This window comes from Equus quagga, chromosome 22 (genome assembly GCF_021613505.1).
Source record: "Equus quagga isolate Etosha38 chromosome 22, UCLA_HA_Equagga_1.0, whole genome shotgun sequence".
NCBI lineage: Eukaryota > Metazoa > Chordata > Mammalia > Perissodactyla > Equidae > Equus > Equus quagga.
Window position 1 is genome coordinate 26,775,327 of NC_060288.1, and position 72,089 is coordinate 26,847,415.

A 72,089-nucleotide genomic window follows, 5' to 3' on the forward strand; every position below is an offset into this window, starting at 1 on the left:
TTGCTCCTCCTATGGTATCACGAAGAGCCAGAATCAATAAATCTGTTTCAAATGCAAATAATTGGTTATAGCCCAGGCAAAATATGCAGAGCCAAAATGAAATGCAATCGCAAGCTCTGGAAAGTTTCCTTGACTGAAATAGCCATTCCTTTTTTCAGAAATTCAATGAGGAAAAGTGTAAAACATGCCAGTGCTCTAAATCAAGAAACAACAAGTCAGAACACATGGAAATTCTGCTTGTCCTCCATGTTACCTGTAGCAGAATGATTCTATCATGCTACTGACTTGTTGAGAATCTGCTGGATTCCATGTGAGGAAGATAGAACCTGGAGTGTTGACAGACTCTCATTTCTCACCTTTGGCTATGATTGGTGTTTCCTCAAGTACTTCATATATTGATCTTTGGAGACAGGGTCATGGGACTAAATCATGATGGATTTAGAAACATGAGAACCACACTAGTCTACTAGTTCACTAAACCAACCCTGTTCACAAGTCTCAGAGACACTACTTGGGCATTGGAAAGATTAAAGAGCATTTAGATCTACTTAAAATTCCCATAGCAAGTTTTTAAGGCAGTCATCCACTTGTCTATCCATTTATGCGTATATGGGCATCTCAGAAGGAGTATACAATAGAATAACCCAGGTAACAGGTAATAGACTTCAAAGTGACTGTATAAGTGAGGGGAGACCAGCCAAACCTGTGCCATAGGGTTTTGAATAGGGACTCTTTACTGTCTGATAAGAAATGGTTAGAATCAGTGTTCTAAAGAATGGGAAATAGGAGCGTCATAATAGGCAGCTTCTCCACTTTCTGCTCCCTAAACATTTTATTAAAGAGTAAATGTAAATATATGGGCCAGAGTCCTAGGCCTCCTCTCCCATTCTGCAATTACTCTCTTGGGTAGTGATCCCACAAGACTAGAGATGCCGTTTAGGATGGTTGACGGTCCTGCACTCAGAGGCCAATTTCCTGATTGCAGGATTGTAGGGTCAGTCTGTTCTCTCCCCCAGCTAAATGTCCTGGGTATGAAGGTCCCGATATGAATCTATTGACTAGTTCATCTGAATAAGTTCCTTGAACTTTAAAGACATATGTCTCTCCCATTCAGTGTGTCACAGCAGTTACACAGTATTTAGCCGGGGACAGTAATACTAGTCATATATAACTGCCCAGTACTGCTTCCTAAATACTGCAAACCTAGTACCCTAGGTAAATAACTTAGATTTCAGTGTCTACTTTTGCCCTAATATTTCATTTTTTGTCCTATTTCTTCTAGCTGAAAGACCCCTTAATTCACATTTCTAAATGCCCTTCTGAGATTGGCACAGTCATAAATTTAGAGGAAGGATTTCTTGGTGATCTTTGACATCTTGAGAACCTACCAGTAGGCCAATCCAATCCTAGACCAGAGAAAACAATTTGGACTCTTGAGACTAGTACAAATGGGTTTTTATTCCATACCACATCCTAAGAAAGGAAGGAGAACATGAAGTTGCCTTGGGTAATTGCCTTCTTATTATATAGTGTAGTGCTCTGGGAATGTAGCTGTGAGGTTGCCTTCTATCTTTTTGTTTGCTCTGAAAGTTGATTGGTTAGCCATATGCCCAAGAAACATCTTTGTGATTTTGAGATCCCACAGCCTTCACGTAGTTGTGAGCACCATTAGGACTCTGAGAATTTCTCATATCTGATTTCCAAATTCATGGGGAAAAAAGAAAAGGAAAAGAACAACCACTACCTTCTAAGGGAGCTTATGTGGACAAGGTTTGTGTTACAAGGTAGTGGACTCATTGGCTAGGAGCCACCTGTACCACCAGGCCAGGTTATTGAACAGAAGTGTTGTCTTTTTGAATCTACATTGTGAAAAGATACTGTTAGTACATCTGCTGTGCTCTCGGAAGGCAGGCATGATCTGCTAGAATACTGTCAGACCCACAGTATCTGTTTCATATGGTTAATGTGAGGACTAAATGAGTTAACGTAAGTAATGAACTTAGAGAATGTATACCCTGCAATCAGCACTCAGTAAGGATCATCGTTTATCTTGATAGAGTTTTTGCCAAATTAGTGCCAGACATACTCAAGTCTATCCCAGGGAAGCAAAAGGATGCCAGTGGTTCTGAGCCAAGAGATTAGATTATTGAGGGAGGCAAAGATAAGCTCAGAGAAAATGCACTTAGGGTCAGTAACCCAGGAAAGCAGACAAGGGAAGGAGGACGGGAAGATGGAAAGCAGACCCTGAGGGTTTCTCCGCCCTCCATGTGGCTGAAGGGGAGGAGGGAGTAAGTTAGAAGTCAATTGTCTTGGAGCTAGGGTAATTCACAGAAAACACGCTTCCTGAAGACACATGCAGGTCAAATCAAATTCACAAGGTAAGGGAAAACTACAGGCATTTCAGGGCAATAGTGGTTCATACAGTCAAGTGATTCTGAATTGTAGGGAAAAGTCATGGAGTTTGAATCAAGAGACTGGCCAGTGGCTGTGATGAGGAAAATGGTCCAGGCTTCTAGGGAGTGAGGTCCAGCAAGGACTTGCAGTTCGTCAGATCAAGCAGGTGGCATGCAGGGCAGGATTTTCTTATGGAGCTGACCCAAATGTCTTCTAATTGACTGCGTGTGTACGTACATATGCATATGAGCATGGGCATGATATCATGTTTTGATTTTAATTTCAAAATTCTGGTGATTCTAGAACATAGGGCAGGAAAATTTATAGAACTGCATGTATTATAAGACATACTGTAGCAATAATCTATACGGAATCAGATAAAATTAGGTTATACGGAATCAGATAAAATTAGGTTAGAATCTTATTTACTCCCTGAATGAATTTACATAACTTCTATAGAGTCTCTTCATCTGTGATCCAGAGGTAATAATATCTACTTCATGGCTTGTTGAAAAGATTAATTAAAATAAGGTATTTTGATTAATTACTTATCACAGCGAGGTAGTATAGTGACTTTTCTTCTTAATCTTGGTTTTATGATAATGTTCACAACCAATGAATTTATCCCCAAATTAAGGAATGTTCACTACAGAATCTTATTAGTCTTTTTATTTTTGAGGAAGATTAGCTCTGAGCTAACATCTGCTGCCCATCCTCCTCTTTTTGCTGAGAAAGACTGGCCCTGAGCGAACATCCATGCCCATCTTCCTCCATTTTATATGTGGGATGCCTGCCACAGCATGGCTTGACAGGCAGTGCATAGGTCCACACCCAGGATCTGAACTGGTGAACCCCAGGCTACTGAAGCGGATCGTGCGAACTTAACTGCTGCCTCACTGGGCTGGCCCTCTTGTTAGCCTTTTTATAGTACATATGGATTCATCAGATATGATAGAAATCATAAGGGCTGCTATTAGAGTATTTCTGCTAGACCAGGGTCAACAAACTATGGTTCATGGGCCAAATTTAGCCTGCCACCTGCTTTATAAATAAAGTTTTATTGGAACACCATTACACCCATTTGTTAACATGTTGTCTAGGCTGCATTTGCACTACAACAGCAGAGCTGAGTGGTTTTGAAGAAGATAATACGGTTAGCAAAGCTAAAAATATTTTACAATCTGGCTCTCTACAGAAAAGTTTTCTGACCCCTCTTTTAGACCATTTATCTTAGATTTGGATGAAAATCCACTGGTTGATAAAAATAATTTTAAAATTTTAATATACATATTTGGTACAAATCCATAAATGCTATTTAAATAACATTAGATGCATTATATGAAAATATATAATGCCATTCAAATCTCAGGCTCAACATAACCACAATATTTAGAGGTATGCTATTTAATTTGATTTTCCAACTCTTTATGATAATTCAATAATTTGCTAGAAAATGATATTGTTGGAAAACTATAATTCAGAGGCAAAGGAATGTGTGACATTACAAGGATATGTTCTACATTCATTATTTATTTTTAAAGCTTCTATAGAAGTCGTTGATGCAGCAGCATCAATATCAGCTTCAGCAACACACACAGGAAGTGCAGGCTCCATCTGCCTGATTAGTCACAATTCCAACAGTAGCAATGGTGGCAGCAATGGTCCCACTAGCTGTGTCAGTGCAGAGTGTGGGCTATGGGCTCTAAACAATGCCACTTTCTTGTTTTCTCTTTTCCAGCCTGGAGAATGGCGATAGCTGGTTCTTGCAATTTTTTATCTCCAGTTAATACTAACATTTTCTTCCAACACTTTTGCAACAAATCCCTGCATTAAGTTCCTCTCTGTATGAAAGACATGGAGTATATTCTGTTTTCCTGATTGAATCTCAACTGCCACAGTATTTCCTATCAGAAGTGAGGTACACTTACTTCAATGATGTGGAAGATACAATGATGTTAATTACAGCATTCCTATGTCCTCATATGGTGGTGCTGGTAGAGACACTGTGGTCAAGAAAGGCAAATCCATAGACAAAAATCAAAAAGATGAGGTCCAACATAAACAACCTGTCACCACATGACTGGCTGGGCTCTGAAGACGATCCCCCACATTGGTGCTCATGATTGACTTCCACTGTTGGCAGCTTGAGTACTAATCAGTAGTGGCTGCTGGATTAGCCGTAGTGTTGGGAAGTTATCCTCTAACATTTGCTTAACAAATTCTCTCTATTAAATCTCCATCTGTACTGGATTGGATAATGTCGCCCCCAAATTCATGTCCACTTGGAATTTATGAATGTTACTTCATTTGGAAATAAAGTCTTTGCAGGTGTAATCACTTTAAGATGAGGTCATACCAGCTTAGTGTAGGTCCTAAACACAGTGACTGGTGTCATTTTAAGACGACAGAAGTTTGAACACAGAGACAGACAAATAAGGAGAATCTTACGTGAAGGTGGAGAAAGAGATCAGAGTGATGCACCTACATACTGAGGATTTCTGAGGATGGCCAGTGACCACTAGAAACTAGGAAGAGGCAAGGAAGGATTCTCTCAAGTCTTAAGAAGGAGCATGGCCTTGCAAACAGCTTGATTTCAGTTTTATGAGGGAACCAATGTATGTCGTTTCAAGCCAATCAACGAGTTTGTGGTAATTTGTTAAGCAGCCACAGGAAATTAATACATTCTCTTTGTTCGAAATTTCTGGAGAATTTTTTGTCTTTTCAAATTAGATACTATCTCAGTTCTTTCAGGCTACTATAACAGAATACCACAGACTGAGTGGCTTAAACAACCAACATTTATTTCTTACAGTTCTGGAGGTTGAGAAGTCCAAGATCAAGGTGCCGGAAGATTGGGGTATGGTGAGCACGTTTCCTGGTTCATAGACAGCTGTCTTCTGGCTGTGTCCTCACATGGTAGAAGGGATGAGGGAGCTCTCTGGGGTGTCTATTATAAGGACACTAATCCCATTCACGAGGGCTCCACCCCACAACCTCATCACCTCCCAAAGGGCCCACCTCCATATAGTATCACACTGGGAGATAGGTTACAACGTAATAATTTGGGGGGAGCAAATCCTAAGGAATACAGGTTTATTTTTCAAATAGTTTATAACTATGATAAACAATTTACAATAGGATCAAAGTAAAACTATATTCCCACCAGGCTAACATATCCTAAATCTTCTGTGTACCATTCCATCGTTTTCTATGGAAGTGGCAAAGGTCATGGCCTCTTCAGCCAAGCTGCCTTGGCTTAAACCTGGTCCTCAGCTTGCTATTTGGGCCACCTCTTTGTGCTTCTCTTTTCCTACCTAATGAGGAAAATCACAGTGTCTACCTCACAGAATCATGTGAAGATTAATTGGGTTAATAAGTGTAAAGTGTTTAGTTAACACAGCTTGTTGTCATTAACTTACTGTTTTTGTATAATTGTAATCCATAGTATTGAATTTTATATCTGCTTTGTTTTCAAATTGACATATATACATAATATAAATATTGATTTAATATAATTAGCAATATATTAGGCATCTTCACATATTTCTGCAACATGCTTACCAAAGGCAGGTCTGCAACCTGATTAGGATTCAGGATTACCATCCTGAAATGACAAACTCTGAATGAGATTATTTTTAAAACAACAAAAATCAAAGCCAGTATTAAAACTCAATGAAACATAGTTCGGTATTATGCTTTCAGTTTTTTTCTATCAGGAATTCCGTCAAAGTTATTATTTTTTAACATGGCACAAGGACTTTATCAACATCTGCATTTTATCAATTCTGTTCACATTTGAACCATTTTGAAGTGAGAAAAAAACATTTCTGCTCCATTAGTATAAATGCTAAAATGTGCTGTCATTCAAATTGCAATTATCTGCCAAAAATAATTTGTTACAAAAATCAAGTCTAAGTATTATTTGGCAAAACAACAACTATATAAACCATGTCTCTGGGTTAGATAATTAGTAACAACTCCTTGTCCCTTTATTCACGTTAGGCTTTTGAAGTATTAAGCTAAAAAAAAAAAGAAAACCCCAAACAGATGAGCTCCACTTTCCAAAGGCACAGATGAGAGGATGTGAGTGAATGGATGACCGAAACCTCAGGTCTCCATGAAGGCTTGAGCAAGCTAGTAGTTCAGTGATCATTTTGACAGAACTGAATACACTGCCTGGAATCCTTTGTCATCCATGACTGAGAAAGCCAAGTCTTCTCTCCATTCTTTTTTCTGACTGCATTCAGACTATAGTTTCTAAGGTTAGAGTTCAACATAACCGGCCAGAAGGTGAATGCCTATGTTTTCACAAAGATCAGAAATTTGTTCTACATGAACTTTTCTCTGTTTTGATGAGTTGATCAAGAGCATCTATAAAAACAGAAATGACTTCCTTGCTGAGTCCAATGTTGCATCCCCCTCCAGCCTTTAGAAAACATCCCCAGTGTTCACCTGCCATTAGCATTGCAACTGGACCGCTGTAGATGTAAGTGGCCACCAAGGAGAATCTTGCTTAGAACAGCTGAAACCAGCTCTCTGTGGCAATCAATGTTATTAAAGCACTGTGAGGAAAAATACTTCCAGCCCTGACCTGGGGCTTTGCGTGGTAAACTAGTCAAAGTTGTTAAAGCCACTCGAATCCCAACATTCAAAATTAGGGATAGAGAATTACCACACTTTGATTTCAACAAAGAGACATAATTCAGTTATCCATATGCTTGCTTTTTTATGAGCAAATACTTTCTATTTACTATAAGCCCAAAGGAATCGATGATACCCATCTACAGATAGTCATTACTTTAGTGAATAATACCCTTAGAATGCCTGGAGTGCTGGAAATAGTATCAAAGTCGGAGTCACGATATCTGAATGCTTAGTGCTAGTACTGTCATGCGTAGCTTTGAATAAATCATTTAGGTTCTCTGGGTCCTGGTTTATCTAAACATAAGTCTAGACGGCCTGCCGTGAACTGTTTCCACCATGTGCAATGTTTTATGAATCTGTGATTCTATTTTGTACAGAGCATCTCTAACCATTTCAGCATGTTCAGCAATTTATCACCATTTTTTTAATTCATTTTCACACATAAGCTTGCCCTAAGGGTTAAAGATATTACTGAACAAAGAATTAATAGAATAGAGAGAACAGAGAACAGCTGAAGATTGTATTTAAATAAAGTTGTAGCCCACTTAAAACAAGCTAAACTTAAAAGACCAGTCAAGAAGATCATGACTGAGTCTGCAAAATGAGAGCTAGGATAGACTCCCAAAGCAAAAGTGAGGGGCTGGCATCACAACTGAGTGGTTAGGTTTGCACGCTCTGCTTTGGCAGCTTGAAGATTGCCGGTTCGGATCCTGGGCACGGATCTACACACCACTCATGAAGCAATGCTGTGGCGGCATCCCACATAGAACTAGAACAACTTGCAACTAGAATATACAACTGTGCACACGGGCTTTGGGGAGGGGGAAAAAAAAAGAGGAAGATTGGCAATAGATGTTAGCTCAGGGCCAAACTTTCTCATCAAAAAGAAAAAAAAAGAAAAAGTGAAAAGGAGTAAGAAAATCGCACTTCATGAAATAGAGAAGAGGACGATTATTGACTGGAGAGATAAAAGAATGAGAGGAAGACAATTTAAAGGCAGGTGGTAAAATTGAAAAAAAAAACTCAATGAGTAACAAAAATTATACTTCCAAATACTACTTTTTTCAATTAGTCATGCATCGTGTAAAGATGGGGTATGTTCTGAGAAATGCATCGTTAGGAGATTTTGTCACTGTGCAAACATCATGGAGCGTTCTTACACAAACCTAGATGGTGTAGCCTACTACACACCCAGGCTACATGGTACTCATCTTATGAGACCACTGTGGTATATGTAGTCCATTGTTGACTGAAATGTTGTTATGTGGCGTATGACTGTATATATAAGGAGACTCACATTTGGAAAAGTCAAATGCAATATGGTCAGGGTAACGGAGGGTTGTTCAACTTTGATTTGCTCCTGAAAATAAGCCAAAGATAAAAGGGAGATAAAGAGATGAGAATATTATTTAGTGCTTCTATTCCTTACACATCCTTGAGAAGGTTTTTATTATTTTTATCCTAAGTAAAATTAAAGCTTACATATTACTTTCTGTTCTCCAGCATCTTCAGTGGAGAGTCCAGGCAACACCGAATACTGGTCTGTCACAGGACCGGTCTCAAGAGGGGGCTTACCCTACCTTGATAATTTTGTATTTCTGCTTCACCTTCCATGAAACCCAGTGTATCACAGAACTTGATGAACAATAGTCCAGCCACTAGAAACCGATTTGTAAATAATTTTGGAGAAGAGATAGGAAGATCTGAGTTCTGCTCTCAACTGTTATTTAGTAATTGTGCAGTCTTTGACAAATCACTGCGAATCTTATTTGCATTGTGCACAAAATCTGCATTGCTTAATTCGCAGTGTTGCTGTGACAGTGAAGTGAGATGTTTATGCACTAGTCTAGATTAGGAATTGGTTTTCAGAATGTTTTCAAGGCCAGTGGGAAGGAATCAAATTGCAAGGAGGGAGCAGTGTTAAAGACACAAAGGCAAGAGGACCTGGGAGCCAAACTCTGGTGCCTGAAAAGGCAAGAATAAATGACATTAAGAACACAGGATGGTACGACTCATTTTCTCTTGGATGAAAGGCCTGGGGGAAGGAGTCCAGAACAGGTTTAGGGAAGTTTGTGGATTTAGTGGCAGGTGTTTTGTTTCCATCACAAAATGGCTATAATTGTAGAATGGCAGGCTATTGGCTATCTGTGAGAGGTGCAGGGCTATGAAGATACTGAGGCAGACTTGAAAGGGAGGTCCAAATTCACATGGAATTCAAATTAACTCCACCAGGATGCTTATTAAAGAAAGAGAAAGGATAAGCCTGGCGTTGTGGTATATCCCTCGAGACAGCCCCGAATTCTTTCCTGGAATCTACCATTGCTTTGTCACCTAAAGCTGTAAAACTCTTTTAACACACACATATACACACACCTCTTCTTTTCAATCGTAAAATGAGAACAACGCTAATTGATTTCTACTTATTTCGTCATGTTACGATTGAAGAAAATAACTGAAAAGCTTTCTTGCAAGAAAAATAAGGACCTTCTGGAAATTTAAGCCTTTTAAGTTTATCTTCATAATCCTGTAAAACTAAGAGTATCATGTCAGGAGTTGCAGAAGAGATTCAAGAAGCCTGATCTGAGACCTGTGTTGTGTGCAAACCAGGCTTCTTGAGGCAGGATTTCCAGTAAGATGAGGCATGGTGAGGCAGGTGTATCAGAGAATGAGATTCTTCAGAGCGGAGAACATCGTGAAATCATTCAAATGGATAAAACACGTAAATGATAGAAAGTGATGCATTTAAAAACCATTAAGAGCAGTGCCCCGCATTGAGAATATAAGTAGATCTGTGCCTAACCAGTTGAGGTCTGTTTGGGTCTCTTTGGAAGTCTTCCTTTCTGAGAGGCAATAAATAGTCCTGAAAATAGATTTCTGAATATATTCCTTCTAAAGAACATTCACAATTGAGGGAAATTCTCCTTGGTTATATTTAAGTCTAACTCAGTTCTTTGAGAAAGTTGATAAACGGGTGCTCTCTGCTTATAATCTAGCCCCAACCACAATGACGGCATAATGTAAATTTGCCGCAACTAACCCCATCTCAATTTATAAATACAAGGAGCTGAGGCTGACAGACATCTAGCAAGGAGGCACAACGAGTTTGGGAGGAACAGTGTTTGCAGCTTCTCAGAGGCTGTTAGTACAATTTATTGTGAAATAATATTGCATAATTCATAATAAAAATCCCCCTGAATAGTGACAGTTTTAAAAAAGTAATAAACATGCCTACTGCTAAAAAAAAAAGTCTCTGAAGACAGAAATAAACCTTGTAATAACTTGGAAATGATTTTGAACCCCAAGGTAAAGATGATGCTTTTTCTGCTGTCATACAAATACTTCCTTACCATAGTAATATTCAAGTGGGGTCTACCTTTAAAATGTTTCCATTTTCAACATAACACATAAACTTCAAACTGTTCTCCTAATACTCAGGTTGGGTTGTATTAGCCTATTAAGGAGGGAATACACTAGTCAGTATGGGACCTAAGTTTTCTCGGGATATATTTATTCCTCCCAAATTCTGAAGATGTGAATATGGAATCTGATTAAAACTTTGACAACAATGCAAGTCAATTCCAATGGTCCAAGTGAGTGTGAATAATGGATCAAATCATCTTAGAAAATTGCTTTCTGCCTCAGTTAAGTAGTCTGGGCCAGATATCTTTAACAATACAGAGGCATCTTGAAAAATTTATTGTAATTCTTCATTGCTCTTCCTAAGCACAGATGGAAAACTTTTCTGAAAAGGCAATTTCTTATCTGAAATTGTGGGGTAAATGTGATGACAAAAGTCAGGCCTCCTTGCTCCTAGCTTTCCGGTTGCTGTGGTCTGCAGCGAATTTCTCTGGGAGGAACAAGACTCACTTTTCTCTTAGTCTCTTGCTGTAGAAACTGAGTATTTTGAGGGGCCAGTTAGTGAGCAAGCAGCTATCAACTTAGAAGAGGAGAATTAGTCGCTAATAAATTACCTCCTACTCTTTTAAGTTGATATAAATATCAAATGTTATTTAAGGACCAAACTGTTTACACAGTGAACAATGAACTTATCATTTTCTCCAAAGGCTGATAAAGATGTAAGTTAGGTTAAGAAAGGGGGACATACATTTATAGACAGATAAATAGTTACTGCTGACATCTTGACATTTTTATTTTTCATCCTTTTTTACTGAACATTCCTTGTAAACGTGTTTACCAAATATTTAAAATACGTGGCTCAATGGTTATAGTGTCTAAATCGTTATTTAAAACATAACCTATGCTATAACATAATTAGGAGTTAGCTATGTTGTGGATAGAAACAAGCTTAAAAATTAAACAAAATATGTTCAATATGCTATTTTTTAACAGTAATACATGTGCAATTAATTACGTAAGAAAATGTCATAAGGGGCTGGCCCTGTGGTGTAGTGGTTAAATTCAGCACACTCCACTTCAGCGGCCCAGGTTTGCAGGTTTGGATGCCTGGCGGGCACCTACACCACTCGTCAGCCATGTTGTGGCGGCAACCCACATACAAAATGGAGAAAGACTGGCACAGATGTTGGCTCAGGGCTAATCTTCCTCAAGCAAAAAAAGAGGAATATTGGCAACAGATCTTAGCTTACAGTGAATCTTTCTGACCAAAAAAAATTTAAAAAGTCATAAGATTTTTCAGGATCTCTCACCCAAAGCCCTAATTTATACAGATAAAGGTCTAAATATACAATAGCTAATTAACAACCTAGGTATTACTAATTTTTATTGAATAAATATCTTTAAAAAATAGTCACATCTTCAGCTAATGTTGACCACAAACTCATTATTGATTAACATGGGAAAAGATAAGAGAGTACGCTTTTAAGGAAAAACAAAAAAGAGAAAAAGGGTAATTCCTTTTTTCCTTTAAGTCCTTGGCTCTTTTCACAACATCCCAAATCATAATCAATTTTACTTCCTGTCTGCAGTGACTGGAAAATTTTGATGGTCACCTTGCATCAAGGAAGCTTGTAAAGAGCTTCATAAACATTTATGGAATTCCTAATATGTGCCAGTCTCATGCTAGGGACTTGGGTGCAGAAGGAAAAAGATGTGCTTCCTGCTGTTAGTGAGCTCCCAGGCTGGGGAGATGTGGTAACAAACAATCGAAATACATTGAGGTGAGAGCTATGAAAGAGGAAAGTGTAGAACTAAGTCCAAGGAGGAGGAACGCCTTCTGCTTGGAGAGGAAGGGAGAAGGAGTGGATAGTTGACAGTCACATTGACCTTGAAGGATGAACAGGGCTTTGCCTAGCAGATAGGGAATTTGGGGTGTTAAACAGGAAAGTAGGACCTAGATATATGGAATCTGCTAATCTACGTAAGATTGTTAGTAAGGTCCCTGGTCTATCAGAAAGGAAAAAACAGAAATCTCAAATGGGAGGACTCTCTAGCAATAAAGAGATGAAATAATGCACATCACATGTGTAACAAAGTAAGTATAGAAATTAAGAAGTCAAAGGAGGAAGACGGAAAATCAAAGAGAGTCTAGCAGACGACATTCCCATTCTTTGCGTTCAGTTTCCATCTTTAGAAATTTTTATGTTGTTACAAAATTCAAATCAATATTAGACCAAGAGGAACAGAAGTCTAAATAAAATAAAGAACTCTCTCAAAGCATGTCCATCACAACAAATACAATTGATCTCCCTTTTCCTGGAGTTTTCCAGTCCTTACTCGTATACACATGAGTTTTGGATAGTTACATAGAAATATAGAAACAACATCTTGCTTTTTCAGTTAACAATATAGTGATCATAAATTAGCCTTACATCTGCCATATAGTCCTGAAAATATTTTTCTAATCTATGGCTAGGCTATAAAAGGTTTAAATATTTTTAGAGGTTGCCTAATGTTTAAGAAGATTTGCCCAAATTCTATTAGAGTTTGCCTGTTTCAGTTAGGCAATATTTTGTTATCATAAACAACGTGGCAATAAACCTGTTATGCATTTTCCTTCTTAAATTAGTTCCTTATGACTCGTTCCTAGAAGAGAATTAAAGGTCAAAATATGTAAACATTTTAATTGCTATTGATAAACATGTTTGTCCTGTCTCTATGAACCATGTACATTTAAAAAACTGTCTCCCAACTAGTCTCCAATTATTTAAGGCTAGGGACCACACTTCTGAATTAATGGATTCCCAGACTGAGCACATTGTGTGGCAGCTAAGAGACGCTCAATAGTGTTAGTTAAACAATTGTGGCCGATTGATAGTTGCTACCAACTATCCATTCTCCCCCATTTTAAGGAACATAATTTGAACTTCAGCTGGCATACAACGTCTCTTAGCCTCCTATGCAAGCTGTGTGTAGCTAGTGCTAGATGTGAAGTTAAATCCTGACCAATGGGTATTATACAAGATTTCTAGGGAAGCTGCTTAAAGGATGATGACCTCACTGGCAGATTGTCCTTTTGTCCTTCTTAGAATCATCCTTCCAGATGCCTAGAATGCAGAGGTGATAGCAAGAGCTCCAGTAGCCATTTTAGACAATGAGTTAACTTTGAAGATAGAATCTAAGTACTAGGATAATGAAACAAAAAATAGAAGGAGACTAGATCCCTAATAACCATGGAGTTGCCACAGCTTCCTTTGACTGCTTGCTTTACGACGTCGAGAAGAAACATCTACCTTCCTTAAGCCCATTTTGCTTCTGGAATTAGTTTCTAAATAACTGAACTAAATAGCTAAGGATAAAATAATGTTGAATGAACAAAATAACAGACAAAAATAATAATGTCATTTCATGAAAATGAGTATATCACTTGACCTCAACCTTGAATATACATTGTTTTAATTTTGGAATATATTCACTTTATAAATTAGAAATGTCAACTCAGATTTTAAAATTTATGTTTATTTTATAATTAGGATTATTTCTTTTTCTAACTGCATTTAACATTTCCTGAATTAACTATCCATCTCTTGACAACATATTTATCTGAATCTTAGAACTTTGTCACCAGTTTTATGAACTCTTCAGATAGTATACAGAAAGCAGTATAAAGTAAACCATGACACCACGTCAAATTTTTTTATCTGCTTTTTATCTATATTTGAGCTATTTATTGTTTTATAACATTTTATGTTAGTACATAATGTATTTCTAATTTTTCTTTGTAATTCTTAAAAGAAGATAAATTCATCACCCCTACAGAGAATTGACAAATACTCACATTTATTTACACTGTTTCCCAAAGATTCATTTTGGAATCTAAATCCAACTGAAATTCCCTTTTGAGAATCAATTCTCTGAATTGAGTTTTTACATTTAATTCTCACGTGTCCTTGTATGTTAAATACATCAAATCACCAGAATTTGAATCCTGTGTCTAACTAACACATTTCCTAACTGCATTGTATTTCAATTTCCTCACTTGCAAAATTCAGAGAATTTTATGGATAAAGTGGGATTAAAAGTAAAAAGTGCTCGCGTAGTGCCTGGGCCATAGCCCTAGTCCTTTACAGCCCATTTCCTACAAACTATGCATTTTAATGCGTTCATAAAAACCAAGTTGAAAACAATTACATTAGCTCAACATTTAGCTATTTGTTAAACTAACTGTTTCCTAAATTTCAAATAAGGTGGTATTTCAAGACTTACGTCTTCAATTTGTACTTTTTTAGAAGTGCGTATGTCATCTACATTTTTTTTTCAAATCAAACGATATGTTCCTTGGGTTTACAGAGGCAAGTGGGTCTTCCTGTGGTCACAGCAGTACAAGAAAAGGTCAAAGAGCTGCATGCTTAGTACTTTCTTTATTATATAGTTTTTTTCACTGTTTTCTAAAATATGTGGAGGCGATTAAGGAAATTGGTAAAGTTTGCTGGACACTGGATTTAGTGGAAACATTTGACTGAAGAAAGCTTCTGAGAGGTAAAACATTCATTTTTCTTTGCATTTAGTTCCCAAATGGAGACAAATAGCTTAAAAGCAATATTAACCTCCATGTGCTTAGGCTATTTATCTTCATAAGAAACAGTCTGAAAACAAGAAAACAAAGCCCATATAAATGATTTTATTTAATCACGCAAGTGTATCTCACCAAAAATCTTTAGTTATTTCCTTAGGGCTTAATTCTAACCTCAGTAACTCATGCACAAATTCTATGGATGTCAATGGAAGCTATGCATGTGGAACGCTCAGCCAAATTTGGTTGTCATGGATGAATTAGCCAAAGAGGGCATTTAGATCAATTTTTTAAAACATAAAGTGCCCTCACTCTGCAATCCTTTTCCATCTTTCCAAATTTATTGACCTAATCCAGTAATAATTATTGAATCTCCATAATATACATCAAACCACACTTTCATGGATGCATCATAGAGTCAGTGGCCTTAAAACATTTACCTTTCCACATAAATGTTAACAATCTTGCCGTAATATTTCATCATAGCAAAAAGAGAGTATTGTGACATGCTTTGCGACAAGGTCAATTTCACTTAAGGAAAAATGCTAACATTTTAAAAGTCAGCCATTAAATGGGAGTTATCATTGCATTTTCCTTATCTTATTACAGGACAGTAATCTGATTTCACTACTGCCACAGTTATTTAGGCAAGCTTAAAAGTATTTATTCCAAGTCAGGATGTATAAGTGAAAAAATTTATATATCATTCTCTAAGTGTCAAAGAAATTGTGTTTAAGAAAATCTGCCTTCAGAAATGTTTGTCTAGATATTTTTAACATGTACCTTTTTCCTTGTAAGGTAAAACTGCTTCAAATTGAATGCAACTTGTTAGAATAATACAGCCTCCCTCGGGGCCTGACCCCAGCTCTCTCTTTAGTGAGTAAATTTAATTTTAAATTTCTTATGTACCTTGAGCTACACATTACTTTTGGTCTTCTAACATGTATCTGTAGATGCTGCCCCCTGAAGGGGGTTACGAGTGACTCATCCACTTTGCCTCAGGTCATTTACTGTCCCTTTTTCAAGTGTACTGCGAGAAGCAGCCATCGACATTTTGGTGAATTCAATTATACTCAATTCGTAGTCTGCCAGAAGGATCTTTCGCCGAGCTTTAAAAATGCAGATTCTTGCACTCTGCCTGACCACATTTTTGGTTATTTGGTCCGGCGTGAACTCTGTATTTTCAACAAACCCCCCAAGTCATTCTGATGCTATTCATCACAGTCCACACTTCGGATGAACACTGGGATCAAGAGAGTGGAGGCTGAGTTGGCCTTAGAGAGTGTGGTGCTAATTACAGGGTCAGGAAAGCCATGCGCACATCATCCTTTGCATCAATTTGACAAATGCAGAGAAAGCTTAGCATTAAGGGGGCGTAGGAACAACACCTGGCTTATGTACTGCACTCAATAATTGGGAGTTAAATCAAATGCTATTTTATTGACTCTGTGATATTGTACCAAGACTGCCGCTCTGATGGTATCTGTTATGATTCTCATAACAATGTTATTCATAATTGTTATGAGCTAAGTTGTGTAACCCCCAAATTCATGTGGAAGTCTTAACCCCCAGTACCTCAGAATATAACCATATTTGGAGATAGGGTCTTAAAAGAAGGTTTAATTAATAATTCCATGAGGATGACAGGCATGAATGGAGACTGTCCTGGCAAACTGGGACCTATGTTCACCTAACTATAAGGCACGTATTGTGGGATTGTAAAGACATACTCGGGTTTCACCTCATGGCATCTGGGCTCATGAAAGAAAGTCAACCTGCAGATAGGGTTAGAGGGCTTTTCATACCTCCTTATTTCCAAGCATAATGATTCATACCTATTATATATTTTGGAGGGATTGTACTTTTTATTAGTATAAAAATGCATTTGGGGAACTTCCAGTAAAGGCAGCAGAGTGAAGTAGTCAAACAAACCCTTTCACAGATAATGATGAAATTTGGATAAAATTTTATCTACTATTTAAAGTCTCTGCGAAGCATACAGAAACGGATGGATTCTTGAAAGGCTGCCGCTGGAGGAGGGAGTTTATAGCTTTTTTGCTCAAGCACACTTCCCAATTCCCAGGATTATGGGGTACAAAGTCACAAACAGCCTTAGTGCCTTGGCTTGGGGTGGCAGCGAGAGTGCAGAGCTGGAGGAACAGCTGAAAAGGATCTAAAACCAGACAGAAGTCACTGAAGAGCATCCTCTCGAAAAGCTGCTATGGAGACGGTGAGAATGTGAGTTTCTAGCTTTCTTGACCAAACTGCTCCCTAAAACCTATGGCTAGGGCAGTAGAAAAATGCAGCCTGACTGGCTGCAGAATGCAGTGTTGGAAGAGAAGCTCAAAATTTAAGGAGAAAATTCTAGAAGTGAGATGAAAAGAGAAATAACAGCCCCCCAATCTGAGTATTAACTCGACCCAAACCTTAGGCAGACTTCTAAGCTATATATGCACAGGGAAAACCTAGGGGGCTTGGGGCAGGGGTGGACGGGCAGACACCAGAGAGAAATTTACCCCTGAAAGACTTTGTTGCACTGGGAGAAATTGTGTGCGTTTGCTGCTTTTTGAATGGAAAGCGTTTCCCCATCCATGCACAGCTTCAGTGACAGAAAGCTGATGCCTTATTGGTTTGAAGTGTCACAAGATAGAGTCCAAAGTTGGCGGAATAGATGAAAATTTGAGGACTTCCCAGAGGCAAGGAATCTACAGAGAGTGTGAAATCTGAATGGAAACTTTGCCCAAATGCTTGAATGATCACCGAATTCTACAAGCACAGGGGACATGCAGAGGGGACCAGACTAAAAATAGGAGCACTGTTTGAAGTTTGAGTCCAGACAACTTACCTGCCTATTTAGGACTAAAAATGCAAGAAGAATCCCCTTTTGGTATGACAAATACACAGCCAAGGTCAAAATGAACACAAAGAAACTGCAGTGCAATGGTCAGCATGGGTCCAGAGGACAGCGGAGGACAAGCAACCCAGCCCTTCACCCGCCTCGGCTTCACTCAGTATGACAGAGAGATGAACAACACTGACTCCTAAGCGAAACCGCCGGGGTTTTTAGTCCCTGCTTCACAGGTTACTAGCCCTTTGAGCTTTAGAACCTGTTTAACTTCTCTGTGACTCTGTTTTCTCATCTCTAAAATGGCAATAATAATAGCACTTCCTGTTTCGGGCATTGGTGAGGATTAAATGAATCGATATATGCAAGGCACTTTAAAAAGGCAAGTGTCACGTTAGCTATTATGACGATGATAATATCAGCGAAGATGACGATGATACAATCCTCCTTCCAACATTTACATGCACTCCCAGGGTCAAAGGGGAGTAGCTGGGGGCAGGCTTGAATTTAGTAAAAGCACGCAGGATTGGCTTTGATTACGTGAAGTTGCGCAGTAACAGAATAGAAGCACGCAATATAGTTACATGGAAAAAAATTATACTTGTTTTCCTTGTACAACCGAATTTGTGCTTTTTAGATCTGTGCCTACTGTTTACACACACATACACACGTGTTACATACAAACTCACACATGCTATTGGCTCACATAGGGTATATTTGATTATATCTTGCTTTTTTGTTCTATTTTACAAATCGTAATTCTGACTTCCAATGTTTTTAGTCCAAAAATTCAGGAAGTTATTTTAAAATTCCTATCTTTTTAAAAATTTTGTTTGTTCCATTTCTGATATAACTGCATACTACTCAGGGAATGTTGTCTATAAAATACGTGAAAATAGTTTCAATTCCGTTTACTTTTTATAGGGTTAAAACTTTTTTACTTATTATAGGGTATAGAAAACTCAGTTTCTATCCTTAAAGGTCTCACAGGGCAATAGGGCTACAGACAAAGAACTTTCTGAATCAGAAGAAATCATAGCAGTATTAGATGTAAGCAGAAAGGTGTAGTAATAGCATTAAATAGAGGGTAATCATTCAAGAACTGGAAAGGTGGATCCATCAGGACTTCTCTTAGAGCATGGGAAGGCATTTTCTTAATAGAGGAGAAGGGAATTCTAGGAACAATGAAGATTATCTATCAGTCACAGTAGTATAAAACAAAGCAAGTTCAGGGATTTGTAAATAATTCCAAATTTTTAAGCGGAGTGGGAGGTAAGGAATATAACCATAAGATCTAATGGGGAGACAGGATTCAGATTGTATTTTGATTTCATTCATATGTAACAAGAGCCTGAAATCAGGCCCTAGAGCAAAAACTGAGAAAAGGGAATAGATTTGAGGCATACCTGCAACAGAACTTGGTAACTGGCTCGCTATGCCAGAGGAGAAAAGATGGTGTGGGTGTGGATTTGAGACTGTGGGAAAGGTCAGATGTTCAAAGGAACTGAAAGGTTACTCAAATTCCTGGCTTATGGTGCTAATAACTATTAATAGACATTAAGTTACTATGATAAAGGACGAGCTGAGGAGGGGAAAGATGAGTTTGCACCTGTACAGGTAGACTTGAAAATTCCTGTGGGACACCAACATGGTGCTGCCAGTCAGGAGGTTGGAAATTGGAATTTGAAATTTGGAATTCAAAATAGAGTTATGAGCTAGACAACTGTGTTTGGAAAAGACGGAATTCTGCCAATTCACTTATGAGATGAGATGAGCAGAAAGCTACAAACAGAGGCTTAGGAGGCCCCGGTATTTAAGAGATGGGCAAAGAAGGAGAGATTGACAGGTAAAACTGTATTGGATTCTCCAGAGAAACAGGACCAATAAGATGTATATGTATATACATCTATACACACACACACATACATATACACATGTGTATCCACGTCTATCTGTCTATATATCCCTATCTATGTATCTATCTAGGTTTATTTTAAAGAATTGGCTCATGCTATTATAGAGGCTGGCAAGTCCAAAAATCTGCAGGGTAGGCTGGCAGCCTGGAAACACAAGGAAGAGTTTCGGTTGGAGTCCAAAGGCAGCCCAGTGGCAGAATTCCATTCTTCTCGGGAGAGTCAATCTTTTTTCTTTAAGACCTTCAACCTATTGGATGAACCCACCCACACTAGGGAGGGTAATCTATTTTACTCAAAGTCTACTGATTTAAATGTTTTTGCCTTTGGTTTTGCTGAGGGAGATTCACCCTGAGCTAACATCCACTGCCAGTCTTCCTCTTTTTGTATGTGAACCGCCACCACAGCATGGCCACTGAGAGACGAGTGGTATAGCTCCGCACCCAGGAACCGAACCCGGGCTACCAAAGCAGAGTGCATCAAACTTAATCACTAGGTCACTGGGGCTGGCCTTGATTTAAATTTTAATCTCATCTAAAAATACCTTCACAGAAACATCTACAATAGTGTTTGACCAAATATCTGGGTAGTGTGGCCTAGCCAATTGACACACAAAATTAGCCGTCACAGAAACTGATGAGGATTCACTCATAAAGAAAAAGCAATTGAGAAAGAGAGGAAGAGAAAGAGAGAAAGATTGATTTTGTTAAGCTAAGAGAGGAAAGAATTTCCAGAAAAAACAAGTGCTCCAGAAGGTTTTAAGCAGGATGTGAACTAAAAAATAAGCTACTGAGTGAAACAATGGGAAGGAAGTCATTCTGATAGAATAAGTGTCTTTTGGCAGAAGCCAAAGAGCAAAGAGTTAACAGGTTAATAGAAGGTGAGAAATTGGAGACATCGTGTGGCTTGTGAATAGAAGCTATAAAGTAATGGCCAAAGGGAGAACAAGGGTAAAGAGGATCTGCTTTTTCTACAGGGCTTGGAAAGAAATAAGATAAACGTGCTATGATTAACACCTCGGCTGATGACAGTGAGAGTGACTATAGCTCAACACGTTAACACTCTAGGTGTAATTGCAATTTAACAGGGATTCATAGAAGCATAATACTCTCATCCTAAAGAATGATTCTCTAATAGCAAAATTTCAGTGAAATTGGGGAAGGAGAGAGTATTTTGAATGCCTTTTGATCACATGTCAATCAAAGCATCTGGTAGCTGCTTCTTCAGCAAGACAGATGGGGTGAAAGGTGGCGATAAGAAGGCATGGGACCATTTTTTCCCAAATTATTTTTCATTATTGGTTAATACTGTAATCTCTAACAAAGGGTATTTTAATATTCATAAGCAAATTCTTTTTCTATTAAAAATAATATTCTCATTTATTTCACATCTCCTCATAACTAACCTTTCTGGAAGGTCAAGACACAGTAGTGAGCAGAAAATAGCAATGAAATATTTTGGTGAGACTTGGCAAACGCATTGTCAGTAGTGAGATCTGGACTTAGCTTTCGACATCCAGGCCAGTAGTCTTTCTCTGGCAAAATCTACTTTAGTCTAAAAGTAAGAAAAAATATACACCATGGATACATGATACCTAGACAAGTCTATCTATTTCCTATTGTGGCCAGTTATTCTGATTTATGTCATAAAATAAGTCGTGTGACCTATGTATTGCTTTGTTTTCTTCAAAACCTTAACGCCATTAAAAAGAGAAGAGACTGTAGTTTTCATGCCACGAAAGGATGGAAAGTACGCAAAGGTCTTCCCTAGTAGGATCTCATACAGAATATAACACATTTTTGGTCATTGCCACAAAATAAACTTTGAATGGCTGGCAAAGCACATCTAATTTGAAGCAGAGAAGTAATCTCACTTGTTCCACTTGAGTTGGGCAAGCAGGTGCTTTGCTGTGTTTGAAGAATCTCCATTCAGTCTAATGGGTTGGGGTCACTTCATCTAATGGCGCTCATTATATTGAGGGAATATAATCATTTCAGTGGCTTGTTTTCAAATTCAAGAATGAGGAATTTCAATGTCCTAAGGAAACTAGTATCAATTTATTTTCAGTATCTGATAAAATTCTAGTTCATGAGCCTTCATTTTTTGAAATAGCTGGATTTGGAAGAGAGTTAAAAATAAAATCTAATACTGAAGAATTTATTCCCCAAATCTGTTCTTCACCAGATTAAGACATTTGGAGGGCAGGTGGGTTTTAGCATTCTGGATACCTTATATTCCCTCCCTTGTCCTGGAACAACTAGCAGCAGTTGATTTTGGGTGTGGCTTCCTGATATCAATGGCAAATGCCCAATGGAGCCTTTTCTAAGGATAGAATAGGGACAAGGTAGAGGGCATTAACGTTTGTACAAAAAGACTTTGCACGTGCGATTTCATGCCATCTTCACAAGCGTCTTATGAGTTAGGTACAACTAAGACCGAGCCGTATAAAATCATCGCTTTGTGGGTCAAAAGTTGTATAATATTGGCAGTTTCATGTAGATCAAACTAAAAGTATTCTTACCTCAACAATAAAGAAACTGAGGCTCACAGGTGTTCAATAATTGACTCAAGGTTAAACAGCTAATATGTTGCACGGTTATAAGTCAAACTCTGGTTTCTTTACTGTACCATTCACTTCTTTAATAAAATAAGAATCTAAAACTCAGATTTCCAGAAAATTTGAAGTTCCCAAAGTCTCAAAATCTACTGCTAGACTTTGTTTCTACTCTATGCTTAGAAATAGCCCGATCAGGTGTGTCAAGCTCCCAAAGCCTAAAGCTGGAGCAATTTGGGCAACACAATAAATAAAGGAACATTGGATTATAACTCACAGTGTAAAATACACACCCATTAGTCCATATTGATATAAATAAATGATCGAATAAATAATAGGTGGTGGAAAATAGACAAATCTCCTGTGCAAAATTCCAAATAATTTATACAGATACTCTGACCCCAAGGCAGTGGAGCATACCTCCACTCCTTAAGGAAGAACTGTGCAGAGTGATTTTCTTTCAAAAAGAACAGCGTGGAAAAGGAAAAATGGAGTAGCTTTGCATTTGAGAAGCCTGACAAACACTACCTCAAGCCAGATGATCAAGGTTAACATCAATGATGATAAGTCGTGGTGATAGTACATCCTCTTGATATGCCGTGATGAGAATGGTACTTTATCTCTGTGATCTTCCTCACAAAAACTTATAACCCCAGCCTAATCATGAGGAAAACATCAGACAAATCTCAACTGAAGGACATTCTACAAAATACCTGACTAGTATTCTTCGAAACTGTGAAGGTCATCAAAAACAAGGAAAGTCTGAGAAACTGTCAGAGAAACAGGAGCCTTAAAAGACATGACAACTAAATTTAATGTGTCCTGGATGGAATCTTGGGACAGAAATAGGGATGTTAGGTAAAAACTATGGAAATCTGAATGAGACACAGAGTAGAGTCAATAATGATGTATCAATATCAGACATTAATTGTGGCAAATGCACCATACTAATGAAAAGTGTTAATAACAGGGGAAACTGGGTGTGAGGTGTATGAGAATTACAGATTTTTAATAGGAATGGAAAACAGTTGTTTTAAGAAGTCAAGCAAAATGGGAAAAGGTCATTCTGAATGCAATATATTTTAAACATCTCACACATTATTATACATATACAATATACGTATGTATGTTTGTTATAAAACGGGTTTTATAACTCACAGTGATGTGAGTTTTGAAAAAACTCACTGGTGGGGCCGGTTCACAGTTCTGCTTCAGTGACTTGGGTTCACAGATTTGGATCCCAGGCATGGACCTACCCACCACTCATCAAGCCACGCTATGGTGGTGTCCCATATACAAAATAAAGGAAGATTGGCACAGATATTAGCTCAGTGACAATCTTCCTCAAGCAAAAAGAGGAAGATGGGCAACAGATGTTAGCCCAGGGCCAATCTTCCTCACACACACACACACAAAAATCACTGGTAAAAGCCACTGATACACCCAGGCATTTCAAAAGAACAGAAAGATTGACTTAACCATTAACAATGTATAAGTGCTTTGTTATATCATAAAATAAAGTGCTGAGAATAAATAAAAATATGTTCAGTTCACGAATTCCTCAGTGAGTTGTTCCTAGTTTTATGCTTGGTGTCCTGATTTATGCACAGGCTATTCAGAGGAACTCAATATACAACAATGGTAAAAAAAAGCGACACTCAAATGTTAACATAACATTCAACAGTGTTACCTTAGCGCAGTTAAAGTAATTAAAAGTATTAGTTATTATTTAAAGAATTGGATTATTTTCTAATTAAATTCAAATGAATCCTCTCAAATATTGAAATAATGTGCCAGTGTTCTGGTTACAAACATTTAGAAAGACCACCACTTCTTGATTTTTATGTAATGATATTCAAAGTTTATTTGCTTACTGTGACCAGTCCAACGTCCTCAGGGTCTAGCCCAGAAATCAAAAGTTCTCTATTTCCATGGTTATTATTTCAGAATTCCTGTTGCATACACTGTATTTGAAATATTTTTCAGGCTGGTTAATGAATTCAGATTTCGTAAAGAAATTGAATACTTTCAACAACTGTACAAAGCACTCTTGAGAACAAGAGATATCTTCAAAAAATTCCAAAATAATTAGAATGGCCCTTAAGACTTCCTGAAAACTCAGATGAAACTTGATTATATAGAAAACCCTTTAACATACAAATGCTTAAATTTTATCAAATGATGCTGCTGAAGTATGCCATGTATTACATTGCTAATGTTCCTTTGGTTTAAAAAAAAAACATCCAGGAAGAACTTATCTCAAATGCAACACATTCCCTTTTATATAAGATCTTTAGAATGTAGTCATTTCATATCATCTATCACCCCTGTCACAATTTTCTTAAGATTTCTAACCTCTCAAACTTACTTCTCTTATTACGGCCCACATGATTTATGAGTACTGATAGCTATAGAGACAGCTGTGAGATTAGCCTTGTAACCTATCACAGATCACCTCAGAAACAGTTTCTTCTGAAATGTACTGTCACAATGAGATGGAATTACAACACAATTTGGGGGCAATTCTGACATGGACCTTTAAACTTACTTGCTCCATTGTAAAGAAAAAAAACGTGCAGAAATGCGAAAAAAAATTAGGCTACATTTATTTGCTTTTACTTCACGTAAAAATAATACAGAGATCATTTATCAAAAGTTTACCATAATGAGACATGCAGGTCTTCCTCAGCTTACGATGGCGTTATGGCCCAATAAACCCATTGGAAGTTAAAAAGGTTGTGTTTCGAAAATGCATTTAAAACACCTAACCTACAGAACCTCATAGCTTAGCCTAGCCCACCTCAAACGTGCTCAAAACACTTCCATTAGCCCACAGTTGGGCAAAATCATCTAGCACAAAACCTATTTACAGTGAAGTGTTGACTATTTCATGTAATTTATTGTCTACTGTACTGAAAGTGGAAAACAGAATGGTTGGCTGGCTGTAGAATGGCTGTCAGTGTATTGGTTGTTCATCCTTGTGATCGTGGGACTGACTGACTGGGAGCTGGGGCTCACTGCCCAGCATCACAAGAGAGGACCACATGCATTTCACTAGCCCAGGAAGAGATCACAATTCAAAATTCAAAGTACGGTTTCTACTGCATGTGTATTGCTTTCGCACCATTGTAAAATCGAAAAATGGTAAGTCAAACCATCCCAAGTCGGGAACCATCTGTACTTTCATTTATTTAATATCTTGCATATTTTATATCTGTATATATATAAATAATTACAGGAGTCATTAAGAAATGAAACAAGATGACTGATTCTAACATTCCGTTGGAAATGCATTAGAATCCATCCTTTTGTCAATGATTCTGTGCCACAAGAATGTTTTCAACTTCAAGGAAAGGAAAATTTAAATTGTAATCGTGCATTTTGATTTGGCATTGTGTGAAGAAACTGAGGAGAGAAATGTGAGACTGTGTTGCTTTAAAAAATTTAAAGGCTGATATTTTTGGATGAGAAATGTAATAGGTTTATGGCACCTTCTTACAACATTTTTTTCTTTTACTTAAATGCTCACTACAACGGGCACCAGTTAAAGGTATACAAATTGCATATTGTTGCTGGGCCTTTCCAGTGGAAATTCAAAATAGAACAGCCAGCTCCATCAGGAATAACTCTAAAATTTCTAGAAAAGAAAGATGCTGTAGTCTAGATAGAAGTCCTTTACTGAAGACGAAGAGTAGCTTGACTCAATAGTTTTTCCGTGTAAGCGTTAGCTACCCTGGAAACTATCATCTGTATCCTTGCAACTCAAAGTGTGGTCCACAGACCAGCAGCATCACCTGGGAGTACGTTAAAAACAGAAAATCTCAAGCACCGTCACAGATAGATTCCCAAGTTCTTCACATTCACATCGAGGTCTGAGAAGGACTGACTTGTACCAATCCTGGTGACCATCCTTGCCTGCATATTAGAATTAACTGGAGACGTTTGGAAAGTATTATGGTCTAGGCCTCACCCTCACCTATTAAATCAGAATCTCTGGGTTTGCAGCCAGGCATCAGTGTTTCGAAAGGTGTAGCTATGAGTTCAAGTTCTCTGAGAATGGGGACCAGGTTGATTTAACCTATTTATTCCCATAAAGTCTGAAATACTCCATCCCTAAAGGAAGCGCTCAAAAATCATTTTAAAAAAAATGTACTCTATGCTCCAAATTTATTTTACTCAAATCAAACTCTAGAATTTACTCTCTCCTTTATTTTTCACCTAACTCCTCTATTTCCATCCCAAATTCCTTTTGGAATTTATATGCACACACACACATATATAGGAACATATATGTCCTTCCTGTCTTTGAAGTTTTAGATACAAGGATTTGAGGGAAAAGCCCTTAAATAGTCAGAGGATCCTTCACCTCTAGCCCCATTGATTTCATTTTTCCTCATGGCCAGTTCAGGACTTCCATGAACCCCCCCTTTTTTTCTTTTTGGTGTGGAAGATTGGCCCTGAGCTAAAGACTGTGCTAATCTTCCTCTATTTTGTATGTGGGATGCCACCACAACACGGCTTGATGAGCTGTATGTAGGTCCACGCCTGGGATCCAAACCTGTGAACCCTGAGCCACCAAAGCACAGTGCGCAAACTTAATCACTACCTCACTAGGCCGGCCCCCCCATGGAAACATTTTCATGAATAGATTATATGTGTGAAACTTACAAACAAACATTTATTTGCATTAGTCCCTTTCTCCATGTAGCATAAACTCTCTCCATATAACATGTCTACAGAGAAGAGCATTAACTAAAAAAGGCAAATACACATTGGGAGGGCGGTAACGAAATAGCGCTCAGGGAACAATTGTTCTGTAATAATGAGTAAAAGCATTTGTTAAGACAGGGGGCCAAGTTTACAGTGAAAATATTTTGAGAAATTCACAGGCAAGTAGGTGAATAGTACACCCAGCTGGTGTGACAATTCAAGACCTGGAGTGTCCAGTCTGGACTCCTGGACACTGGCCAGTGCATGACACCCTATGAGATGACACCCTATGAGAGAGTTCAGATTCTCTAGAACAATTGCTAGAGGTGGTACTCTCCACAATTCCAGTCAAGGACCAGAGAAAAAGGGTATTTTAACACCTCTCCTTCAATTTCCTGTTTTAGTTTTGTTTGTGCTCTTGTTGACTGTACTTGGCTAAATTGTGGGTGAGGAGAAGTAAGACCACTTTAAGGACGCTTCATTTCTGATTTTTGCTCTTTGTTCCTAAAAATCAAGTTTTAGGTCAGGAGAATTTTTAAGAGTCTGAAATAGGAATTTGGGGATTCTAAGTCTAAACAAAAAACATTGAAAGTCTTCTATTTAGGTGTCAGAATCATACCCAGCAAATCAGATAACGATATGCTAATTATATATAGCAATGTCCCCCACCCCACAAAAAAGGGTACCTTGAACTGTAATAAAGTTCAATCTGAGTAATAGCTGAGCAGAGTTCTACTCTCTACAAATTCATTTTATTAAAAAAAAAATGTAGTTTTAAAAATATGTAATAAACTCTTTAAGATAGTAAACTATTTCTTTTATTTTTTTAAAGATTGGCCCTGAGCTAACATCTGTTGCCAATCTTCTTTTTTATTTTTTTCTTCTTCTTCTCCCCAAAGCCCCCCAGTACATAGTTGTATATTTAGTTGTAGGGCCTTCTGCCTGTGCTATGTGGGATACCACCTCAGCATGGCCCGATGAGCAGTGCTAGGTCTGTGCCCAGGATCCAAACTAGCAAAATCCTGGGCCGTTGAAGTGGAGCATGTGAACTTAACCACTTGGCCATGGGGCCAGCCTTTCTTTTATTATTTTTAATTTTCCTAAAATAGGTAGCAGGACTGCCTTCTCTCTTAGAGGCTGACCTCATGCAAATTGTACCTTCTAGGCTCCCTCCTTACTTGCTTCTGGTTAATTTCAGCCAATGAGGAGCACTAGCCAATGGGAGCAAAGGAGAACCCCTCTTTGCCCTATTTCAGGTGTGCCTTAAGCAAGGATTCTATCACGTCCCTCTGGTGGTCCCAACTGCTGGGCTTAGGTGACACCCACATCCTCCTTTGCCCTGCCAGCCTCAGGTATGGTGGTAACTTTCTGCCATTCCTAATCTCTGGCTTGCCTCAGTGTCCTCTGTTTGGACTCTCAGTTCTTCTGACAGCTTTGTCTCTGCTCTCTACATGGAATCCCATGGCGTGGGCTGTGTTTTCCTGACTGTATGCTCTCTGACACAATGGTACAGCGGGAAGGAATGAGAACACCAGGTTTGACACCTGTCTTTGTTTTATATAGGCTTTTGATAGGTGGCTCATTACCTAATTTTTTCTGATAAGTGTCCTCAGAATGTTCTACTTATGATTGCTTTGTTTTCCCTCCTTTAACTCCTCACAGCATTTGTTATTGCTGACATTATAAGTTTGTGGTTCTAATTATCCTCAAATCTCATGGGAGACATTAGAGATCATCTGGTAGCAATAGCAACAAGAGCTAATTTTGAGTGCCTTATGTATACTAGGTCCTACACTAAATATATGTATTTAAACGTATTATCTTTTTACCCTCCACAAGAAAACATAAAGCTGATACTAAATTATTCTCATTTACCAGATGAAGATATGGAGGTTCAGATAGTTTGAGTCGGTCAACATCACGCAGCCAGCTCAGAATCTGCCCTAGACCCGAAGCTTTCTACCGTAAGTCTTGTCTATACTATGTCCCTCATTCAATCTTAGGAAGCTCAGATTTCTCTGAAGTGTTTACAGTTCTCGTCTTTGACTCTATTAATGTTTTGAGAGTTCAGTTGCTATTAACTGGTAATATCAATTTTGAATTATTTTCTAAGAGCCATATCATAGCTGTACTTGATGCAAACTGGATTGGCTTTATGTCATTTTCCAACTAGACTGAACTGTCAATTATGTGAGCAAATATCTACATCACGATATTCTGTGGTGTTATTTTTTTGCAGTAAAGATGTTAAAATTAGAATATATATTCTACAGAAAAAAATCCATGATGATTAAATATAATAAAGCAGTGAAATGGCAATGAAAGTGGTAACTGAGGAAAACAACCAAATTAACAAACACCAATTAACAGAATTCAAATCTAATAATTTATTACATGGCTAGCTATCCAGTATAAGCATCATGTAGTTTTAAGTTGGTTAATTTGAGTTGGTGATGGTGGTGAGGATGGTTGGGTTCCTATGCCCGGATGAAATGTCTGTGCGTCTATATCCAGAGCTGCAATAGTGCAAACTCGTAGGTCCCATCTATTGCCATTTGCTTTAAAGACACCCAGCTCAACCATATTGTTTAGTTTCCAGCTCTTCCGTTCCCAGCATAGTTTCACGTAAACTATAATGTATCACATCCTGAGTGACATAAGGAAGAATAAACTATGTTAGCTCAACAGCTATCGACTGTCTTGACCCAAAACATTCTCCACTGCTACCCACTCTCCTCAAGAGTGAATCTATTCAGTAAAACCAAAGCTTGAGGATTGAGGATTAGAAACTGCTCCCTCTTTCTTGTCATTCGGGTCTCAACCAGCTGGGTGTCCTTTTGATATCACTGTAATCCATCTTACTTAAGGTAGAGCATGTGATTTTTTCACCACCAGGCCTCCCTTCCACTTTCGGAAATAATCCTCTTTCAATCTCCTGCTCTTTCAAATAAAAATACCATCTCATATTAATAACATCTTTTCCAAGGAAGCTCAAATCATTTTTCAGATATTTCTCTAATCCTCACAGCATTCCTATGAGGTAGGTAATGTCCATACAACACCACTTCTCAACCAAGTCAGAATGATTATGCAAGGGTATTAGGTGCCCATAGGTATTATTGAACTGACTTTCATTTCCTCTAAAAATATATTTACTGGGGATTGAAGCAGAGCGTTTATTTGAAAAATATATATATGGGTTTAAGGATAAAAATTTGACTTGGAATAATGACTGCATTGTCCATAGTATTTTGACATTGATGCAGATACATTGCTTCTAGTAAGATGCAATATAACTCATTTGGATCCTGTGGGTATAAATTTCTAAGCTGGCAGGTATTTATCAGGTTGAAAATATTAAAGATGCAATTTACGGACTCCATAAAAGAATATTTTTGGTATCATCATTACATTTTTAAAAATTATCTTTTTTTAAACATGTGGTTACTATAAGGGAAAATAAGGTTAAAGAAGTTTAGATTATTTAATTTAGAGATAAGATTGCTATGTGGGAGCCTAATAATTTGATCTTTAAGTGTAATACATATAAATGCTAGGACTAAAGACAAATATGTGAATTAAAATGGCATTACAGAAGATTTCAATTGGCCAAAGAAAAATCATCTTTTAAGAAGAACATTGTGACCTCAGCAAGTGATATCGCTCTATTCTCCAAAGGAGGAGCGGAGCTTTGGATGGACGAATGGATAGGATTACAAACAACATGACTGACAAGCAAAGACCCCAACTATCTCCTGTGCCAGTTTACAAAATGAAAATTTTTAGGAGTAGCAATTTAGAATACAAAGTGTTAATACTCTAAATGTTCCTTTTAAAATCATACATCAGTTCAGTTAAGGTTTAGGAAGTACATAATTTACCAAATTTTAAATTTTAAAAAAAGAAATATGTTGACTCATTTATGATTAAAATATAATTTACTTCATTGAAGTTAAAATAATAGGAGCAGCTAACACCTATTGAGTGTTAACTATATGTCAGTTACTGTGTTAGGTCTTTACATGTATGATATGATTTAATTTTAAACATTCCTATAAAGTAGGCACAATTATTATGCCCATATTTCAGATAAAGTGATCAAGGCTGATATAAAGGAGGTAAATATATCAAGTACAGCAAATCAGTAAGAGACAGATCGAGGATACAAAATCAGTTCGCCTAATTCCTGACTTAAAACCACTATATTATTATATAAATGTTCATAAGTTACTGAAGTTAATGAATATTCAGTGTGAAGTCACTTAAAAATAGCACTTCAAAAAACAGGCACTTATTTTCCAATCATAGCTAATGTTTCCTTCATCCTGAAAAAAATTCCCCTCCCTAATACTCCTTCATATAAAAAGTCTTCAGAACTCAATTTAGGTATCACTCTTCGTTGAAAATTGTAACCCAATCTCAGTCATGAATATAAATGTAAACATTTTAAGCAAAATATTAATGAAACTATTAGAACAATTAAAAAATATATCATATTGAAGTTGGTTTTCTCTCAGAAGGACAGAAATATAGAAATATGTTAATTTATTGATATACAGGAAATATATTAGTTATATCCCATATAAACAGATTAAAGATGGGAATGTCAATAAATGAAGAAAGACATTCAATAAGATTCAATATCTATTCATGACTAAATGTGTTTTAAAATCACTATAATAGAATAGTAGCTACTTAACTTGATAAAGGATGTCTCCAAAAATGCTATAGAAACATTATATGTAATTACTATGTTTAAAAGCATTCTCACTAAAGTCAGAATTAAGAAAAAATCATTTGCACCAAATATCCTGCTCAAAGTAACAAGTAAAGTTAAAGAAATAAGTATAAGGACTAGAAAGAAAGAAATCTGTCAGTTTGTAGAGGAAATCACTGTAACTCCAAATTATCTAAAATAACTACTGGACAAAATATGAAAACTGCAAAAATAATAGGAGAAAATATACAATGTTCACTTTATAATTTGGAGTAGGGAAGGAATTCTTCAACACAAGACAAAATTCACAAATTATTAAAGGAAAGGATTGATCAATTGGATTACCTGAAAATTAACAATTCTCTTTACCAAAAGATAATGGAGATGAAGTGAAAAACCTACCCCTAGTTTGGGGGAAGATATTTTAACTTTAAAATACGTAACCATAAAACATGCGTATGGAATTTATAAGCAAAAATACAAACAACCCAAAAGGAAAATTAGGAATGAGACACAAAGAAGCACTTCTCTAAAGAGGAGATCTTAATGCCGTTAACTACTAGATGAACATTATTAGTAATCACGGTATATGTTTTTGAGTCACAATGGCATGCCATTTTGTATTCACTGCATCAGGAAAAATTTAAAAGTCTGCCATAACAGCTGCTGCTGAAGATGTGGCAGAGTGGAAACTGTCCAACTGCTTGTGGAAATGGTCATTTTCTGAAAGCAAATTTGGGAAATAATCTGATATTATCTTAGCAACTTTCTATGCTTATAACCTATATCTCAGCAATTCCATATTAGGAAGATATCTCTATTGCTGTGTTTCATATATATATTTCTCACAATCCACAATAAAAATGTACATTGCACATATAAAATACAACCAAAACTTTTAGAAAATAATACTCATGCTCACAATGTATTGTAAATTCTGATATTTTCTATTCTCTTCAAAGTCAGTTTTTGAAAATACTGATTTTAACTCAGTGAACTGATTTCACAAGCCACTACTGGGTTACAGCTCATGGTTTGAAAAATCCTGTTCCAGAGAAACTCTGGTGCATGTGCTCCAGGAGACATACATAAAAATGCTCACAGCTATATAGTTTTTGGTAACAAAAGGTAGAAATAACTCAAATGTCCATTAAAAGAGAACAAATAGGTGCATTGTGCTATATTCAGAAAGCTAACAACAGCTACACACATTAACATGGGTGTACCTTTAAGGTTATAAATATTGAGTGAAAATGCAAATTATGCTAGAATGCACATTATAATTCCACATATATAAAGTTGAAAAACTGTGATACTAAGAACATATTGTTACATACACATGTAGTGAAACTATAAGGAAATTCAGAAAAACAAGAATATTTTTTACCCACAGGATAGGGGTGAGATGTTTGTGATCAGACGAGGGCAAACTAAAGGCTTCAAAGTATTGGTAAGATTTTATCTCTCAGGTCAAGGGTGCCCTGGTATCCTTTTTCTCGTTTATAAATCCTCTCACGTATGTTATATGCACTCTGGTGTATGTGAAAACATTTCATAATTTTTGAAGTGTATGTGGGTGTGCATATGTGTGTGTACATATACTGGAAATTTGTTTAAAGAAAAATGTGGTATCAACTGAAATGAACACTAGGTACATACATTCTGGGGTTCTGATGACAATCACTGAAGTCACTCTGGGTTAAGTCATAGACACCTAAGAATAAAGCTGGCTTTGAAGTTTTTCCAATTTTTGGTCAGTGAATTGTCATTTAGCTCCAAGAGATTTGTTCAATGGCTTTAAAAAATATGTTAACAGTGTACTATTAAGAAATAGATGTTTATTTTTTTGTTGTTGAGTTGTACGAGTTCTTTATATATTTTGGAAATTAATCCCTTGTTGAATATGTGATTTGCAAATATTTTCTCCCAGCTGGTGGGTTGTCTTTTTGTTTTGTTGTTGGTTTCCTTTGTCTCACAGAAGTAGTCTGATGTAGTCCCATTTGTTTATTTTTGCTTTTGTTTTCCCTTGCATGAGTAGACATGGTATTTGAAAAGATATCGCTAAGACGAATGTCAAAGAGTGTAGTGCCTATATTTTCCTCTAAGAGTTGAGATATCACCTCACACCTGTCAGAATGGCTATAACTAACAGGACAAGAAACAATAAGTGCTGGAGAGGTTGAGAAAAGGGATCCCTCATACACTGCTCGTGGGAATGCGAACTCGTGCAGCCACTATGGAAATCAGTATGGAGATTTCTTAAAAAACTGAAAATAGAAATACCATATGACCCAACTACTCCTCTACTGACTATTTATCCAAAGGATATGAAATCAACAATTCAAAGAAATTTATGCACCCTTATGTTCATCACAGCATTATTCACAAAAGCCAAGACATGGAAGCAAGCCACATGCCCATCAACAGATGAATAGATAAGGAAAATTTGGTGTATATACAAAATAGAATACTATTCAGTAATACAAAAAGACAAAATCATGCCATTTATGACAACATGAATGGACCTTGAGGGTATTATGCTAAGCGAAATAAATCAGACAGGGAATAACCAATACCCAAACACTGTATGATTTCACTTATATGTGGAAGATAAACACACAGATAAGGAGAACAGATGAGTGATTATCAGAGGAAAAGGGGGTGAGGGGAGGGCAAAAGCAATAAAGGGGTACATGTGTATGGTGATGCACAAAAACTAGACTATTAGGGGTAAACACGATGCAGTCTCTGCAGAAACTGATACTTAATGATGCACACCTGAAATTTACACAATATTAAAAGCCAATATGAGCTCAATAAAACAAAACTTAAAAAAATAGATGTTAAAACATGTAGGACACTATTTTATGAGACTGATATTTAGTAATTGTAAATAAGTAGGAAAACTATTATATACTATTGATATTTTCTTCTTGCCAATCTGTGGTTACATTTTAAAACTCTTGCTGAATATTCATGGTATATATGGTATGGCCATGGTATGGGGCATATGATGCATTTTCATATTATAACTTTTAAAAATCTCATGAAATGTAATTAATAGAACATTTAATTTTCCCATCTGTGACGGTCTCCTCAAAGGCGATGCTTGTTGCTGGCTACACTGCACCAAGGGCAGCTCCTCACCACGGCCTTTTTACATAAGCCTCTTCTACCTCCTCATACTCTAGCAATGGCCTCTGCTCAGAATCAACTGCTCTGGGAGCATTGAAACAAGCCAAGTAGAATGAATAGTATTGCTTGCATGGCTGAAGGTATGTCAGTTTCCATCTAACTTCTAGAAAGGTCAGGGAAATTCCAAGTTCTCTTTGGAAGACCAAGTAATTTTTTATAGGCAGAGTAGATCTGGGCATTACCCGACTGAAAGCAGTAGTTCTGAACCTTCTGGATAGGCCAGGAGCTCCTAAGACTGCTCTGCTTCCCCTACTAACCTAGTTTCCTCTTCAGGGCAGTCTAGATCCTTCTAGGAGTGAGATCTGCCAAAGCAAGTAGATTCTAGCAAATGCTTGTTTGCTCTGGTATATTCCACTTTAAATGACTTACTGCTGGTTCTTCTAGTTTTCTGTAATACTAGACATTTTTAAAAAATCAATGGCTCACTGCTTTTGGACAGATTATAAGTACTACTTTAAAAATAACTGGAATAAGATATACTCTTCATACCCCGTAATTGTGTAATATGAGATTCATACGGGACAGAGTGGTGAGATTTTTCTTATTGGAAAAGGTTTCCTTGATGTTCTCAGCAAACCTAGTGGCCTTTCCTGTGGAAATAGGGGAGGTGAAAAGTCACCTTATCAATAGAGAGAAGCAGAAGGAATCCTAAGTACTTAGACTGCTGTTATCAGAAAAAAGGTAAGAGTTTTGGAATAGGATGTCAGAGAAGGAAAAGTATGGGGAATCGCTGGGTAGCTAACAACCACAACAACAGTAATAATGATAGTCACTAATTAGCCAAAACAAAAAATAACATGTCTAGTAAAATTTCAGCTTCCTATCTTTCTATGGGTGTACCTTGAGGACGAAAGATCGGGGCTGGCCGAAACCATCTGACGAAGAAAAGAGTTGAGTGTACCTGTGCGAGTAATCAGGAGGAAGGGGTCCACTGTGGCCTTGTGTGAGACTTCAGGGGTAAGGGACAATAAGACTAGAATTCACTCATTCAATACCCATTACTTGTGCCTGCCATGGGCAAGATACTGTGCCAGGCTTTGGGGACACAAGGACAAAGCCCTGTGCCCATAAGGAGTGTAGCAGTGGAAATACTCTCAAGGCATAATAACACAATGACTAACTGAGGAGATGTATACCGTTTATGATGGAGAGGATATTCAGACTGCAGAGAGGGGACCAGAGATAGTTATGAGAGGAATGATGGATGCCTAACCCGAGTGTCAAAGGAGAAATAGCACCACAAGATCTTCCTCTTGGAAGATCCAGGCCTATCTTGAAAGAGGCCAGCAAATCGTAAGAGAAAATGCACACACTTGGATCAGATAGAGGCTCAACCTCTGTCTCTGACTTCCGGAATACTAGAGTCATCCTTCCTTTGACTTCATCTCCAATGCTCTCATTATTTATGTAGCTTGTACTAAGTCCACCAAAATGGGGGTTTTTTGAGCTATTCTGAATATGTATACGCTTTTTACACAGTTTTTCTTATATATTGTCAATATGAATTGATTGTTTTTTTCTAGAATCTTGAACTAAGTTTTCTAGCAAGTTTAATATTGTGTCTGGATTTAGGTAGAGTTAAAAACCTAGTCACCAACATGATGTGTAACAAAGCGGGTGGGAGAAAGTATATGCAGCATAAGCAAAATTCCCAAGCCACTGGTCTTCCCGTAGAGATCATATAGCACATAAGCATCCCATCTGATTAGAACTTTCGGGAGCTCTCTTTTCTCTAAGTGAAGACTTAAATGTTAGTTACTCCATGCAAACCACCATGTTAGAGCAACTCTGAGTGTACTTTTGAAAGGTGCCCTAATTCCAGTAGGCACTTGCGTCTGATAAGGAGGGCGCAGGAATAAATCATAGATGTCTACTGAGCTTCTTTCCTTGGCAAAGACAGCCTTATTTGACCTTCCAGTCTGAAAGTGTCCTTCTTTTAGACCCTGGGGAGAATTCTGGTTCACTGAAAAATTCTTTAACTTCAACAAAACAATATTGCTTCTCTGTTAATTACTATAAAATGGTGAATTATCTATTCTGGATTTAGAATCTAAAGGTTAAATAGGTTATTTTTGCTCATCTGTTGTGGACCATAGGAAACTCAGTGTTTGAGTTTGCTCGAGCCCAGTCCTCGTAAAGTAGATACGATACCCATGGCCCCATCACCAAGCAAAACAATAAAAATGCTAGTTCACAGCCAGGAAAAATTCTATTTTGAATTCTTCCCTTTATTCTCAGAAAAAAGTACAGTGATGACTTCGGTGGTAAAACCATTTGGTATTTCCTCTTAACTTGAAACTGAATAGATACAAACGTGTTATTAGGTAGTACATACTGAATTTCAGAATTAAATGTTAACACTCTGGAACTTACTTTTCAGAACAAAGCATATGTAATTTCTTTCAGTTTTATAGTAGAATATTTTTAAATTTTTTTAATAGTTTGAGTCATTGTGTATTATCTAACATTGTAAGTAATTCTTAGTTGCAATATCGAAGGCTATAAATATGCATGTAATTACTCATGATATGAAAAAAAAGATTGCTATATTATTATTTCAAAATTCCAATTCAATAAACAAAATCCATTTTTAACAAAGAATTTATAAAATTCTTCTTTAAACTAATGGAAAACATCATTCATATGAAGTAAAAAATAGAGTTGAAAATACAGAGAAAAATTCCAGATCAGTTAAATTGTGCCATTCTGCCATGTTTTCTCTCAACCACGTGAATGGGTAGCATCTTAAATAGCAGATGCATGGGCTGCTGGTGTGTTTAATTGTATCAAGCTAACATATCTGTCATAATAAATAAGGGAAGGTAAAGGACTTCAGACCAGCCTTCCATGCTTAATACTGCATGGACCAGATAGGCGCTGGAGGACTCATTTGCAAATGTTGAGTCTATCAGAGGCAGCGTTAGGATACCGTCCCTGGCAGCATGCAGAGTAAACTAACTAATGCACACCCAGACTGTAGGTGTTGATTAGACATTTGTGCTCAAAATGAGAATCACCAAACACAGCTACAGCTAAATTGGCCCCTTTTTGCTCTAGATATAGAGTTAATGAAATCTGTAGGGACTAAGTGATTCACAAAATTTAAATTTAAGTAAAAAAGTACAAGTAGGAAAAAGGCCAAAAAATTAAATTAACCAGAAAAATACTGAAAATTCAGGGACCAGATAGTCACTTTTAGACTTTATACTGTTATACTGATGTTATATGTTATAATGTTATACTGACGTTCATATAATAAATTAAACATTAGGTTAAAACTCTCCATCCTTGTTAATCAATATCTAAATTAGTATGCCATGATAACATTTTTCTCTTCTTTAATAGTTTGCATTATGGGACTGCCATCTACTCTTGTAGAACTATAAAACATAAGAGATTTCCATCATGGAATATTGGTAAAATGTTTTCCTCAAATTACTTTGTTTTTCAGTAACAATGTTCATTGTCCAAAGGTCTTAGCTTTCCAATTTTTGTAAGGAAACTCATTAGTAGATGGTGTTTAATTACAGTGAAAGAAGAGATACAAAGGCTGATACATGCCATATGGCTGCCTCTGAGTAATCATATACACAATGGAATAGTGGTTGGGGATTGTGGTTGAACCCACATGTGGGAATATTTACAATGGAAAACAGGCTGCAATGAGATGGGTGGGTCCTTCCTTCTCTTCACCTCCCTTCTCGGAATGTTCTAAATTTGTCCCAGGCTGAAAAGTTTGGGAGACATAATTGTAGACTGATTACCAAAAACAAGATAAAATGGGAAATATTCAACTATGGAATCCTTGTTTGTTGCTCCCTGGCATGCCTCCATTTTATCTCCAGCTCCCATACCAGCTAGAGTCTCTTTGCCAAGGCCAAAACCACATACTCATGTGTACCAACTATTGAGTGCTTTTCACAGGCACAAAATTCTCTCAGTTTAATCTGAAGGAAACCAAAAAGAATATTTGCCTTCCCTTTTTTCTTGCTGTTCCAAATATTTCCCTCCCTTTTTCTCCCAAATCACAGCATTCCTGATTCTTCTCCACCTAGATTAATCCCTCTCTGCAAGGCTATATGGTCTCCTCAAATCTAAGCTAAAGTCTAAACTCAAAAATTTGAGGGAAAAATATGATTTTCTGGAAGATTCACGTCCTTTGATCTTTTGGGGAAAGTCTTGTACTCAACAGAAGTGGCACCCTGATTTCCAAAACTGTTAGAATAGTATCACCTTTCTGTTTATCTTCAATGTAAACTATTTGTTTTCACTTTCATCAGCTCCTTCTTTATCCTTTTGAACTGAATGAAGAGTAGTACCAGTTGAAATTTAGCAACTCACAAAACAGTACCTATGGAGTGATTGAATATGTTTGAAATGAAAGAAAGCAACATAACAAAGATGGAGATAGAGTTTGAGATGGCTAGATATAAATATGAAAAAGATGCACAAAAATGCTAGCAGTAATTCTTGGATCAAAGAAAAGTGGGTGGTTTATATTCTCTTCCTGATGTTTCATGGATTTTCTATGACACACGTGTCTCTTTCATAGGCAGGTAGAGTAGTGTGAATGGATGCCGTGTTTCACACATGGGAGTGGAGGGTGAGAAATGTAATAGCTGTTGTGGAGAAGATATTCCAGAGAAATGATTTCTGGATAAAAAAAAATGTATACAGGCACAAAGCCAAAAAGAATCCAATAAGAAACAAGGTTAGGAGGCAATCTAGTTTTTGGACTCCTCCTGTTCTTTCTGTTTAATTTGTTTTGGAGATCTGCTCAAGAGTAAGATGCATTTTTGCATTGACAGTCTTAGGATAGAGGTCCAATTTCAATGCAACATGTGCATGTGGCTGCCTGTGAGTAATAATATACGTGCACTAACCTCATGGGTATAAAGAGAAAATCAGTTGCAAGCTTTTGTACCGCATTTCGGCACTTGTGGAAAGGTGTCGGTAAACAAGGCATTATCTTTATAATTATGTGCTATAATTGCCAAGGCAGCTTACCACAGTGAGAAACAAAGGGTTTTGGCCTTGGATAAAATTTAGTTTTAATCCAGGCTTTTCAGCTTAATGTCTGAGTGTTTTGGGGAAAATTTGTGATTCTAGTTAAGAATCTGTTTTTTTCAACTCTAAAATGGGAATAATAATAGGATTAAAGAGGAGATATGTATGTGAAGTGCCTGCTTTACAGATGCTCTTATTATTGTCATTAGTTATTCTGGATATGAAATATCAGTGAATAATTAAGATCTTTTTCCTTTATCTAAACGGTATTTTTGTGGAATAATTGATGGAGAGCAGACTTTGTGTACAGTACAAAATGGTGCAGTCTGAAGTTACACTGGCGATGCAGCTGTCTGGAGACATAATTTTTCCTACTTTTGTCTGTTTGACATTTTCTATTCTTCAGGGAAGAAACACTTCACAAGGGATTCCATTGTTCCTGGCAAAGTGGTTTCTAAGGGTATTTTTTAGTAACTCAAAGATCAGGCATGTATACAAAACCACCATCAATAACAGAGCTGGTAGTACACCCAAAGTCCTTACAAATAAGATTTATAGTCTTCAGCCCCCAGAATGTTTCGAGTTGTGTGGCAAACTTTATACTTTAAGATTCAGCTCATGAAAAAGAGAAAGCAGAAACCCAAATTAGCGATTTTCTACTCTTAATTAACACTCTTGCCCCTTTAAGGAGGACACTAGCTTAGCTCTTGTACCCAGCTCCTGCCACAATGATATTGGAAGCTCATGGAGTATGAGACTTTGGTGTTGTGGGCAGTGTCTGTTCATTTACAACTTCGCCCAAGATTAGGAGGCTGTGTATACAATGACCATAAGCAGATATGTTATGAGATATGTTACGTTAAGAGCTTGTATGCCCTCCTCCTTTGTTATATTAAACCCTTTCTGTAAAGTTAAGGATCTGTAAAGTAGGAATAACAATAACTACTTCACAGAAAATTAAGGATATAATATATGTATTGTACTTAGCAGATGTCTAGCACATAGCAGGTGTTTCATAGATTTTGATTCCCTTTCTCCTCATCTCTCAGTCTTTCCAATATCCTGGCATTGAATTGTTAAGGTTCAGAGAATTTCAAGAGATCTCATGGTAGGTAATATGTCTCTCATCAAAGACAAATATTAATTTTTTAAGTAGATTTCAATTCTCTTTTGAAACTCTTATCATCATTCATATTTTGTCCTATTTTTAGCATATTGACAATGGTTATTTTAATGTCCTTGCCTGCAAACTTTAGTATTGGGATAGTTTGTGAATCTGCTTTTATTTTTTTAGCTTGATTGTTGGTCCAGATGATGCTATTATACCCCAGAAAGGGTTATGCTTCTCTCTGTTAGACATACAGAATTTAGTCCCTTCAATGTCAAGGACTGTGTCTGGTTCTGCCTGAGTTGAAGATTTAGTTAATCTCAGCCCACACCTGCTCCATTCCCATTCCTTAGATGTAGCCTCCTGGGCTTTTGATTGAGAGTCTGGCAGATCCTTGTGCGTGGAACCCTGAAAGACTACGAGATGAGCTTCTGCCCTTTGGAGATTTGAGCTTAGCAATTTTGTTTCTTACCTCACACACCTTCAAATTTTGGCAAAGTCTTGACAGGGAGCCTGGGGTGTGTTTGGGGCGGGTCACCTCCAGTGGCATCTTGTTTTCTAATTACTGCAACACTGCAGGAGAGTCCCTCAGTCAGCCATCTACCCCAGAACATGGTAAACATTTCCTGGGGAAAACTGGTTTTGTGTTTGCAGGTCCTCTAGATTCCTATCCATCACACCAACCCACTGGGCCACCCAAATCTCTCTTGTTTTGTTTTCTCCCTGTGGATTACGTTCCTCTAGGTCAAGCCTTATCCTTGACCCACATCTTGAATCTGCAAATGATCTTAGGAAAGAAAATAGCTATCAACTCTCAGCTCACCTAAAAAAGGCTCTTCTTTCTTGAGATTTTATTTCTTCCCATCCTTGTTGCTCCTATAGCTTTCTATTGTCTTTAACAATGTGATTTTACGATAATATATCCCTTTATTTCCCAGTTGTTGCCATGACTTGCTCTATCATACCCAGAAAAGGAAATCTCAAAGATAAAGAATTTTTAATCTTAGATAACATGTCATTTTTTCAAAACTACATAACTGGAATACATATTTATAGTAATAGTTTGCCTGTTTAGCAACTCTTTGTAAGGAATATCTCTGAAACATGTTGTGGTCCTCTTGCAGAAATGAAAGGCGACCTAACAGGGCAGATCTACAACTGAGTAGCTTGAAGGAGTTATAGACTGAATTTATAGTTAGCTTCAGAGGATTATTCTTATCAGGATGCGTATCTTAAGAGTGATGAGGAAGGAGTTTAGAAGCTTGGACCCATGGCGTATTCAGTCAGGATTATATATCACAGCACAGCATATTATTCAATAGATATTCAAGTTGGGTTGGTAATGATTGGTAATTAGTCAACCAGAAATCTTACATGTTAAATATATTCTAAGCTTTACTACACATGGACATCATAGTTAGGCACTGAGTTTTATTTTATTATATTAAGTCTAAAAGTAGAATGATTTTAGAAGAGCACAAAATGAAACCTGGATGTGAAAGCTGGTCCTCCCAGAACTTCATTGCTGCTATATGATAAGGTGTGTCCTATAATTTTTTCCCAAATATAAAATAGGACAATAAGTTACCTACCTCATGGGGATATTTTAATAACTAAATTAGTTTATATATGAATGCTTAGAACAGTCTCTACCAAATAGCAAATTGTGATGTATGCATGCTGTCATTGTTATCACCAGTATTATCCTCATCAAATGTTAAGCGAAATAATCACCAGAATTTGATTCTCCAGCCTCAGCAGACTTGGGTTATGACCTACACAACTCCCTTTGTTAACTTTAGCAACTCCTTTAATTATATTATTTTATATTCCCATCAGAGAAATGCATATGATCATTTATTTTTATTTCTTACAATAAAATAATGGTCATTTCTAGAATGGAAAATCAATATACTAGTCAAAATCCTGCTGAATAGATTTTTCTTTCAAGGTCTGGTAATTTTTCTCTACTTACCTCAATGAAATGTTCATTTACAGTGGTGAAGGCACTAAAAACTATTGGCAATATGAGTTATATACATCAGACATGGCAAAGGACCACACAACTTTCTGTAGTATTGAAAAATATCACCAACTGTAGAGCTTGTCTGACTTTTAAGAAAACAGGAGCTATTGAAATGAGAATGCTTGTAGTCTCAGTGGCCATAATCCTCAGTAGGTATTATGCTTAGATTACCAATTTTTTTTTATATATTTTAAGAAATAATTCACAAAAATAAATTTGCTGCCTGATACTATCTGTTCAGTTTCTAAAACATATTCTAGGTGCATGCTTTATTGAGCTGTTGAACGAAGAATCATGTCCTTTGCTGTCCTTGAGTTTTCTAAATCCAATAGAAGGAAAATATAGAGCAGTGAGAAACCTATGTCTGGTAGTATCAATGGTTTATTCTTGTAATGTAACTGGATATCCAAAGGCAGGGAAGCATCATTTCTTGCCTTAGCAAGCAACAATGACACCTTCCAAGGACAAGTCTACATATCTATTTGCAGATGGACTATGACAGATAGCAGATGTCTTTATGTTAGCTTCAACATACTGAGAGCAGATCAGAAAATCAGGCAAGTGAGCTGGTACATACATTGTCTGGCTCGTAGATATGTACCTGCATAGCCGAGTGAAAAAATATACTGAGTGGATAACCACTCCCATTAGGGTGAAGGATTAATGCTCAATTATTCTGAATGCAATTTACTTCAAATGTAATACTGAGAAATGAAAGCTTCTTCAGTTACAAGCCTCACTACCTACGTTAACATGAACTTACTTTCCAGGAATATCTTGCCCTGCATGATAGTTTATTTCAGGAACTTACTAAAATTCAATTTAGCTCTAATGTCCACAGATCTAAGATGATGATGATAAAGAATAATGGAGGGGGTAATCGTACAGTTTAAAAGCCTTAAAACATAAAGGCAAATAATAATTATAATGTGAATGAAAATAAAAGTTCACCTTCACTATATAACTACTTAAAAATAAGCCAAAGAAATGGATTTTAACCCTGGCCCATACGAATTGAAAGTACATATGATTAAACGACTTCAAGTCAGGAACCTATGTCAAAACATAGTTACACCTAGAATCACAATTCACATTTCCATTGTTCTCATTAAAAGTCACTTTACTAAAGGAAATTAAAGATGTGTAAATTTCATTCCTTTCCATTAAGGGTAATGGTATCTATCAAATAATTTTAAATGTTTCAAGGAAGTCTAGGTCTTTTAAAACAGACTCTTCTTTTTTAGTGGAAAGACTTTAAAGTTATGAGTCAAAGAAAAACATCTCAACAAAGGTCTGATATGTAAATGCTGTGATTTCTTAAGGTAGCTAAGAATTTAAGATGAGGGAAAAAGAACTCATATTGAGAGACCTGAGAGGAGTGTACACATTGAACAATCCACTTACGCAAATGTCCTCCCCTCTACAAAAAAGTCAAGGTCTCTGCTGGGCGTCTCAGTGAAGCAAGATGTTAAGCTCATCAATTAGCAACAGAGAACAAAAAATAGAAAACTTCATTCCCAGGATACCAGGAAAGGGACCAGAGTTATTATGTAAATTTTCACACTTTTCCACAAAGGGTGGTGAGAAACAAGTGCACCATGGAGTTTTAACACAAAAAAGGAAAAAAAAGACCAAGTGAGGGAAGAAGATATTCATAATTCCTAGTTGGAATTATTCTTTAAAATAATCTAAAATCATTTGTTTTGTACAGATACCATATTCACACATAGGAATGTACAAGTATTTTGGATGCTATCCTTTGTCACTCGTAGATTATTTCAGCTTCACTTGTGACTGTTCCTTTCATAATAAAAAAAAAATCATTCAATGCCAAATGTGTTCATCCAGTTAACTCCAGTGATGGAACACAGATAAATGAAATCCATGGTTAACGCCAAAGCTTTAGCTTAAGCAACATTTCAACTTTCTAATCGTCTAAAAAGAGAAAACTGACTGACAGGTTCTTCTCGCTCCTCGTAACCCTGTTTATTTTACATTTCCAGGACTAAAGGAGTGGCAGACAAAAAAAGAGAAAGAAAAGGAGAGAGAGAAGGAAGGAGGAAGAGAGAGAGCAGAGAAAGAGCAAGATCAATCTCGGCTGTTTAGACCCTCTCCGCCACCTTTAAACCAGAATAACTTGATGGGTAAAATTACAACATGCCAAAATCCAGTGCTCACACAGAAGAAACTGTACACTTAGCAAAGAAAACCCATTTGCCCATGTGTTTTTGAGCCTCAGTAAGCCATACCAATAGCTAATTAGACACGATTTTGAAAATTAATGGGTCAGAATCACATCCTTTGTAATTAGGTCACCTAAGATGAAAATCCTACTTCATTCTTGTTCACTGTAACAGTAACCTTTCACTCCCCCTAAATCCCAGAAGGCAACAAAATGATTCAACCTTACTAAAATTTCACCTCCAGTAATCCATTATATCTTAACTTACACATTAAGATTTTAAAACCTCCATCTGGTGGACATAACTTGACCCCTTTTGATTTATAGGCAACCTGTTTTCACAGGTAAGCAAATTTGTTTTTCCTTTGACCACCTGGCTGAGGCGGAACAGCTGAGGCAAGTCTGCTCTCTAGTGAGCTACTCCTGCACTACCAACAGGCCTGAAGAGGGAGGAATCCAGGGTGATTTAACGTCCACAAAATTAGAGCTTAAGTTACTCTTGGAAGCCAGGGGCTTAGGAACTGACTCCCCATCCTTTATCAATTGGGAGAACCGAACAAGGGCTATGTCAGCGGTGGGGGAGTCAATCTCCTTGCTTGAGTTGAAGAGATTAGTGATGCTCTTGGTTACTAAGCGAGGAATACAAGGAAGAATTCCAATTATACCCAGAGGTTCGGGAATATGATATGATAGGCCAGGGTTTCTCAAAGTGTGGTCTGCTAACCACTTGCATCGGTATCATCTGGGGTTGGGATGGGGAGGGTTCCTGTTGAATAACACAGTTTCCCCCTATTCTTCTGTCATTCTGAAAGTGACTTCCTCATAGGATCAAAGCGTACCAATTATAGAAGGGCATATAAGGGAAATAACAAGGGATATTCAGGAAATTTGCATCCGTTTCTATTTTCGTTCATGTGAACAAATTTAATGTAAATATGAGGACATATAATTTTGTTGAATAGGTGAATAGTGACAATGTTCAACTCCGTGTTCCTGGAAAATAGCAAAGGGTAAGATATCTCTTCATCCTTTTCTTCTCCAAAATGCCCCTACTCTTTTCTGCTTGCAGAAATGACCAGTCACCAGGGACGCCCCAGCCTCATATATTCCCCTGTCCACCCTTCGTCAATGACTTAGACAAGACTCCTCTCCACCCCTCTACAAGACTCCCTTAGGACTGGTGGATGAGTCTCTTGTTGACCTGCCTCTACAAATCCTCAGCCCCCTTCCCTTTTTTGAGGCTTTCCTCATAAAGGAATGTTCTCCCTTTTGCAACAGCCTGAATAAAATCATCTCCTTTGATTGTCCAGTACATTTCATCTTTCACAATAGCATGCCTAATCATTGTTTTTAACAAACATGTATTTGTAGGAGAATATGTGGGTGATAAACTTATAAGAGTCACAAATTCAACACAAATAGAAACAAACCAGTACATAATATTTGTGACAATATTACCTTGTTGTGCTTTTAACTGTGGAGTGTATAGTCAGACTTGCATTCTTGAAAGGCCATTTTGCAAAAGTATAAAAGACAATTTGAAGAGGTGAGAGGATATCTGACAGACCACATAGCAAGCTATTTGAATTTCTAAACTAAGACAATGAAGTACCGTGAAAGAGAAGGAGAGAGCTTTAGATGGATGTAGGAATCAGAAATGCCAGAATTTTATGAACCTTTGAAGGTCAAAATGAGAAAAAGGAAAGGCCAAGGATGACCAAGGATCTTATGTTCAGAGTCACTGATTGAGCTCGAGAATACAGGAAGAGTATTGAGTTTAGTGGGATTGACTTGTTTTTAAGTTTATCCACACCCAAATGTTTAAAAATAAAGCGATTTAATGTGACTTATAGAGTTTAATAAAACAAAATTTACAAAGTAAAATGAGTAAGCAAGTTAGAATCATAGGAATATAGGTATATTAAAAATAGCCCAAAGCCTGAAGTGAGGTTGATAAAATGCATACTTTAGATACTATACATCTGTCACACAAATGAGTTTTCTGGCAGCCAGTGCAAAGAAAGGAAGAAAATCAGCTTGTGAGACCAATTTGTCTTCTTAAGAGAAGGATGATTACTCAGGAAACTAAGTTTTGAATGACTGAGAGGTTTCTTTCAAACGTGTTGAGTTGGAAACTCTGAAGTAATTTAGACAGAATATTAGTTTTAAAAAAATAGAGAATTTTTATTTCAACTTAATAGTTTAACATGCTGACAACTTATAATTGGCATGAGGATTGGATAAATGGAAGCCCGAATTCCTATGTTATGACAGAGAGAAGAGGCTGGAAAAGGAATATTTTTCAGTGCTGTTCTCATTTTTAAATTTGGCTTTACCGATTTATTATTGAAGCAGATGATTTTTGACACACAAAAAAATCTAAGTTCCTATCTGATCGTGTTGTTTTTAACTCCAGGAAATTGTCTAGTAAAATATTTAGAATATAAATAAATAAAATAAACAAAAAGAATTAGAACTTCAGGTTTTCTTTTTCTTTTATGATTCTTATGACTTTTAAGGGTTGCGAAAATGTAAAACGTGGATTTAATCAATTTTTGGCAAGGAGCATCTGCAGGAGGTCATTTTAGTAGGTATATTAATCATTTTAAAGCTTGAAGTTTTATGAGCCTCCATGTATCATATTATACTAAAAGGATTAAATATGTCATTATCAGGGAAAGGAAACTTTGCTTTATTGACACATTATAGCCTATGGAACAATTGACAGAGTGAAAGTAAATTATCTTTATTTTTTGTGATAGATTCTTAGGTAGATCGTATTCTCATCTATGAAACCCAATGGTTTTTTAAAATCAGAATGATCATTCTCTTAATTACTTAAAAATTATTTGAGGTAAAGGAGGGAGAGTGAGAAAGAAAAGTTAGCGGTTGCATCTTGTACACATGCTGTATGCCAGGTAGGATGGAGAGAAGTACATGGTTTGGGGGGCTTTAAATACAGACGTCTAAGTTCTAAGGTTTCCACCACGTACAGACGAGAAACCCCAAGACCAAGGAGATTTAATGCTTTTCTTTAGGTTCAACGGTTACCAGTTTTAAGAACTGGGATTCCAACTCTCGTGTCCTAATCCCAAATCAGCGTTCTTTACTCTACTGTGGTAGAAAAACAGCCAAATGATGCTTTTTCTTTCTTTTCATCCCCAAATAACAAGACTGAAGATTTCATAGGGAAGAAGAATGCACCAATGCATGATAATGTTAAGATATCATCTTATCTTAAAATGAAAATATGACAAATGAAAATAAAAGCAAAGAAAGATGTGAAACTGATTATTTATTGGATGAAACTTCACTGAGTGCACGTCACCTTTTTCAGGCCAAAAGAGAATGGAGGGACAGAGACAGGACAATATCCCTACACTCAGTTTTGAGTTTAAAGCCAAAATTGTCCTAGGTATGGAAAACCAAGGCAATATGTTCTTTTCCAGCACGACTATCTAAACCTTATGATCTTTTACAAACTTACGTATTGAGCTTTTTGTAAAACGTTTTTAACCTGAGAGGTGAGAGTTCTGTAAGAGTTAAAAGCGTGGATTCTGGAGTCAGCAAGGTCTGAAGTGACATCTCCATTCCACTCTTTCCTGGTTGTGTTACTCAAGCTTTAAGATACTCACCTGTAGCAAGATGAGACAGGTGCTTGACCCTTAGAGTAGTTACGAGCCTTAAATGAGATGGGATGGTGCAATGGTTAGCCAAGTGCCAGCACATAGTAATTATTTTCTAATAAGCTACTAATGGTTGTACTATTATCAAGAGTTTGTGAAGATCAAATGGAAATGTTGCAGCCAGCTCTTATTCACCGCTAGAATAGATTCAAGAGTCTGACTGCAAATCAACTTTTCTATATTTCCAGTCTTTCTTCTCCCAATCTACTTCTCCCCTTATATTTTTGCCTGCTCCTTCCCATATTTCTGTAGAACATATAAATATATAGAAAATATATAATGTAACATTTTATATTTATATATATTATATAAGTTTTATATAATATATAAAACATATTTTATATAAATATATTTATATATTATATAACACATATAATATATTATAGTGAGTGACAGAATATTATATATATCTATATTTTAATTTCTATTAAATTCTTGTATTGCCATTTATCTCCTATTCTATCTTATCTTTCTGTTTAGGTTTATAAGCTCCTAGAGGATAGGTGTTGAAATCATCTTACTTTTAGGCAAAATCTTATGGTTCTACTTGATACCTCATGTAATTGAGCAGTTAATGTTTCCTTTTCAGACTAAGGATACATTTAAGTTGATTTTTATTATTATTTTTTTAATATTGCAGCATGTGAAGACAGAACAGATCTGTGGTAATGCTTAAACAGCAAAATCTTAAAAAGAAAGACTGCCATTTAATTATTGTGGCATCACTTTTCTACTCTCTGTTTCTCCTCCATCCGTCTCTCTCCCCCATTTCAAGGACCAGCACACCTAGACTCCTTTTAAATTATGTGTGTGAGGTATTTTTGGCTTTTGAGAAAATGTTGCCTTATTTGGAACCCATAGTGGAGAAGAGACATAAGAAAAAGCAAGGTTCAGAAATTAAGTGATCAGTCACTGAGCTATCAAAAAGTGGAGTAGCAATCAAATTCTCTAATAACTGAAAATGGTTTCACTCTTTCTGCATTATTTTCTCTTAACGCTAATGATTCACACTGAAGATTCCGTCTGTATTTTGAAAACAATCAAGTGTCTTAGATTAATGGCATGATCTGTCAGTGTTTTCTCCATTACTCAGAAGAAGGGGGACCTGTGATAAGGCTGGCTGCTCCATTCATGGCTTTTCTCACTGGTTCCTGAGAAGGGGGTGTTCAAAGGTCAGATGTAAACGAGCTAGAATTCAATCAAACCCACGGAGAACAGTGACAGCCCCTGTAACGATCCTGAAATTGTAACTAACTTCTTGAAACTCCCTTTTTCCATACATCGTAGGTGTTTTAGACAGGATAAACTAATTTCACAATCCAGGGTCAAAGTAAGTGGAAACAAAAAGGAACCAAGCAAAAATACAAAAACAAAAATAAAAACATAAGCAGGAAAAGCCTCTTCATACCTTCCCCTTAACCTTCTAGAATACATTTACTTAAGGAACTGCTGGCTCCTGCTACATTAAGTACTAGGAAAAAGCTTCTAAAATCCTGCTAGAATAAACACCTTTCAAAATTTGATGCACCTCATGCTCAGTTTATGCAGAGAAACTGATTATCTAGTAGGTTTCTATTTTATATGATCCCTCATGAGTCTCTAGTCTAAACTGAGAAATACATTACCTTGAGTGAAAATAAGATTAATTATATTTAAATAATTCAAAAATAAATATGATATTTGATCGGAATAACAGACCAAATCTAGATTATTTAATGTTCTCTGCATGTTCATTTAAAAAAGTCTCTTTTTGGGGCTGGCCCCGTGGCCGAGTGGTTAAGTTCGCGCTCTCCGCTGCAGGCGGCCCAGTGTTTCGTTGGTTCGAATCCTGGGCGCGGACATGACACTGCTCGTCAGACCATGCTGAGGCAGCGTCCCACATGCCACAACTAGAAGGACCCACAACAAAGAATATACAACTATGTACCGGGGGGCTTTGGGGAGAAAAAGGAAAAAATAAAAAAAAATCTAAAAAAAAAAAAAGTCTCTTTTTAACTTCTTAAAAGAATGTAACCATTTTATATACAATTGGAAAACAAAGAAAATTTTAAAAATGTCCTTGATCACATCACCCCAAAGTGACACAGATATTAACATGTCTGAATATCATTAGTTTTGTTTGATAGTTGAAATCATAGTGTACATTTAAATTTTTGATAGTTGACATAAATGCATATACTTAGTTTAAATTCTGATTTTTCCCCTTTTAATAAGAACATGTCTCCTTGTTATGACACTGTCCTTATTAGTATCAATGGCTGATTATTGATATTGACTATCCAATAAATAAGTCAAGGTTTATCTAAGAATTCTCTTGCCATTGGATATGAATTTCCAAGTATTTCATAAAGACACCAAGCAGCTGTCCTTTACATTGTGATTATGGGAAAACCATTAGAAAAGAACATATTTTAATTTCTCCTGCAGAAGAACATCTTTCTATGCAAGTCCATTTCATGTCTAAATTAAGAAATAGAACTCCATGTATTCTTACAATTACATGTATGATATCCTTTAAGATTTATACTCAGAGTTACACAGATAGGACACAGACTAGTAGAATAAATATCAACTCATACATTCCAAAGAGAGTCTTTTCACTAAATATTATTGCTAACGTCCGCTATCAGATGAAGACATCTGGCAACAGTTAGCCAGATAACATCAAATTACCTTCATTCCTTCCTTCAGCAATTCGGTCGCACAACCCTTGAATCCCTCCTTCTTGGAAACGTTTTGTAGGTGGCTGGCAATTTTGTCAGAGTGAGGCAAAGCAGGCAAGACATCCTAGAGATTATGCGCTACCTAATCGGCCTCTTACAGCTCTCTCCATGAGGAAAAGTCTCAGCTCTAATTCTCTCCCCTAAAGTGTGACCACCATAAGAACTTCCTGTGGTTCCTCCCCGGTGACAAACAGCACATTCAAATATGAGTGGATAAAGAGGAGGAGCAAGAGATAGAGTTGATGCACCGAACCCCAACTGGTAGTGGAAGGGTGTACTTTTCAGATATAGGTACTTATAGAAGTTTTTCTCTATAAAAGATTATTCTGACAGGATGAAAAAAATATCATAAAACGGTTTCCCTGTAAGTAATGACTTGGGGAGAAGGATTACATAAAGGTAGAATATATAAATGGGATAAATAGACAGTTTAGCCCAGATTTGATGAGGCTCCAGGCTTCTTGGGGGGTAGCTCTTGAATCTGGGACAAGAAGATTGTGTCTAATCGAAATTCTATACCATATTCCACCTTGTCGAGCGCTGTGCGCTAGGCCAGCTTTAGGCTACATCGTTTCTTGGGTGAGGTTGTCAGGGAAGCAGGTCTATTCTCGGAAATTTTCTTTTCCCAGTCAGGCACTGGTGCCCTCCTTTCCTCTTTTGTAATCCCCAGGTCAAAACTAAAATGTGAATGGCTGATGACAGTCTAAAGTGTTACACCTCCCAGGGGAAGAGAATCTGAATTGGCATCGAAGCTTTAAGCTAATGGGTGAAGTTCAGATGGAGAAATCCCAAGTATCAGGAGACCTTCTTTTTATACTTCGGCAGGTACAGGAGGCTTGGGGGGCGCACCAATGCCTTCCCAGCTTCCTAGTCCCACATCTGACCCACAATCTTCCACGCTGTTTATATTTAAGGCCAAAATCTTATAAGTACATACTGTATGGCAACATTTCTTTCGGTCGGGAGGAGGGAGTCTGTTGATGATCCAAAATTCTCTAGGCTTGAGGCAGAATCCAGTCTATTCTCTTTGTCTTCTGTTGGCTCAGATTCATTTATAGGATTGATATAAAGAACATTGGTATTGACTTTAGGAATCAGACCTCCCTATGAATGTAACTCACTAGTCACATCTTAGGCAAGTCGCTTAAATTTTCCCAGCCTGAATTTTTTGTTGTTGTTGTTAAAATATAAATAATAGTTCCTACCATCCATTTGTTGTATGGATTCAATACAGTATATGTAAATTCCCTTGCATGTTGCCTGGCGCTAACAGGCGCTCAATAAATGCATCTCTTCTTTTTCCTTGGTTACATATTTCTAAGGTATTAATGGTTATCAGGTCAGGGGACTTTAAAAGTAATGGCTATTAATATTTTTAGCTGGTGTGCCTATATGTGTGTGTCTTAGCAACAAGATGCATTTAATGACGATATTCTGGGAAATGAAACAGAAAAACTGCTTTCAATGATTATTACACACTTACTTTATTAACCCTCATCCCTGTCTTCATTTGAATAATCTGAGTTGTCTGTGTCCACATTAATGATTACAACACTCCCATGGTCTTTGTAAGAGATAATAGTCTATAGTAGCCAGAATTTATATGAAGGATAGGATCAGGATTTGTCTGAGCAGATTTTATCTTAAATATTTAAAGACTAAGCAGTAACCATTAATTTTAGTGTGAATCGAGAGACTACATTTTAGCACGCAACTTCAAAAAATTATCACTAAGTACCATATGACTCTGAAGGGAAAACTAGACATTAAAAATCGCGGATTTTTTTCAACCTTAATAAATTAGTCCAGAAACTATTGTAGATGTGACACTTTTCAATGGTTCTCTGCATTCTTGGTCTTTTTTTAACTCTTCTGTTTCCCCAAATAGATGTCAAACATCAATATGACCTTTAAATCGGAGAAAATGGTAGTAATATCCAGTATTACAAGAGCAGTAATCCCCCCTCCTAAGAGTGTATCACGATCGTTTGATCAGGGAACTATTTAAAAACACAAATTCCTGACTGCCATTCCAGACTATAAATTGCAATCTCCCTGGAGGGAAACGTGTCACTATTAAAAAAACAATCTTCACAGGTAGTTCTTATTAATCGCCAGCTCTGAACGTGTTGTAGAACGTGTGATTGCAATGCAAGGGCTAACACAAATGTGCAGCCGCCTGGTTGTCCTTGTGCAGACTAATAATCAAGAGGGACAGTGGAGGGTGGGAACTGACCCTTGTTGAATATGTCCTACTAGTCACATGTAGTGCTAAACATTTTTTCCCACTTAAACATTACTGTAAATTCGTTCCATTGTATCTATTTTGCAGTTGGAAAATATGGCTTAGGAAGGTGAGTGACTTTGCCTAGTTGTGACATTTATACACTTCACCAATGGTGGAGCATGTGTAGGAACTCAGGTCCATCTCAGAGTTGCTGTTCTCCGCTGGACCACACTGCCGAATAGCGATGATAGGAATTTACTGGGTTAGATCTTGTGGTAACTCTTGTTCAAACTCTTCTCTGTTAACTGCCTTTGTCCTTGTGCAAAATGTAAAGCCACAAAACAACGATTCCTTTCCTAATATATGAAAAATTCTTATTAGGTAGAAGGTACTGGGCAAGCAGCAGAGAGTAACGTAAAGAACAATGAGAAAATGATCCTGCCTTCAGATGGCCTACGATCTGGTTGTGATTACGACAAATCCACAAGGAAAAATAAAAAAACAAAGAAGGAAGTAAATGAAAAGTACTAAGCAGGTGGCAGAGAAAATATTACATTTCATCAAATTTACAGTGAGTTGTAAGATTGTTATTATTAAGGACACATATTCTTGTGTATCCTATTAAGAAAGAAAAAAACCCCACACAACTTAAGTTTAACAGCATACTTTAATGTTAGTCCTGCAAATACATGATTGAGTCCTACCTGCTTTTGTTGCTTCGAAATTTCTTTCATCCACCCTTAGGGTTGGTGGTACCCCTGCCATCAATTGCATGGCTTGGCATGCGATAGCAATCCTTTTGCAAGCATCTCAGTAATAAAACAACCCGGCTTCATTCACCTGTGGGTATTTTCCTTTCCTGGGTTCCATAAAGCGCTTGATTGTTAGTTTGCAATACTTGCTTCACTAATATCAAATTCGTTACCCTCTGCTGTTTCTGTGCTTTCTGCATATACAATAACTTGTGTTTCGGTAGTGAAGCATACTGTAGTTTTTTAAAGGCATTTTAAATAGCAATTAACCTCAACATGTTGAGTGTTAACTGGGTACATAACTCAGTTGAAGAAATGAAAGGAGTAACAGTTATGATGAAGGTAACACATGCCCAGGCAAAGACCATGCCCTTAGGACTTCTGACTCATAAATTGTAAGGGGCATCTGGATTTCGGAGACATTAAAAGGAGAAAAACCATACATCTAAAATCAATTTAAAATGGTAATTAAAGCCTAATAAAGACTTTTGAATGGGATGTGAATGGAAAGCCTGGTCGAGGGGTTAATTCTGACTTCCTCGGGGATGCTTAGGTTAAATGGATGCAGAGGAGAAGAGGCAGAACCCCGGGAAGAATTGCTGGAGCAAAAGGTGCCATGGAGAAAACATCAGGAATGCTCAGAAGGCAATCCACAGACACCAGAAAGCATGGCATTTAAAACATGCCTATGTATTAGGATCTAGAGGCTCCCACTCTTTCGCGTGGAAGATTTGATGCTTTCCACTGCCTGTGTAATACAGTGCAAAATCTTCAGAGCAGAACCCAAGACCTTCCATGAATCGTCCTCAAACTCCCATTTCCAATTTCTCCTCCTCTCAGCTTCACTATCACCTTCTTCTCTCTGTGCACCGCCTGGAGTGCACTTTTATCTGAATACAGGTTCTTTGAATATATTGACCTCTTCTAATGCACAATGATGGAAGGAATGGACATTTCATGACCAGTAAACTCTTCCATAAGACAACTAAGCAAAAATCACCTGGTGGTGCACGCTGGCCAGAGACACTTGCGGAAGCAGGTGTCGCTCAACTGTTTGTGACCCCCTGTTAGATTTGTGGTCAGCCTTAAGAAGAGTCACCCTATTACCAATTGCTTCATGCAAAAAGGGGGAGCAGAGCCATTAAGGGCCGCCAGTGTGACACAGCTGTTGAATTACTTTTCTCAGTGTGTTATAGTTCATGCTTTTCCACTACGGAGAAAGAAAACTAGGTGGTTAGTTTGATTGTGCCCTGTGCATGTTTATGTGGTATTATTCATGAGGCTAGACACAATCTCAGCCAAGTCATGGTTTGTGTCACTTTAGCGAAGCATTTCTTTGAAAATTTCAGGCAGCGTCATTGCATTTTAAAGATACATAATAAATTGCTGTTAGGATCTGGTTAGGAGGTTTGCTGGGCTGTGAACTGACCACTTTGTTCCTTTCTCTTTTGTCAATAGTTGCTTCAAACCTCAGTCTTCAGAACACAAACGGATGCGCTGGAATATCAAAGGCTGTAGGTTTATTACTATACATTATGAATAATTTAATGCAGTAACAAAATAACACACTGATAAAAGCCAACAAGTAATAGTCTATTCATAGCTGACTGGATAATCAAAGTCATTGTAGGTGCTTTTTCTAATACTAATTTAAAATTTGCATGATGGCTTTTTGCCTTCCCACATGATAACCTCCTCTTTGATGAGGTATACTGTACACCCTTTAGAGTTCTTTACAATTGGGTTCAAAAGTACACTTTAGCTATATGCAACAGAAGGAAAATAATTCACAGGGAAAGAGTAATTTTGCCTTAACTCTTTCATCTTTTCCTTATTCTATTGGTCTAGTATTTGCAATTCTACTGCCTAAAGGTTTCCTATAAAGTTCCACAATGATCATACTAACTTTAGAAAACACTATATAACATCAGAGTATCATAAAAAAGTTATAATTAGGTCATTGAGAATTGCAATTTTCAAATATATCCTGCATTTATTGTAAAACTTGTTGGCCACACTTTGTAGACTGCCAACTTACTTGATTGCAGTTTCCACTGATGTATAGGTTACAATGCAAATTTTTACCCTTCTCCAGGAAGTCTGTCTACTAGAAGAATTGGGTGGCTTTTCCAGTTGCTCTTAGATATTTTGCTTTGTCTTTATAACCAGAGAAACACACTATTTACAGCCTTTGGCAAGAGGATGTCATCCTACCTGAGAAAACTGGACGAAGCCCCTTCCTTGTGATCTTTGAATGGGTTCTTTGAATCACTGGGTTGTTTTTTGTTTTGTTTTGGTTTTGAATCTTTGCTGTCTGTAGCAGACAAAGAAGGAACAGCTCAAGGTCACTTTCAGTTTTTAGAGTGATTTAGATCTTTAGGAAGACATGATACTTTTTTCTTAAGGACTTAGATAACATTTAGCAGATTAACTAATCGCAAGGGACTTATTTAGGCATTAGGAAAAAAATAAAAAGATATCCCCTATTCTTTTCTCAGAACATGTGCTTGATCAAGAACAGAATCAATGTGCGCTAATCAGCAACCACACAAAACAAGTGTCAGAAAGGCTGAGATGTTTGCAGAGAGAAATCTCTTGGGATCACTTTGTAGGTAGAGGAAGAACGGAAAATACAGCCAGAGCATCTCCTGAGGATGAGGGCGTGGGTCCAAACTGCTCTTAGCCTATCTCTGTGGCTTCTGCAAACCTCACTTCCAGCTGGAAAATTACTAACACTTTTTAGTAGAATCCAAGTGTTTTTATCTGATCGCCACTATTCTTATCTGAGGATTAAAATCAGTATGTCAGTCAGTGACAGCATCATAGAACTATGCCATCCTTTAAGTAATCAAAGCAGAAAATCTCTCAAATCAGGTGATAAAATATACAAGTAATGAGATTGATTTCATTCTGTTTCTTTCAGAGCAGCTGAATTGTAAAAGACGACACGAAAAGAAAAGTAAGCCTTTTCTGAAATGGCTTGGGTGGTGAGGTATGCTTTTTCATTTAAATTTAGACCCCAGCTCAAAAATATTTGAAGATAATTAATAGCAAATAGACTTGCCTAGAGAAGTAAGTATTTATTTGGGTGCTATTCAATATGCTATCCACCAAACCATCAACGAAGTAATTACAATTGCTCTTTTTCATTTTTCTTAAGAAAAGCTTCAAGTTAAATTTTATGCTTAAATATAGATATTGAAACTCTTTGCATCAGTTCTTGATGACTGTGAAATCTGGAGTTTATTTGCAAACCATCAGATGTCGTGTCAAATGCAAACAGAGAATAAAATATTTTTTCCTCTATTTAAGTTTTTGAATTAAGAAATTACAAATAGTTTATGTATTCAATAAGTACTTGTTAGATATCTGCTTTATGCGAGGTCGCAAATTATTCCCAGAGGATAAAACAAAAATGAAGAGGACCATTCCCTTCAAGTCTAGGAATTTATGATCTAATAAGGCTTTTAATGTCTTCATGCTAGTCTCCTTTTTATTTTGCTAAAAAACTCCCCATTAAAATAGCAGAATTTACATTTAGTAAGTTACGTCTAACTAAAAGTGTCGTCTGCGGGACTATGGGAATGACAGAGAAGTGACATTTATTTAACACCTACTCATGTCAGTCACTATACTAGATACTTTACAAGCATAATCTCACTTCAGAAAAATAGTTTCTTTTAAAACAATTTCAAATTTACAGAAAAATTGAACAAGTGCCAAAAAAATTGTACAAGGACACTGAGAGATCTTGTTCAAATTTCACTCACTTTCCCAATGATGTCCTTTGCAGCTGAAGGCTCCAATCTAGGATCACGTACTGCACTCATTTGTCATGTCTGCTTAATCTCCTTCCATCTGGGACCATTCCTCGACTTTCACGACTTTGACATTTTTGAAGGTTATAGGCCACACACATTTTGTAGAATGCCCATCAGTCTGGATTTGCCTAATGTTTTCTCATGATTAGATTCAAATTATGCATTTTGGGCTGGAACAGCCCAGAAGTCAGGCCATGTACTTCTCATTGTGTCGTATTGGTGGTGCACCAGGTCCATTTGTCCCATTACTGGCAATCTCATTTTAAATAAATTTTATTTTTTCATTACAACAAGAATATATAGTCCATACTAAAACTCAAATATCACAAATATTACTAATGTGCAAAAGGAGAGTTAATTATGCTTTCTAGCCCCATAACTACTCTAGTAGACTGGCATAAAATCATCCTACTCTTTTCTGTTTGCATACTTTAATATGCAATGACCCTGCTTGTATGTTTCAGATTATCTCTTTCAATTCCCACAAACTTTTTGAAATTTTTTTTGGTGAGCAAGATTCACCCTGAGCTAACATTCACTGCCACTCCTCCTCTTTTTTTTTTGGCTTGAGAAAGATTCACCCTGAGCTAACATTTACGCCAATCTTCCTCTACTTTAAATGTGAGATGCCTTCACAACATGGCTGATGAGTAGAGTAGGTTGACTCCCAGGATCTGAATCCACGAAGCCAGGCTGCCAAAGCAGAGCACATGGAACTTTAACCATTTGGCCACGGTGCTGGCTCCTCCCACCAACTTATTTATTTATTTATTTTTAAAGATTTTATTTTTTTCCTTTTTCTCCCCAAAGTCCCCAGGTACATAGTTGTGTATTCTTAGTTGTGGGTCCTTCTAGTTGTGGTATGTGGGATGCTGCCTCAACTCAACCACTCAGCCACGGGGCTGGCCCCTCTCCCACCAACTTTTTTTAACTGCCATTTGCTAGTTAGGACATTTGCCCAAGGTCACCCACATAGGGAACTAGGATGTGAAAAGAGATCTTTTGACACCAAATCCCGCGTCATTTTATTTATTGAGTTATAAAGTACATTTGTACATAAAGGCGTTATATATCAGACATTTAAACCAAGTATCTTTAATGTCTGTGAATAAAACAATTTTTTTTAAATTAACAAAATTGTAAAAGGAATTGTTAACTATAGGAAAGACAGTGCCCAGTTTTGGTGAGGAATATAATTTCCTATCATCTTTGCAGTATTGATCACAGTACTTTTTAAATATACGACTGTTCCCTGATCCTCTGGATGGCTTTCTATTCATATTTTTACTTTCACTTTGTCTATTTGTTGCCAAATATTTAAAATCTTATAACCAGTGTGTTGTGTTGAAACCAGTCCTGGGGTAAATATTAAAGAAACGGGATCCTATCTCTAGTCTGTCCCTACCTAGCTAAGTCCTTAGGTAGTTTTCTTAATTCCTCGGTGCCTCGGTTTTCTTTTCTATAAAATCAAGAGATTCTGTCTTTGCTTTTCTATGATTATGCAAATTAGTACAATGGAGAAATGAATTTATGAACAGATAGGAATCACTTATTTTTTCTTCCATCTCCTTTTCTTCTTCCTTCTCTTCCTCCTCAACTTCCACCTCATCGTCCTATGACAAATTTCGCCATGCTTCTTAGGGTACAGGGTCCATTACTCACCGTTATGGGAAGGTAACTCAGTTTTTCTCTGAAGGCTCGAGGGATCTATATCAATTGCCCCATCCTTGAAGCCAAACTCTTTACTCCCTGTCTTTCTGTTTCTCACTAAATGACATTTAAGTGCCTTGAGGACCCTGACCTTAGAAAAAACAACACTGAATAGGGAGGGAGCTGTTGGGTGGCCTGGAGAAGAAAGCAACTTTGATTCCTGTCAGAAGGGTCTTTCAGTTGTGAAATGCCAGTTTAACATCATTTCCCAATAGATGACTTTGCTTAGTTAAACTTCCCACATCTGAACATCTTCTTCCTCCTTGTCTTCCCACCCATCTCTATCATCCTTCCCCTCCTCCACTTACTCCCACCATTGCTCTTTCTCCTAGAATAAATTTCAGGTTTCTTTCTAGGAAGGCTCTGTTGCCTTTTCCTCTCTAACACCTGTACTTCCTTTAGCAAGAGACAGAAATGAGTTATACATCATCCCTGGGCAATACAAAGTTGCATGAAGTTTACACTTGGGCTTCCTGAGAGATATTGGTTATTTTCTTGAGATTGGGTTCTTGAAAAGAGAGGATGGTGAGAACGTGAAAGCCCTGTGTGCTTGAAAGGCGCAGAAAGGCATGGAGCAAATTGGACACCCCTGAAAAAGTGCAAGAAGTTCTTGCAGGGGTTGCCTTGATTGTGATGCCTCCATCAGTAGTGAAAGTACAGGACTCTCTCTTTCTCTCTCTCTCTATTCGTTTATTGAATCATTCATCCATTCATCAAATACCAAGTGCTACAATGCGAGGCACTGTGGCAGGAGTTGGAATGGGAATACAGAGACAACTAAGACAGTTCTTGCTGTCAAGACACTTACTTACAGTATAGTTGGGGGAACAAATTATAGAGTAAAACTCATTTCAAAAAAATATTTTGGCTTTCTCTTCCATGTAGCCAGAATCATATCATAAAATATATATTTATTCTGAAAATAGAGTGTCAAAATTTGTGATCCTGGAACCTGAGCAAGAACAATATTAAGTGCATCTCTGGACCATTAAGAACAAGTTTTGCACAGTGTACATCTTACTAATATTTGCTGACATCCTATACAGTCAATTCAACTATAGTCAATTCAAAATAAACTATAGTCAGTTCAAACTAAAATTCAAAACAATACCTTGCAAGGAAAGTGAAGAAAGAGTAGAGAAATTATCAATTTTTCAATGAATTAAATTTCAATTTATCTCAGTGAAATTTAAATTATTTAAATAACTGTACCTTTAAAAAATGTTAAAAAAATATACGTACCCTTGGAGAACACAACTGTATAAGATTTGCTATTCTCACTACCTCAAAAAAGAAAAAATAAATGTCTCTGGTATAATCTGAAGGAAGCCAAATATCCTGTTTTGTTTTTTACTCTGTTTAGAGGTTATATTAAAACTCACTCGTCTTATTTAGTTCAGGATGGAATAACAGATATTATTGCTTTAAATAAAACATAAATTTCCTTATTGTATTTATTATTCTTTGCATTAGAAGAAAAATATTCAACAAATTCTTAGTTCAAATCAATAAATGTTCTTTATCAATTTCTTCCAGGACGAAGTCCATGTGCCATTTGTAACTCTCATATTTAGGGAAATGCTGCTTATTGGAAGCAGCTTGGTATAATGAGTAGTTAAGTCAACAGAATCTGGTGTCAGAAGGTCTGGATTTAAATCCTGGTTTTTCCTTTCTGTAGTTCTGTAAATTCCAAATCCTTCCTGTCCTAGCGCTATTGTGAAGACTAAATGATTGGGGCATGTAGATGAGTTCATTGACCCCAGAATTGAGCAAGTGATAAATGAATACTTGTTAAGTAATAGTAGAAGTATGTTTTACTTAACATGCATTTTTTTACATCCATTGAGAATCTTAGATCATTAGAACACCATTTACTAGTAAGTAAATCCATTCAAGATTTAGGTCAACAATTTTATAATTTAAAAATATGGCTTATTGGTCTCAAAATCTATTTTATTTAATTTTTTTATAAGGTAGCACTGAACTGAGGAGAGAACACTGCCCAGCTAGGATCCATCCTGTTCAAATCACAGCCTTATGACCTGGCTGTGAGAGTCTAATAAGACATGTGTTTTGGTCTTGGCCTTGATTTCAAACGTCTGCTTCAAATCTAGGGTAATTTCCAGACAGTGTTTTCAGCTGCTCTGAAGTAAAGAAGTTTTTTATTATAGCACCAGTGTGAGTCCTGCTTAAGTATGGGAGCCCCATAGTAGTTCTAGAGGCAAGAGTGCCATTGAGTCTACTCATGTTCGAATTGTCTTCTATTTTCTCATTCTGGGGGTTTCTTGAAGGTTCCCTGAGATATGCTCTGCCTGCATATTACAAATCTCTTTGACCACCAAACATCTCACTATCCCTTGCTCACTGACAGAAGACGGATTCTAATGTGTGTGGGGGCACTAGGAGTACCCTGAGAGGTGACAAATGAAAATTGGCCAGTCTGGGAAATTTCCAGGAAATCTGCCAGCCTTCATCGTGTGTTCTTTAGGCATCAATCAGAGGTCATAAATTAGAAGTTTATTGCTCGATCTGGCCTGTTGATGTTTTTCTGTTGGACCCACATTGTATTTTAAAATATTTTAAATTAGTCACTCACATTTAAAAATTAAGAAATTTGATATAAAACTTGCATATTTGAAAGTTGCTAAGAGTAAATCTTAAAAGCTTTCAACACAAGAAAAAAAATTCTTTAACTATGTAAGGTGATGGATAGTTTTTTTGTTTGTTTGTTTTAAGTTTTGTATTACTATTTATTTTCTCTTATGAAACTTTTGATCCTTCAGGATTATAAAGCCAAGGGACTTTTCTTTTATTGCTGTTGTTATGTCCTGCATTATGTAAGTTGGTGCTATCTCCTCCTTTGGTACTCACTGTGTAGTGTATTTCAAATAAGTGAAAGCAATCTACATTCTGTAAGGATAAAAGATAAAGATTCTGAGGAAAGATAAATTTTGGCTGTGCTTTGAGCAGAAAGAAGAAAGGATTGGAAAAGAAATACCTCAGATATGGAGATGGTAGGTACAGACACAGAACAATTAAATTATGAATGGTGGTTAAGAGGATGGTCTTATATATTTCATTGAAGTGGAAATGATCAGTATATAATTTTTAAAATGTTGATGAAATGAGTGTTTCAAAATAATGAAACGCTTGAAAGTGACGGATGTTAACTAGACTTATTATGGTGATCATTTAGCAATATATACAAATATCAAATCATTATGTTGTACTCTTGAAATTAATATAACGTTGAATGTCAGTTATATCGCAATTAAAAAAAAAATCTGCCTTTCTGGCTTCTCTTAAAAAACCAGAACTCACCAAACTGGTCAGTCCCATGTCCCTGTGGCTGGGGAGCTAAGCAGAGGCCCTATTTTAAAGTGGTGAAGACCATGGACACTGGGTTTACTTCCTGGTTCTACTCCTTGGCTGTGTTCCTTAGGCTAGTGACTTACCTTGTCTATGCCTCCATTTCCTTGACCTTAAAATGGAGATAATCATCGTACCTCCTCATTCAGGCTATTGTGGAAATTGAATAAATCAATATCTGTAAACTAAACAGAAGAATACCTGGCCCATAATTATTAGTATAAATACTAGCAATTCCATTGTGTGCTCCATTTGGACCATAGGCTTTCTAGTTGGCCCCTATACCTATTGGCCCCATTTCATCAACTATTTTATAACTTATAGATGTTTGAATGTAAGTGTTCACCATTTTTTTCCTGAAATAAAGTGGTGGATATAGACTAACTAGACTCCATAGACTATGATAAATAAATAATTCAAAAGTTAAAAAAAAGTTTTTATGAGAAAAAGCCAACACCCTAAAAATTGTTAAAATATCTAACTTCCCATTTGGAGAGCCAGATACAGATTTTATAAGTAAGTCATCTGCCAAAGACAGCCAGATTAAAGAAGTGGAGACTCAGGTTTCCGCATACATGAAAATAGCTTACAAGTGAAAGGCAAGCTTTTGTTTACCACTTTGCTATTTTTAGATTTAGTCGTGGAACTCTGGGAGCAGACTGTAGACACAGTCATGCATCCCTTAATGATGGGGATATGTTCTGAGAAATGTGTTTTTATGTGATTTTACCATTGTGCAAACATCATAGAGTGTACTTACACAAACCTAGATGGTATAGCCTACTACACACCTAGGCTACATGGTCTGAATCTTATGGCACCGCTGTCACATATGCAGTCTGTTGTTAACTAAAAGGTCATTATGCCTCACATGACTATATTGGTCTTTTTTTTTTTTTAACTGGATTTGAAAGTAATAATGTTTTGGGTTGAAAAGAATGTAAAATTGACTTTCTGATAAGTATTCAACTGCTCAAATTAAGAAACCATTAAAAGTGATTGTGATAAGTAACCATAATACATTTTCCAACATCGTGCTCTCATAGACTCTTTCTCACCAAACGCAGTGGGTTAGACACAGCCCTGGAGGAAGAGTCGGAAGCTCTGAATTTGAATTCTGACGCTGCCACTGATATGTGAGCAAACCCTCTAACCTTTCCAGGACCCTGGTGATCATTTACAAAATAGGGAGTTCTTGTGTTATGTCTGTCACGCAGAGGTGGTATGAGCATCAATTAGATGAATTAAGTGAAGACTATTAATAAATTTTAATAAACTGCATAAGCCTAGTGGTTGTTTGGGTATTTTATACACAAAATCAAATCAAATCAAATAACTGAATTAATCATTCAAGGAGTTTTCAAGTTTTTAGTTTTTAATGTTTCTTCAAGTTCATTGACATCCTTTTAAATATTTAGCCTATCAGGTTACATATATGGCATCTAACAAAAATGTTTAGCACGTGCTAAACACAGGAGAAAGAAATTGTATGAGCATCTCTTCCCAACCTCCAAGACTCTATTTTGTACCTACTAATACACAGCTAGTAGAAATTGATGCTGGACTTCAATGTGCTCCCACCACAGTGTTGTCAGTAAAAAGCTATGCTTTCTAGTGGTGAGATGCTGAAAAAAAAAAATCACCCCATTCATTATTCTGGACAGAGGAGAAACCTCTCCTGGGAAGGCTGTAAAAATCTGCTGCAAAGAATAAAGCTATAATATACTGTCAGCAACAATTTGCCTTGGCAGGAGTTGGTCAATATGATCTAATAGTCCCTTTTATTTCTAATTTCTATGATTCTGCTTTTTCAAGCCTCATATAGTTCTCTTAACCCAGTTCTGTTACATACTGAGCCAGAATCTCCCAGTGCTTGAACTGCTGTCCAGGACTATCAGATCCTTCTGGAAAATACATTAACACTTTGTTCAGTGGGTTAACTCTTTTAGAACTTAAACGTATTCTGAACTAAACCTCTGTATTTATCTGCAAAATATGATCATTCTTATGAGTTGATGCATACAGAGTTTTTCTGCAGAGTCAAAATCAGAATGAGCTGGGACTAGAATGAACTACTTTCATTATTTTTAGCTCTTAATGGTCACTGCCTCCAGAATCTCAGACACTCTTTCGTCTGAATGCTGCTGCTGGCCTATCTCCCCACACAGATCTTGCTTCAAAATTCTTAGGATCCCTTAGTGTCTACAGGATAAAGACTAAATTCACTAAGATGAAAATTCCCACCACGATTCCTATATGTTTGGGAAGAAATTATTTATCGAACACTTATTTGCATCAGGCATGGTTCTAGGGCCTGAGAATACAGCAGCGAAACACAGCAGACATTTCCCTGCTTCATGGGCTTACCTCCAACAGGGAATCAAAGAGCAAACACATAAATAAGCAAAACATAGAATATGTAGATAGTGATGAATGCTACAGAAAAAAATAAAGAAGGAAATGACGCCAGTTAATGTCCTGAATGGACAGAAGTTCACTTTGGCTAGAGTGGCCAGGCTAGGCACTTATCACATTGTAGTATTTTTATTTTTACCTGTGTGTTCTCCACTCAGAGGAGGAAAACTCTCTTATACATCTTCGTATCTCGAATGCCAGGTAATATTAATAACTATCAGTTAATTAAATGGCACTCTCTGACCTACATCTGTTCTGGTTTTAAAGCTCAGTCACGTGCATCTGAATCTACTTTCTAAGTTTAGGAAAGATAGCATTGGAGACTCATTCTCGGGCTTCTGATTTTTAGGAAAACCACAAAATACAAGTCCTCTGAGGGCAGACATATTGCCTGTTTTATTCACAACAGATCCCAAGTAGATAGAACTAGGTTGCAGTAGGAGCTCAGTAATTTTTTGAAAGAATGAATGAAACATTTGGGCAAATGAAAATCCAGATGCATAGTCAAGAGAAAAAGACATTAAACTTGCCCTTAGCAGTTATGTTCTATGCTGCTGCTTCACAGAATCTGAAAATGTAAGAGAAAATATATATTTTGTCTTTCTCCATCTAAGATAGGAAATTCTTTTATTGCAAGGAGAGAATGGAACTACAACCACTACTCTCAAAATCTAGCATGTATGGAGTACATGTCTCATTGAAGATGCGCAAGAAAATGATTGACTTCTCTGCTTAAATTAAAAAACAAAACAAACAAAAAAATCCCACAGGCTTTTGTTGACAATTAAAACAGCATTCTTCTACCTAATTACTTGGAATGCCAAAATCCCAGTGGAAGGGAGAGGGGTCAGATCTTAATACTTTTAGTGGTCATTATTGCTCTTTCAAAAATTAGTATCAATGAATTTCAGATGGTTTCCTCTGGAGAAATTTTCCTTGGATGCTAATAGGAGGCAATGAGAAGGGAGAAAGCAGTCTGAGAGTACCGGGATGGGGGTGGAGGAAATTGTTATTATCTATTTCACATTTTTACCTAGTTCAGATTCTATTTAAATTGCCTTCTGGCAAAAAAAAAAAAAATTATTACATAACGGAAATATCCACTAATATCTTATGCAGAACTTTATGAATGGAACTACTTAAAAAACAGAACAACAAATCAAACATGGAAAATCAATGGTTAATAAGATCTTTTGTAAGTTCTAAGTCAGAAGACCTGGTCTCAAGACTCATCTCTATCTTTACTAGTTATCTTTTCCTGGACCATGGACAGCCTCTTTGACAAGTAATTCTGTCGTTGACTCAATGGGGATAATAATACAGCTATCAAGTAAACCTATATGATATTGTGAAACTCAAGTGGAAAAGTGAGAGGTTAATGAAAGAAGAGTGGAAAAACATTTATGCAAATACTAATTGTGGGCCAAATAATAAAACAGACATCTGTCTCTCATGTGCTGATTATGCAGGAAATAAAAATGAGGAACATAAAGTATAATTCTCTTTGCTGCCTATACATAATTTCCGTTAGGATACCTTTGTTTTATAATAATTTAAAAATTATGCATACTTCAAGCTATGTTGATTTTTCCCCCCTCTAATAATGTAGTATCTCTAGTCTTCCTGGCATTATCTAGTTTGGATTTTTTTTTCTTCTTTACTGTGGTTCTGAGATACTGGATATAACTCAAAATTATTTTGATTATATAGATGATAATTTTAAAAAGACTACACAATCACAGTGCTTGGTAAAGATATATAACTATTTATAGTTGTTTCAACTCAAATTAAAAATTACGGTTTTGCATGTAGTAGCTTGCAATAAAAGAAAAATTATATGTATCACGGCTGTGTTAGCTGGCTGGTATTGCAGTTACTATTTTCAACTTGTAACTAAGACCATATACACCTCCACAGCTTACGAGCTGAATGAACATACCTTTACTATTTCAGGCAACTCTTATCCAGAGAGGAGAAAGTGCAAATAACTTTGTTTGTTTCAGAAATTTCTGAAAGCACAGAACTAGTTACACAGACAGCTCAATTAGACTCGTCAAATCTGCAAGACTCTCTTTAATAGCCTTGTCTGGCCGTGTCTACCAACCTTTAACCATCAGGTCACAAACTTGCCCAATTTTAATCCAGCTTCTGCCCCAAAGTTTCCAAAATCTCATAAATATTTTGCCTTCCCTTCCTTCTCCAAGATCCTACTAAGATTCTGTAAATGCAGTGATCACTTACTGCAATAAGCAGTAAACACGACTTCATCAACAGGTTATTTTTGTGAGCGATGTTCAGAAAACTGAAATTTGGAAAACCTCAAGAGATTTGAAAGGATTAGCAGGAAATTTATTTATTTATTTTTTTAGTTTGAGGAATTATTCTAATAAATTCAAACATCTTTCAAACCGAATTACGAAGACAAGAAATTAAATTATTATCTACCTGAAGTGAGGCTTTTAATGTTTGACTTACGCTTCTCAATACACTGAATCAATGTTCATTTTCGTATGGAAAAGAAGTACTTGACAAACTAAAAGTTGTCACAGCAAAAGTAGCTAATCACTTTTGCAAACCACATGACCTTTGGTAATATTCATTGAACTGTGCTATGTTTGCAAATGCAAGTGATACATATTCTGAATTCTACATTCATTATAATATGTGAGCCATTTCTCCCTTTGTGAGAATTAAAACCCAAGAAGCATGGACTAAGACAAGAGTGTTTTTTCTGACTTTGTTGCACAAGTTTAACTCTTCTCACCTGAAATGGGTGTTACACATATAACAAATAGTGAACAGACTTTCATTATCTATCTATCAATCATTCACATTATAAAGAATCCTTCAGGTGTGTATTTTAAAGTGATGTACTAAAAAATGGAAATTATGCTTTCAGATAAAAGCAGTTCTAAAAATATATTAAATGTAGGTTTAAATTTAGATAATGTGGCAGTAGATTTTACTTAAAAGAGAGAGGATTTGAAAGTGAAGGACAGCAAAAGACGGCCTACAGCCACACCAAACTTGTGTTTGACAAGACATAAGACCCATCGCGTCTATGCATAATGGTCTTGAGAACTGTTTATTAATGAAAATGTGGACATAGAGACTGTGGCCGTGTGACACACCTGATCTAGTCCCTGATGTCAACATCTGGTATTGAACGTGGTTGGTGCCTCACAACTCAATGGGAAGCCATCTTTCAAGCTATCATAAATGCTCTTGTTTCTGTAGCTTATGGAGGAGACGTACTAGAGAATGCTGTCTCACTCTACCTTCCAACAAGTCTGTAGATATTTCCTGTTCATTTAAACAAAAGAACCAGGAGAATTCCCACCTGAGACATCAATTCTCAACCAATCTTGATTTGATGGGTGGGGGTGGTCAGAGTCAAGAGGACAAAGGGTCTAAATGATAGAGAGATGCCTGAGAGCACATGTAAGTATTTTAACAACAACCAATAAAACTCCTAAGTAGATCTTGGTGGAAATAATGTTTTGAAGTCAGTAAACAGCTGATCACTGGTTTTAAAACTAATGGCAGGTTTACCCCAAAACGGAAAAGGTATTGATAAACATTTTCAATCTCACATAGATAAAAGAGCTTAAGTTTCAAATAATCCCAAAAGAAGTGATACCAAAAAAGTCTCTTTAATCATCTAAATATTATGTCAAGTAAAAATGTTTGCCTAGACCCCAAATCACTCACTTCATTAGCTGCATGATAGAGGTCAAAAAGAAAATTAAAACAAATACTGAAATTAAAAATAACTAAACTTATTGTCCCTGTCTCTCCCCAGTGCCTTGAGTCATTATTCTAGTACTAAGTTAGAAGTTCTACCGAACTTATTAACTATTTCGGACCATTAAAATGCTATGTATGCTATTTATTATACTGCTACAATAAAATACTTTTTTTTTTGCTGGTAAAGTTTCACTCTGAGCTAAGATCTGTTGCCAACCTTCCTCTCTTTTTTTTCGTTCTCCCCAAAGCCCCAGTACCTAGTTCTATGCTTTGAGTTGTGAGTCCTTCTAGTTCTTCTGTGTGAGCCACTGCCACAGCATGGCTACTGACAGATGAGTGGTGGTGTTCCATGCCTGGGAACCGAACCCAGGCCACTGAAGCAGAGTAGGCTGAACTCTAACTGCTAGGCCATCAGGGCTGGCTCTGTACTAACGTACTTTTTGAAAATTCTCAGTGACTCCAGAATCATCAAAGACACATAGGAGAAAACACTCCTATTAAGTTCAGATGGCCATGCCATCCGTGAAACCAAATTCCCAAATAGTAGGACATTTCGTAGGGCCTCAAGTTTCAGATAGTGGTCAAAAGAGTAGAGATCGTAAGGCACGAGAAAAAGTAGAGATAGAGGTCATTGTAGGTGAAACATTGTGTTTTACTAGTCATGTGAGTATCATTACTCCTTCCTCTTATTATCCGTGTGTTAATATCATCAGAAAGCCTGACCAGGCGTTCTTGCTAGTGACAATGCCTGTGCAGACTGCCGTTGGATTGACAGCTGCAAATGTTCTTTTTGGGCCCAATTCCAAGCCTCACTCTAACACTGGAGCCTGTGGAAAGCTTAGCAAGATCATTACATGCCAGAATGTGACCATCTTTGGGTAACTGTTCTAAAATCGGATGTGTTTGTGTTTTCTTAATATTTAGAGAGGTTACAATTTTAAAAGTGTGTCTCTACTTACATATGGTTTAATAGGTTGCCCTATTTTGAAAAATTCATTCTAAATGTCAAAAATCTCATGGAACTCTCATTTTTAGTAGTTCCACTTTGACTGCCTGTTGAGTGAAACAAAAATATTGACTAAATATACTATACACAGACATGTTTTAGGTAGATCTGTGTTTTATTTATCATAACACCTATATGCAATAAATGGTATTACACAGAGACAAACTATTTATTTAGGTTCCAGAATATGCTTGTTGGGAGCAATCCATATGTGTACTAAATCTGATATTCCTCTAAATATCTACAACTCACAGGTTGGAAACAACAAGCATAAAGAACAGCTAAGTATTGAAAATCAGATAAACCTAGATTTCAAACCGCACTAGGGTGTTAGATGGACAGATAGACAGATAATAGATATAGAGATATGCACAAGTATATATCGCCTTGAGCAAGTCACTTAACTCATTCAACTTTAGTTGTCTAATTTCTAACAGTTTTGGTAAGAATTAAATAATATAACTTAGGCAAAAGCTGTAGCACACTTCTTGGCCCATTGGAGGTATTCAATATATCTTAGTTCCTATCCTGTCTCTCTTTTAAATGTCTGAAATTTTTAGATTCTCAGTATATCTGTGAAAGCCTGTATTGACTCAAAATATAAATTAGAGTTCAAATATTCACTCCACAGAAAGATCCACAGTGGGATTACTTTATATGGCAAATGATGCTAGTGTACTTAATATATTGCCTAATTTGCAAATTTCTGTGTACATCTGGTCAGAAGCCTGGTCTCTGAATAGAGGTGAGAGCCTCTGGACAACCGAAATATGGACACTTTGCATCCGACAGGAGACTTCTAATTGAAAGTATGATTGAAAACATGCGGCTGCTTATTAGAGACTTGAAAAGCTAAATGGCTTTGTGAATATGGGATCAATACTACAATAATCTGTCGGGGTCATTATAATAAGAAATTTTTTGTTGGTTTACGAGGGAAATATATATTGAAAATGTTCAATCATGCAGTTGCACAAAACTCTCCTCCTAGACTTAATTGCTGGTTCCTCTCCCCGCTTTTCAACGTGGTGGAAGATATTTTTCCAGGAGCAGCGTGCGGCTCAGCGGCAGACACCGCAGGCAGTTATGTTGGTAGTTTTGAAGCTTCCTGTATATTAGGATGCTGCTGCTCTGCTGGATTGTCCAGGTCATCATAAATGCCAAGGTTTGATCTTCTTTTCTTCCTAAACACTTCATCTCGGGGTCAATCACTCTCTCTTTTTCCCCATCGAGTGCACTGGGGCATTGTCTACCATAATAAATACACGGTTTTTCAAATGAACAGTTTATATCTGGCCCCTAGTGTGTCCCCTTTTAATGCTCTACCCTGTACAACAGCAGAAAAAATCTCAGAAAACAATTTCTAAAGATATTTTACAACATATGCCCATTAGGATCATAAAATTCA